Genomic DNA, 72089 nt, shown 5'->3' with positions numbered 1-72089 from the left:
ACCCCCATTTCCCCCATAGAGCCTATGGCTTTTATTGTGTGATTTTGCATAGTGTAGTGGTTTTTAGGAACACATATGTTGAATCACAGCAGGACTTACCGTCCATATAATACCTCTGAGAGGCATGTAAGAAACTTGTACCTCGGAGAGGCAATTGGAAGTCAGTGATGTGAGGGAAATATACTTTTCACTGGATTTTCTTCTGCAATGTGTTTTCCAAAAGAAATAGATTGGAGAAATAAAGTAATATTAACCAAATACTGCAACAAAAGAATCCAGGTGTGAAACTTTCTATTTTCAAGGAAACTTGACTCTGGAATACAGCTAGGCAGGGAATTGGAAGACATATACCATTTATGATTAAAACTAGAATTCACACAGTCAAGGGTCCTTTCATTGAGATAAGATTATATGTAGGACTTAGTAAGATACTTGGCACACAGAAAATGCTTAATAAAAGTTAAATGAATGAATAAAAACTGGAATATATGGACAGATGAGCGGGTGGATGATATTTAGGGAAGATGGCTCTTTGCAAAGATCCTTAGCGGTCTGAATCCAAATCTTAGATGAACACCAGTATTTCAGCCTGGAACAAGTCGAAGTATCGATGAAAACTAGCCAGGAGTCACTGGGGAAACCTCCCAGTTTTTTTCTTTCATTGTGTACCAAGGCCTTCTAATTATTGTTGCTATCTCCCGTGCTGTAAAATATTTTATCGGTTGCACCACTTTGCAGCATTTTGTCTAAAGATTTTAACTGTCATAAATGCATCCAACTGTCTGCCAATGTGGAATAATAAATAATTATTATGTGAGTGACTGATTTCCTTTGAAAAAACATGAAAGGCCTCTAAACCTGGAGTTTCCTGCCCCACATAATGTGCGTGAAAGAAATGAGCATCAGTAATCACTGTCAACAGTCTCTTGTAACTAAGAATTGAATCATTTATCTGTCCAGCATGTGTAAATTATCATCATCGTCTATTCCAAGGGAAGGCCTAACGGCAATTTATGTTATAAAAATAATAAGATATGAGGGCTTAATAGAAATCACTTCTTGTTGCTCTACCGGGAAGACCAGTTTCCAGAGCCAGCAAGAATCGCCTTCCCTACAAATTCTGGCATAACTTCCAGCTGTCTATAGTTGACTTTCTTATTTGTATATTTTCCTTACCTCCTCAATGAAACTAAGAGCAAAGAGCTTGCTTATCATATTTATGAGATGACCTTTCCCTATCTGTTTCAAGGATATTTCCCTTTATGACCAACAAAGATAATGCCAGGGAGCAAGTGAGTTCTAAGCACTGAATAATTGTAAATGTTCTGACATCCTCTGAAAATATTATCTGGGCTCTAAGTTGCTACATATCCATCATGTCTTCTCCGGGAGAGTTTTTGTTATATGTACTTTGTTTTTTTCCTCAACTAGACTGATTTTTAAATGTAAACTTCAACAGCCCTTGGAGTGTGCCAATTTTCTTAGTTACCTTGACCTTGAGGATGTGTAGACGCCTTTGGATACCACAAACAAAGGGATGTGGGAAGGGGACACTTATATGTTTGAAAGTGCTTAAGTATGTGGAGTGAATTATTCTTTTTGTTCTTTGGGCTGAGCCTTCAAGGCTTACCACCCTGAGGATATAGTGTCTGCTCTACACAGATGAGAAAAACATTCTGTTCATTGCTTAATGGAAGAGATTTTTTTATGTTCTATCCTAGGTAAGTTCCCAGTATAAGCTCAGCCATGTCAGCATGTCCAAGGGGGTATTTGTGTATTGAAACTGGAGGATACAGTCTGGGGGGCTGGGGAAGCTCACGTGCTTCCTGGAAGAATGAAAAGCCATGCTCAAACCATTCTGCTCCTTGTCAGTTCTGAACCATTTAGGTATTCAAACCAGAAGTATCCTCTTAGCTCAGGAAATTCAAAGACGTCTCAGATATGGTCCCTATCCTCAAGAAACTCAGTCTAGTGGGTGACATGGAAATGTGCACAGATAATATTTTCTTCTGGTGCAACATTTCTACTTTTAAGATTTTTTTTCCCACTAATTTGCACATATATGCAGAGTGGTTGCAAAGATAACCCTTGTACCTTTGTTTATTGGCCGTAAAGTGGAAACAACCTAGAAGTCCCTTATCATGGACTGGCAAATGTACCACATACCATATACTTAGAATACTATGCTGGCCTTAAAAAGAAGGAGGTCATCTGTATATACAAGGTGCAGGACTCCCTCTCCATGAAAAAGGTCACCTTCTCAGTTAGGCCTATCCTGACCACTTAATTTAACACTGCAACTCCATCTCCCAACATTTCTTATCTCCTGACCCCTCTTTATTTTCTACCATAACACTTAGTACCATCTATCATAATGTATATTATGTTATCTAAGATAATATATTAAATATATATAAAGTGTACATATAAAATATATACATTAATACATATTTAATGGTTTTGTTTTGTATTGTTTTGATTCAAAACACTAAGTAGAATGAAGCACTGAGGGTAGCAAATATATCTGTTTGTTCAATACTTCATCCCTAGAAGCTAGAACAGTGCTGGCATACTGCAGTCATTCAATAATTTTGGGGTGAGTGGATGTGCTGAAGTGGAATAATCTTTAAGATATATTTTCAAGATATTATCTTTCAAAATTTCAAGTAACAAGAAAAGCAAAGTGAGGAACTGTGTATATATCCTAATTTGTGTACTAGTGTTGTTGATGTTTATGCTTCACAGAGGACCTCTAAAAAGATATGCAAGAGACTGGGAAAAGTGGTCTCCTCTGGGGAGAAGTACCAGGGGATGTGGGGTTAAGAGTGGGAGGAAGACTTAGGTTTTACTGCATATCCTTTCAGAAACTCTGATTTTTTGTTTACTATGTATGCATTTTGCTTTTTAATAAAAGAATGAAATACTGCCATTTGCAGCAATGTGGATGGACCTAGAGAATATTATGCTTAGTGAAATGCTATATGGTATCACTTACATGTGGGACCTAAAAAATAATCCAAATGAATCTATATACAAAGCAGAAACAGACTCACAGACATGGAAAATAAACTTGCGGTTACTGAAGGGGAGAGGGAAGGGTGGGGAGGCACAAATTAGGAGTATGGGAGTAACAGACACAAATTACTATATATAAAATAGATAAGCAACAAGGATTTACTATACAGCACAAGGAATAATACCCATTATCTTGGAAGAACCTAAAATTAAATACAATCTGCAAAAATACCGAATCACTATGTTATACACCTGAAACAAATACAATATTACAAACCAACTGTACTTTAATTAAATTTTTAAAATAAAATTAGTTTCAGAATCATGATTAAAGCTATCAGATGATGACAGTACCATGAGCTTCAAAAGAAGGAAAAACAGCATAGCAAGACCCAGAGGAGAGCTTGATTAACTCTTCCTTTGAGAGTCAGGAGGGTTGCTCAGAGTGCTGGGGGCAATTAGTAGATATCGTCAGATGTAAAAGAAGTAGAAAAGACACTCCAGGCAGAAGAAGTTACATGAGTGAGATGAAATGGCACAAAAGAGAAATACTTGTTTGGAGGAGTGGTTTTTATTGTAGACTTAAGGGAATGTTCCAGGGGAATCACTCAATGGGACAAATGCATCATCCCTTCTCTGGAATCAAACATATGGTAAATAAACAGGTCGTTGGATTAAAAATTTAAAAAGTAGGGGAGACAAAAGTTCATCACAGTAAGACCTGGGAATCATGGTGATGATCGGTTATAAAAGAAATGAAATGGGCCTTCATTGTAAGGCATTTGACCAAGTTGCAAATCTTGTAAAGAACTATTTTCTGGTTGTTTCCTTGCAGTAAATCTGGACCCCTTCAGAGGTCTAGCATGGTTGTGTCTTAGACAGATACAGGTAGTGATACCTGGACTATTCATTTAGAGTTTCAAATCTAAATACCTACAGGGGTTAAGGTAGTGATAACTAAGATGGAAGAAGGCAGGGATAAGAAAACATCTGGGAATACTTATCACTTCCCTAAAATTATATGTTTTCTTCCATTTTCCATGAAATGCACACATTTTGTCTATCTTTTGCTTTCTACTTTTTTGGAGACATGGAGATTTCTCTGCTTTAAAAAACAAAAAACAAAAACAAAAACCAAGAGTACAAATCCATGATGAATAAGTTTTCACTCTGACCTCTACTGTGGTTTACTCAGGGCACTGACCCATCTACTAGAGGATGGCATCTCTTCAACTCTAGTTTGTCACCAGGCAGGATTTCTGACTCAATGTTGCCAGATTTTCTGAATTTTTAAGAGAAACTGAAAAGTCAAAGTGTTCATTTAAAATCTTCTACATTAAAAAAATACATTGATGACCAAGTGGAATTTATCAGCGGATTGCAAAGCTGATTCAATTCTCAAAAATCAATCACTGCAATTTATCACATTATGATTATATCAATAGTGCAGAAAAAGCACCTGACAAAGTTCAGCACCCATTCATAATAAAAACTCTCAGAGAACTAAGAATAGAAGGAAACTTAATAAAGACTATCTACGAAGAAATGTACAGACAACATTATATTGAATGCTTTCTCCATAAGAAATCAGGAACTAGTCAAGAATGTCCACTCCTATTCAATATCGTTCTAGAAGCCCTAGCAAACTCAATAAGTCTAAAAAAGATATAAAATGCATTCATATGTGAAAAAAAATCCCTATGTAAAAAATCCCTATGATATTTTACGTGGAAAAATCATAGGAATCTTCACAAAAAAAGTCCCTAGAACTAATAAGTGAGTTTGGCAAGATGGCAGAATAAAAGATCAATATACAGAAATCAATTGTATTCCTATACACTAGGAATGAACAAACTATTGTAAATAAAATATTTTAAAACAATACCATTTACAAGAGCTCCCAGAAATGAAATTGTACATATAAACCTAACAAAAAAAATGTGCAGGATCTGTATACTGAAACTACATAATGCTGATGCCTGAGATCAGAGAGGACCTAAATAAGCAGAGAGACATACTATGCCCATGGAGTGAAAGAGTCAATATAGTCAACATGTCAATTCTCCCCAAACTGATTAATAAATTTAATGCAATCCCAATCAAAATCCCAGTAGGATTCCCTATAGATATACGCTAGCTAATTCTAAAATTTATATGAAAAGATAAAGGAACTACAATAGCCAAGACAATTTTGAAAAAGAACAAAGTTGGAGGACACACACAACCAAATTTTAAGATGTATCAATAAGCTACGGTAGTCAAGACAGTGTGGCATTTGTGAAATGATAGACTCTTAGACCAATGGAATAGAAGAAAAAACTCCAGAAATTTTCTAGTGCACATAAATATCATCAACTGACTTTTAAATTTTTGATTGCAATTCAAAAGGAGAAAGGTAGTGGTCTCAACAAACGGCGCTGTAAACAAACTGGATCTCTATATGCAAAAGAGAGATAAAATTAACTTGAAATGTATCATAGACCTTCAAATATAAAACATAATACTATAAAACTCTCAGGAGGAAATACAAAACTAAATCTTCATGACCTAGGGTAAGGCAAAGACTTCTTAGATATGACATCAAAAGCAAAATACAGAAAAGAAAAAATGGTAAATAGAAAAAATGATGGGTCTTTATCAAAATTAAACACTTTTTTCCTTGAAGGACTCAATTAAGAGAATAAAAAGAGAAGCCATACTTCCCTGGTGGCGCAGTGGTTGAGAGTCCGCCTGCCGATGCAGGGGACACGGGTTTGTGCACCAGTCAGGGAAGATCCCACGAGCCGCGGAGGGGCTGGGCCTGTGAGCCGTGGCCGCTGGGCCTGCGCGTCCGGAGCCTGTGCTCTGCAATGGGAGAGGCCACAGCAGTGAGAGGCCCGCGTACCGCAAAAAAAAAAAAAAAAAGAGAGAGAAGCCATAGACTGGGAGAAATTATGTGTAAGTCATATATTTAAAGATATTCTTAAAACCCAATAGTAAATAAACAACCAATTTATAAAAAACAGACAAAATGTTTGAACAGATACTTCACCAAAGAAGATCTATGATGCCAAATAAACACAATATGCTCAAAGTCATTAGTCATTAGGAAAACGCAAATTAAAATGAGATACTACCACACACCTTTTAGAAGGCTTAAAAATTTTAAAATTACTGATAATATCAAGTGTCAATGAGGATGCAGAGAGACAGGAATCCTTATACTTTGCTGGAGGGAATACAAAATGGCATAAATACTCTGGAAAACACTGGCAGTTCTTTAAAAAGTTAAAAACCCACTTACCATAAGACCCAGTGATTTTACTTGTAGATATTTATACTAGAGAAATGGAAACTTATGTTCATACAAAAAACTACACACCGATGTTCATGGGACCATTATTCATAATCATCAAAAATTTGAAAAAGCCGAAATATCCTTCAGTAGATGAACGGATAAACAAATGGTGATACATACATACAATGGAATACTATTCAGAAATAAAAAAGAGCAAATCACCGACACATACAACATGGATGAATCTCAAATGCATTGTGCTAAGTAAAAGAATGTGGTCTCAAAAGGTTATATAACTATATAATTTCATTTATATGACATCCTGGAATAGACAAAACTATAGGAAGAGAGGACAGATCAATGGCAGTCAGGGGTTAGAAGCGGGGGCAGGGCTCGATTATGAGGGAGAAACAAGAGGGAATTCTTTGGGATGTTAGGCTTGTTCTGTATCCCATGTGCAGTGGGTACAAGAATTTATGCATGTGTCAAAACTCATACCAAAAAGAGTGTATAATAGAAAGAGTGAATTGTGCTGTATGTAAATTTAAAAGATTAACAAATTAATTTTTTAAATAAAGTAGGGAAAAAAGTGAATCAAATTAAACAAACAAAAAACAGATACTTTAGAAGCCAAATGAAACCCCTCTTCAGACCAAATCCTACCCACGAACCCCCAGTTCACAGCTCCTGATTTGGACAAACAGACTGTTCAAGACAGACTGTACTTAAGACTTCATTTGACCCAGCTTCTTAAAATGAGGCTCAGAGAGGGAAAGACAATTGCCAAAGCCACACAGCTAGTCCATGCAGCCCTAGGACTAAAGTCAAGTCGCCTTATTCCTGCCCCTGTCCTTTGATGCAGGTTGTATATAAAGAGTTGCATCTGAATAACATCCTAAAATCTAACCTCACTCTCAACCACAGATTTTTGAGAAAGAATAGCAGGGGTGAGAAATTAACCTCATGAGAAAAAAGGGCAAACTCCTCAAGGTTCAGCATTTATAAGAAGTATATTAAAAATCATGACCTCAACAAATGATTCTAGTGAAAGTCTCGGAACAACCGACCTAGAACGATTTAACTGTTGAAATAATTCTGTCAAAAAAATTAGCAATATTACAGGGAAGGCTGTGGGCCCTTGACGGGTCCCCAGCAGAGACGTGTCTGCTCAGGGATGCTATTGATTCTGAAACAATCTTGCACATGATAAATGAGAATGTGCTTAGGAGAGGATTCAGTCACGAGAGCCTCCAGATCAATCAGCTTGTCAACAGGCAGACGAAATTCAATTTTTGTTCTTAGTAAACTCTTATTTGGTGGCAGACCATCGTTTCTGTGGAAATTGCTTCACAAAGGCCGAGGGGCAGGCGTGAGAACATGGACAAAGCTAATCTTTTCACAGCAAGTTAAAAGTGAAGAGTTAGGGGTTTATGACTAAGAGTGAAGAAATGTGATTAAGGGGCACTGGCCACCACAGCCCACCTTCTTTGCCAAAAGGACTAGTTAGAGCCAGCTCTGTGTGTCCTTCTTGATCATCTGATGCAACCATCTTGGGAGGAAATTCACTTAGGATGGGACCCCAGGCTTGTACACAAAACCCCATGACCCTATGACAGATTTGAAAGGGGCTTCTAAGGAGACCTTCTATTCAATTAGTTTAAACCATATAACACTGCCACTTCAGTAAGTATTTTTTTTTAAAAAAAAGGTCAAATATTAGTCATTTTTATTCTTATCTTCCTTTGCCATGATACTAGGAACTTTTACTTCTTATACCCTTTTCAAAGTCACCCAAGAAATTAACTTCAGGACAGAGACTAGGGCCTAGGATTCTTGACTTCCAAACCAAAGTAGTCTTGCCCATCATTCTTGGCCACCTCTTCCCAAAGAGAGAGAGATGCCCCTCCATTTGGCTGTCGGCCCTTGAGTCAACACACATATATGGAGCACCTACACTGTGCCAGGCAGTGGGCAGTGGTCCCACATTGTTCTTATAGGCTGCTAGGTGACACAGACCTTAAAGAAATGGAAGAATTTATCAAATGATTATGAGTGCACACAGCACCGCAAAGTTGATGTTCAAGAACACTGAGCCAGCTGCACATTACAGGGGACCTCATATAACATGAGGGACAAGCACAGGTCCCTGAGGAAGCTGATCCACCCCTAAAGCTGAGGGATGGAAGAGAGTTAGATGGCCAAGGTGAAATGAGGGAAGGAGGCCAGTGGTGTCCAGAGAGATCATTCCAGAAAAAAACAGCGTGTGCAAAGGTGCTGGGGTGGGAGTTGACACAGCTTGTGGGACTCACATGCTTAGAAAGAGGAAACGAGGGGGGAAGGGTTATAAGACAAGATTGGTGAGGAATGCAGCCCTACATCATGTAGGGTCCTATAGACCTGCTATACCCATAGACTCCTTTTCTGTAAAGATTAAAGTTTTTGGCACAGATTTTCCTGAGCCTTCTGTTTCATTCAGACATACAAAACCAGAAGAGCAGAGGGGAGGGAGGGTGAGTAATCCCCTACTATGCTCAGGCCTCCTTCAGAGAGAATCCAGCCCAGATATTCTTTCAAGAGTATTTCTGAAGTTTTCCTGCTTCAAAACAATTAATACTCAACCACCCAGAGCCTCTATAGACTGGGAGGCCTCAGATTGCTCCCAGGTCCTGCCTCAATTCTGTCCTGCTGTGTTCCCTGCTCCATCCTAACCACACATGATGACCCAGTGGCCCCAGCAGGTCCTCCCAAACTCTTGCCATGTTGCCAATGGCCACCCAGTTCAACCCAGGGATTCCAGGCCTACAGAGTCTAATGGTTCAGGAGGATGTATGTGACTTTGAAAAAATTTATCAAACATTTTCTTCACCACTCCCATGCAGAGATAGACCATGCTGAGAAAATAAATGCTGAATAAGACAGCTAAATCTTCCTTCACGTCATCAAAAACCCTGATGCCAAAGACTGAGCGCACAGGCTTATACAGTATTCATTGTATGTGGGGAAAATAAATGGAACTCTACCATTACTGAACTTGCAGAAACTAGACACTGACACAAACAATCTTCATTTATGTGACTTCCTTGAGCTTCACTAAATGAGAAGGCAGAGAAATGCTATCAAATGAAGAACATGCAACCAACTTACATGATGATGGCCCCTGGATTAAGGCATTTTTTTAAATAAACCCATTTATTTATTTGTTTTTTAAATTTTTTTTGGCTGTGTTGGGTCTTTGTTCTGTGCACGGGCTTTCTCTAGTTGCAGCAAGTGGTGCGCGGGCTTCTCATTGTCGTGGCTTCTCTTGTTGCAGAGCACGGGCTCTAGAGCGCAGGCTCAGTAGTTGTGGCACATGGGCTTAGTTGCTCTGTGGCATGTGGGAATCTTCCCGGGCCAGGGATCGAACCCGTGTCCCCCGCATTGGCAGGCAGATTCCCACCCACTGCGCCACCAGGGAAGCCCAAGGCATCTTTTTGATAAGAGTTAAAATTCAAGCTAGCTTTCCTAAAGCCTTTGTAATATTTTCCTCTAGCCAATAGTACAGTACATACATCTTAGGGGCTTCTTTTATTCTCTCCATAAGCTATACTAAAATATCTTCCTTCTTATCTTCCATTCTTTTCAATAAAGTGAACTCTTATATCCTCCCATCCAAAAAGGAATGAACCAGGACTATACTGGTTGGGTCTATTTGAAGAAATGACAGTAAAGAAACAACTTGTCCATTGGATAATTTGATAAAAGTTAAACTCATCTGCAATTTTTAATATCACCTATTTTGTGGGGACCTCTAAAGGCTAAAATATCTAGATAATGCGTTTAACCACGCAAAGAGACACGCAATACCACTTACTCCCATCCCTGGGCCTCGTATGTACTTCAGAGTGTCCCCACTCTGGCCTCCTCCAGCCAAAATACCACTGGAGCTAGGGGGATGGATCTCTGCAGAGCTCTGTTTCTCCCCTGGACCACATTCCACAAGCCAGGACCCTGATACCCCATGATCAATCAGCCCTGGGTCTGCTTCCCAGGCTCTGCTTTTCCGAGGGTGAATGGTATCCTCAGTGTGCATACCTCCAGGCCCGAGAGGGAGCTATGGGGAGCTTTAAAGAGGAGAGACAGAAATTAGAGATGAGGCCAGATCATGCACACTCAAAAGCTGGAGGCTCCCTGCCATGCAGGGGGAAGCTGGAGATGGAGAAGAAGGTGAATAGACTGGGCACCACAGGCAGCGCTAGAGATTCATTCTCGGGGAAAGGCCACGTTTCACTGCGCAGCTCTGAGGACTCGTGATGTGTATTTGTCAAGGATAGATCATATTGAACAGTTTGTTAGCTCGATTACTAATTATAAATATTTAAACATATGGCGTATGTGCCTCCTGTGTCTCTTTTCCTGAGCCCCACAAATGTGACAGTTGAGCCTATATCGCTGTAACTATAAATTTATATCATCTTCACTTGCCTGCGTAGGGTGGCACAGCTAATCCCAAAGCACTGATAATCCCCAAGCAAGAGTGATTCAAAAGCTTTTCTGCCTGGATTCAGAATTTTGTATTTCAAGTTCCATGTATCATTGTGTTTAAATAGAGTATTTAAGTATATAGTATATGTGATATTATATATAGCATATAAATTGTGTGTGTGTGTATAAAAGGAAAAACTCTCCATTTTCCTCTGTTCTCTACTCTCTGAACACTCACAATACTTCTGGTCACCAAATATGTGGGTTCTTTTCCCCACACCAACCAATTCTCTGACAGCAGCAGGGTGTACTGCAATTCAATTCAGTCCTAACACTGTCTACCAGGAGTTAGCACAGACTCCTCCCTCCATCCCTCCAAGTTAAGGTCTCAGTCCCACAATACTTCCCCCACTTCAGATGCCAATTTCGAGTCCCGGGTTGTCACTTGTGTTTCTGACCAATGGACGATGAGTCAGGGATACCCACGACCCCCTCTTTGGGTTCAATAATTTGCTAGAATGTTTCACAGAACTCAGGAAAACAGATTATTATAAATGATATGATAAAGGTAACAGATGAACAGCCAGATGGAGAGGTACACAGAGTGAGGTCTAGAAGGGTCCCGAACACAGGCATTTCTTTCCCCGTGGAGTTGGGATGAGTTACCCGCCTGGCACGTGAATGCATTCACCAGCCCAGAAGTTCTCCAAACTCCACAGTTCAGGGATTTTTATGGAGACTTCATCTCACAGGCGTGAGTATTAACTCAATCTCCAGCCCTCTCTCCTCCCCCGAGGCTAGTGGGTGGTGCTAAAATTTCCAAGCTTCAGATAATTGCTCTGTCTTTCTGGTGAGCAGCCGCCATCCTGCAGCCATCCAGGAGCCCATTAAGAGTCACCTCGCTAGAACCAAAGGTTCTCCTATCACTCTAGAAATTCCAAGGGACTTAGGAGCTCTGTGTCAGGAACCAAAGTCAAAGACCACGTATCAGAACAAAAGATGCTCCTAACACCTTTATCACACTTAGGAAATTTCGAAGGCTTTAGGAACTCTGGCTAGAATTGGGATGAACCTCAAAACCTATATTTCTTATTATATCATTATATCACAATAGATAAATGATTAAATGGTCTTTGAAAGCCCATCTATGTTCCAAATTATGTTTGCTTCAGAAAAGAGATTACCCTATGACCACTTGAAGTATGAGAGTTAGGAATCTTAGCAAACAGGAGAGGCAGACACTATACATCACCACCGAAATTCTCTCTGCGGAGGTAATTAGAGCTGGCTCTAATATTATGTATATTTTGGTTTTATTAAATACCTTGCAGAATGAAATGGCTTGTGTAGGATATCACCAAAAATGTCTAGAGCCACCTACAGATAAACAAGAAATATCTAACCCCTGAGGTGTCTGGAAAGAAAGATGCCCTGCCTTGTAAGCTGTAGAGCCATGCCTCGCACGGAGTTCAGTTCCTCCACTCAAAAACTCCTGGAGCCCTCCCCATTCACTCTCTTCCTCAAAACAAAGGTGGGAGGTACAGAATGGATGGCACAAAGATCAAAAACTACAGGAAACCTTGAACAAACTAGACTTGAAGGAAATAGTGCATTCTGCTGCTGTAGTTCTGTAGGAAATAAGAGAAGTATTTCATTTCAGGGCTGTGTTTTCACATGAAGAATGACCCATATTCTTTATCCATTAAACTATTAGTACATCCCAGCATTGTGAGTCTTAATAACATTTCGTTAAATAACTGTGAAGTTCTATTGGTTTTATTTCTTCCAGAAAAAAATTGAAAAGAGGAAAATATAACACATTGGACTCTAAGATCAAGCTAATTAAAATTGTAAATGCCAATAATGATATCTGACATTTCTTTTCAACAATAACCAATTATTGTAAGCACTCCCCCAACAGCTATTAAATCTATCTCTACAAACCTCATTTTTTCACATTTGGAATATCTAACACAGATCATTTGTCCTAGCCCCTTCCATTAGTCTATGTATAAATATATATTCAGGGAATGGTATGGCTTATGTTTTGTCTAATTAGAGTATCACATTCCATGTTGAAAGCAATATTAAGTTACATTTAGGAAAACCAGAATATTATATGTTAAAAACCAGAATAAAGCTACACATCTGGTATATTTTAGTTGTGGGATATGTAATATTTCTATCCTTCCCAAATTCTGTCTACTGAAAATCAAAATGAACAACTTTAGGAAGTGTTTCCTTTCTGTTGAAACTTGAGGCCTAAACAGACAGCTTGGTGAATGGATTAAAAATAAAGGTGGAAAAAAAAATTATTGGAGCGAGGAGATTAGAGCCTAAGGAAGAAGTGATGTGGTTCTGAAGGGTCAGGGGGCACATCTTGGGATACATGGGGCCTGGAGGAAGTCTACTGAAAACATCCCAGAGGAACAGCCAGCAGTGAGTACAGGATGCTGGAAGGTGAACCGACCTAAAGACAGGACCGGGAGGTAGGCTGCAACAGCTCTGCGCTGGAAGTGGGAAGCCGGCTTCCTTCTGGTCCTCGTTGCTTATTCCAGACTCTCACAATCTTGTTGACTGGGACAGTCACCAAGCAAAGAAATGCTTTCCTTGGTAGAAGGAAATATGTACCTCTCTACTGGATTGTGTAAAATCTCCAAAATAAATTGGGCAAGGGCCATTCAACAGAACAGGAATATTTCAATATTTCAGTATTTGTCACCAAATGGCACTCAAGGAGCAGAAGGACGATGAGGGAGCAACATTTTATGAGTCCAGATTTATTGATAATCTTGAGATGTCTTGTTTACTCATGATGAGAAACTTGTGAGAAAGCAACTGTGCTAATTCCCATCTTGCGCATGAGAAAATTGAGGCTTGGGGAGGTCTATGAAATCTTTTAAAGAAAATACATTTAGTAAATGGCAGGAATCCTTCTGCAGGGTCTTTTCACCTAATATTCCCTCTCCCTGGAAGGACAGCTCCTTTTCATGGGTCTGGGTCTGCATCAGAGTCCCTCCCTGTCCATCCTTGCTAAAGTATCTCCCTATGTCCTCTGCCCATAGCCCAGCCACTCTGCACCACACTCCTGGTCTCCTTCCCTTCTCAGCACTTCTCTCTCTGAATTCTCTTCTGTATGTCCATGCTTTCTGGTGAATTGTCAGTCAGCTTGACTAGAATGCCAACTCCTTAAGTGCATGTCAGTATCCGCAAGACCTAAATATTGGCTACTCACTCAATATTTATAGAATAAATGAGTGAATGAATGAATGAGAGAGGTTTCTAGCTCAGGTTTATCTAAATCTGAAACCTGAGCTTAATCTACTCCACAAGGCTGGTTCTTCTGACAAGAGCACAGAGGCTTTGAAGTAAGTGATACACTTGGAACAATTGTTGTGACAACATTCTGGAAGGTTGGTGGGGGGTTATTAGCACTTTTTCCTGGCCCAGAATTTCTGTTAGTGCCATGTGACCAGAAGAGTCCATTCTGAAAGTCAAGGGAAATTGGGATGATGAAAAAATGTCACCTAGAGTCAAAAATCCCCCAGGAAAGAAAAAAGGGAAAGAGGAAAAAGAATAAGAACACAAGAAAGCCTCTCTTTGTCCCCACTTAGTTCAGCCAGATAATAGCTGATAATACTTATTTCAATTTTGGGGGCAGTTGTTATGTGCCAGTCACAATGCTAAGCCTTTAGGGCATGCATTCTCTCGTGTACGTGACCATCACAACAACACATCAAAACTGCTACTATTGGAAACGGAAGCTCAAAGACATTAAACAACTTGGCCAAGGTCATACAGTTACTGAGTAGCTTGCTGAGACTCTAACAGGTGTGTTGTCCCCAATGCCTGTGATGGTCTGAAGTACTTGGAATTCCTCAGATCCATCCCAGTGAGGAGAAGGAGCAGAAAGGGGAGTAGAAGAAGGAGGTATTCCAAGTGGAAGACCATGGTGGGCAACTTCCCAGGCTAACGAAGATCTTAACAGCTCAAGTACTGCTGCATCTAGACGAGCTTCTCAGCTGTGCCCCAAACCCATAGTATGGAACTGGTCTACAGACTCAAGAAAGAGAATAGAAGCAGCCATTAAATATATTTGGCTAGCTCATTCTTAGCTTATTGCTTCCCAAACAGGGGATCCCAACCAAGCTTTTTGTAAATCTTTGGCCATCAACCAAAAATTTTGGTTCTTGCCATTAAAAACACTTCTTCAGTGACTCCCCCCAAAATAAAGAGGCAGCCCTCAAGCTGAATGGATTTCCAGTTCTCTAGTCTGTGTGGACTGGGACACAACTGAATCTAGGTTTATTGTCTCCCCATGGCTTAGCTGGCTACACATGTCTCTGGAAATGGTTTTCCCAGAAGCCCAAGGTAAATGGTGCTATGGCCAATCCTTGTGTAATCCCTGTGCCTTCTAGCAGTCCCCCCGAAAATGCATATTTGTCTCATTCATCCTCCACTTCATACCCCTGTGGCCCTACCAGGTGCAGGAACATAACTCATAAGAAATATGAACATTAGCTGTTTATCATGGAGCTTGCAAAACAGAAAAGCAATAAAAATGCAGGCACACTCACTCAATTACCATTGAAATAGATATCACAAAAATTATTCAGTGTCAGAAATCTAATTTTGTATGATATTTCTATATATTTCCACTGCTAATTTTTCTTCCCTCCAGTATTAGTGAATTAATATGTTTCAAATGCCCCTCTAGCTACCCTGGAAAAAAAAATACTACTTATTTAGTTGAGCTACCCAAATCCATTAGACAAATTTCCTTTACAGCAAAGCATTGATGAATGAAATGTCTCATGCTAATGTAAGAATAATCAATTTAGAATGCTTATGACAATTAACAAAGCTGAAGATACGCCTTGAAGGCTCCATGCTTTGTCAGCCCTGATTTGGATTAAACTTGCACTAATGGGATCATTTTTCTTCCAAAAGGTATTCTTTTTAGGCAGACCTATCAATTAATATGAATTATGCATGTATAAAAGTACTAATGTCATTAATTAGACAAATTAATTTTTATGATGCAGTGGATAGACTAACACTAGATTATGTGTGATAACTTCCCCACGGCGCCCGCCGATTTGAAATAAATGAATAGTTTATATTTGTGTGCTTTCCAACGACTCAGTCGGGATTAATCAGTCCAGTCTGTGGGCAGGAGACGGTTGAGATGCTGCATATACTTGATGGTCTTCTCAATCAGAGGGGTCACTCCTGAGACAGCATAGCCCAGATTTCAACAGGGAGAAACTTTGGAATAATCCTACACAGGGTCATGGGGGACATTAGTAAACTGTAACCATTTGTTCTGGCAAGCTTTTATTGATCATCTTTCCTAAATTTACATGCTGTTGTCCAAGTGGGCTAAGAAACAAATAAAGTTCAGGAGATAAACAGTAGGGAAAAGGGCATTTTCCGATTGTTGAATTGGCAGGCATAGCTCATTTATGTCGGTCAAATTTGACTGATACAATATTTACCTTCTAACTCTGGATCTAAGTTATAACTCCTTAATTAGTGTTAGTTACACTCATTCTCAAATCCTTTAAGACTGATTTCCTCAAGCCTAGTACGTTTTCTGAAGTGTATGACAATGAGGACCATTTGAAGTCCAAAATTTTAAGTGTAAACATCACCTTCTTCATCCATATTGCAAAAGGCTTTTGACTACAACTTAGCGAACGCCAGTAGGAAAGCAAATCCAAAATTATTTTACTCCTTTTACACCTTTCTACTCTTTTAGTCTTTGTTTTGCAGGAACTTGAAACATGGATCTATTTTAAATTTTGTAACTGGAATGACTGATGACATATCCTAAAGTCAAACTAGGTCATCCCATCAGGGCAAAGCTGGCAGCAATTAAAGCAAGGTGATGTGACCTAGGTAATGTCTCAAAGTTGGGTTCAAGAGGTCAAATGTGCTCTCTTATTCAAGGTTCACATAGTTACTGCTGGGATATGGTAACAGCTCAATAAATGCAAGTTGAAAAAAGTGAGTAAAAGTATTCATTTTGCTGAAGACTTGACACGGGTTCTAAAAACAAGGGGCATCACGGACATGCAGAGGACATTTACGCTATATTCTAAGTGTTCTTTGTTACATCAAGGATGGCATGACATGTCCATGGAAAGCAAGCTCTTTAGGACAGAGGGTCCTGGGTTCAAATCATGAACCTACCACATTTGGCTGGATGACCCTGGGGGTTCAGTGTTGCCTCACTGGGCTGTTGTGAGGCTTCAGTGGTGTGTGATTAGCAATACAATGTAGTACCTGTGAGCCTTCCACAAGAAGAATCAGTGTCTTTACTACTTGGAGCAAGGTACCAAAGGCAATGGCAACTCTTAGGGAAAATGTTGCAATCGCCTATAACTAAATACCTTCCTGGACAAATGCACTGATGAGTAGTAAGATGGACTCAAGCTCCCGTAAGAAGAAGTGGGATGGTATCCTATCCTCTCATTCAATTCTGATCGCATTTTCATCTTTTTTGGTAAGAGGTAGGTAAGAGAGGAAAAAGTGATTAAGGCAATAGAAACTGGGGCAGACTACCTGCATTCCAATTTCACTCCCACCATAAAGCAGAAGTGTAAGCTCAAACAACTTGACACTTCCTTTGAAGTGTCAAGAATGAAAATGCATATTTGTTGAACCTCTTGACACTTCCTTTCCTTGTCTGTAAAATGATGATAATGGTAGGGTTAATTCTGAAAAATGGATTAAATGAATTAAAACTTACGAAGTGCTCAAAACAAGGACTGTGACATAAGCGATAATAGTACACACACAAGTAATCAATAAATAAAAGAAAATTATTTGGCATCCATTGTGCTCTAGATGCTTTATTTAATTTAAACTTCACGGGCTTCCCTGGTGGCACAGTGGTTGAGAGTCCGCCTGCTAATGCAGGGGACACGGGTTCAAGCCCTGGTCTGGGAGGATCCCACATACTGCGGAGCAACTAGGCCCGTGAGCCACAACTACTGAGCCTGCGTGTCTGGAGCCTGTGCTCCGCAACAAGAGAGGCCGCGATAGTGAGAGGCCCACTCACCACGATGAAGCGTGGCCCCCCCCCTTGCCACAACTAGAGAAAACCCTCGCACAGAAACGAAGACCCAACACAGCAAAAATAAATTAATTAATAAACTTCACTACATCCTTGTGAGGTTTGTATAAATAACCTCATTTTACAGATGAGGAGCTAACTAACTGGGGACTGCAGATACAGAGCCCTCACCTTCCAGCCATGTGTCTAATCTCCCCACTCTTATTGTTCACTGTGGTCACCAGGACTCTACGATCATCCCCAATATTTTCTGGAGGAGAAGGAGAACCAGCAGTTTGTAGATGTCAAGCCTGCAACTGTGAAAGGAACCAATCTTGTCTAGACCGGCAAAATGAAGGTAGGCTGTGACCAAGAAGGGCCTCACTTTGTAATATCCATCCAAAAGATTAGCTCCCAGAGGTGAAATGCAATCATCCAAATCATTTTTGAAACCTTCTACACAGTCTATGATGTCAGATACACTTTTTAGAACGTTAAGTTCTTAGAGCAGGTACTTTTATTTTCCTGTCTAGTCATGGTCTTGGTTTAGGGATGGTCATGTTACTCAAAGCAGGCCAATGATACTAAACTCCTGGACTTTGTTGAAACTGGGAACTGGAAGCTTGGAGCTGAAGGAGACCACTTCTTTGAGAGGGTCTGCCTGAGAATGAAGCAGATAAAAAAGCAGAACTAAGAGATGGGGGCAAGAGAATAAATCCTCATAACATTATTTGAACCCCAGAACATATCCATACCTGAAGCCACCTAACCCTGGACTTCTCAGTTATGTGAACAACTGAATTACCATTTTTGTCTACACTAATTGAAATCAAGTTTCTGTCACTTGCATCTGAAAGAAATGGGAACAATACAGGAAAAAAAACCCAGAAGCAAACATCAATAGTATCAACCAACATCAATGGCTTCTAACAGCAGGGTTTGACATTCACTTGAATTCACTAATTCCCTAAAACATTCCCAGAGGCTCGTTCTTTGGATAAATGTACCTTATAGATTTTATTTTTCCTGAATTCTTGGCTACCAGATCACTTTAGACACAATATTATAAACAATGCTTTAGTAAGATTTGCTAATGTCTCTTTTGGTTGTTCTTGCAAAGGAGGTCACATAACTTCTTTATTCAAATGTGGGGTAGGGTTTCCTGGAAGAATAAAATTGCCACTGATCCAGATGGTTTAGTCACAATGGACTAGATCTTCAGAGGAAATGGCTACTTAGGAACCAGTGTCCACTGATGTCTACATTTCTTCCCCCCTCAATATAATTTAGGGATCAATTAAACTCAGGATAGTCTCCACTTTATAATTAATCTGAATATGTAAATTTTCCTGTGATTCTGAAAAGTGAACAGTAAACAAGTTCCATTGACTACTTGAGGGAATCATCAATAAAATCAACAAGGTTTCCTTCAGTCATTCGTTTCATCCTGTCTGAGCAAGTTTTGAGCAATACACTTGTTTCCTTCCTTGTCTCCATGACATCCTGAGGGCATCATCACTTGGCTGTAAGGCAGGTGGACAGCTCTAAAGCCATAAAAGATTTGGATCAGCAAGGCCCTTTGGATACAAAGCTCGACCAAGATCCTTTCCATTCTCTGACCATTTTTACTTTCCCTAAAACTTCAAAACAGGGTTGTGGTTAAAACTGTGGTCTTTGGAGTCTTATGACATGAACAATATCCTTGCTTTCTCATTTCTTAGATGCAGGCAAGTCACTTAATCCGCATATTATCTATACAATGGAGACAGTGATAAGAGAGAGTTAACACATTCATTTGACCAACTTACTGAGCATTAACTATCTACTAACAAGCCAGGCACTCTTTTATGTGCCTTGAGACACAAGGAGCAAAAGAGACAAAATTCCTTGCTCTCATGAAGTTGATATTCTAGTCCATCTTGGCATGATATTGAGAGGATTCAATGAAATAATGCCTATAAAATGCTTAGCACTGTGCCTGGCACACAGTAAATGCTCAAGAAGTGTCAGCCTTTGTTGATGTTATTATTGCTAGTTATAGTTAGTTAAGTCCTCATAACTGCTATGATGAGGATATATTTCTCCCCCCTGGCACTGCCTTCTGCTGAAAGCTCAAATTCCCAATTCCCAGCCTGCATCTTTTCAAAAGAGGCTCCAAACCTAAATGTTAGTCATTTTGGCCAGAGTCTCTCCAAGCTCCCAGAAGACTTGATGATTCCCTCACTAACTCACCGCAGTGAAAGTTTCCTTCCCCAAAAGCATCCCATTGTGTATGTGTACGTGCTCTGCACAGAAGAAATAGCACAGCATGGGGTGTATCCAAAGGAAAAGGAAGAGTGACATTAACTCAACAAGTGCAAGCACTCCTTGTAGACTAAAGGGAATCACAAGGTTTGAGGAAGCCACATGAGGCTCAGCTCTCACTGCCTTTCCGTCCAAGAGTGTGCTTCCCAGCTAAATACTCACTATGCAAAATCCAGAGATCTCCATGCTGTTCAAGTTGGTGACACGGCGTATCAACTAGGGTTCTTTGGTTGCAAGCATCAGAAACTAACTCCAGCTGATATAAAGCAAAAAGGGAAATAATTGGTAGACCATGTGGTAGTTCCCACAAACCATAGAAAAGCTGAAGTACTGGGGTAAATATTATACAATGATACCAGCAGGGATCTGACTAGCAAAAGCTAATGAATTGTCTCTTCCAGGAATTCCCTCAAATGGAAATTTTTCTTTTGTTAGTGGTTAGTTTATTCAATTATGGTTGATTCATCCCCCATAACTACTCCAAGTGCAAATGTATAATCTATTGCCTTCAGCACCATCTTCTAGTGTTCACCATTGGGTTTCTCAATGACTGGAAAGAAAATACGAATGGTTACATCCTTGACTTAACTTACTCTCATTTCAAGGGAAAAATATGGGCAAAGTTGTTTTGCTTTTGTTTCTTTTTTAAACTGCAACCTGTATCATCCTGGTTAAAACATGAACATGAAAGAGATATTTTTGGAGGTAAGACTTAGATGGCCCTGATGATGGAAGGTGGTCTCTAAGCTTTGTGCTCCTTCTGTCTGCTCTTCCAACAGCAATTGGTTCTCAGCGTTCCCTATAAGGAAGAAATGCCATTTTTCCATCAAGCCCTATGGAAATCTGAACCATGGGGACTTAAAATGTTAACCTTTATCTATACTCAACATTTTTTTCTTTTTAATAAATTTTTATCGAAATATAACAGAGAAAGTAATACATAAATCATACATGTACAGCTCAATAACTTTTCTCACAGGGAGCACACCTGTGTGACCACTATTCAGATCAATAAATGAATCATGGTCAGAACCCCAGAAGTCCCCTGTATACTCCTCCAAGTCAAAACTCACCAAAAGCAACCATTTTCTTGACTTCTTACAACACAGATTTATTTAATCTGTTTTTAACATGTATAAAGGGAATCACATAATAGGTATTTGTGTGTGTGTGTGTCTGGCTTTTTTTCATTCAAAATTGTGTTCCATCCATAGTTTTCATCCATGTTTTTGAATGTAGCAAGAGTTAGTTCACTTTTCATTGATGTAAAATATCTCATTGTATGAATATACTACAATTTATTTTTCTATTTTACTGTTGGTGTAAGTTTGTTTCCAATTTCTAGCTACTAAGGATGCTGTTATGGACATTCTTGTCCATGCCTTGTGCACATGTGTATGTGTCTCTGTTAGGTATATACCCAACAGAGGAATTTCTAAATCCTAAGTTAAATGTGTATTCAACTTTAGTAGAGATCACCAGTTTTCAAAAGTGGTTCCATCAATATACACACCCACCCCAATGTAGGAAAATATCCATTACTCCACATTTTCATCAACATTTAGCATTTTTAGGCTTCCTAATTTTAGCCATTCTGGTGTATGTAGATATATCTCATTGTGGTTTTAAGTTGCATTTCTCAGGACTAAGGAGGCTGATAGTTTTTAATATGCTTATTGGCCATTTGAATTTCCTCTTTCATAAGGTGCCTATTCACATTTTTTCATGTTATATTAAATTCGGTGTATTTTAAATTGTCAGAATAACTTCCTGTTATCCTTTTATTCCTGATATCAGTGATTTGTGGTGTGTGTGTGTGTGTGTTTCGTGGCTCCTCAAGACTACCCTTTTCCATTTATAGATCACAGGCAGAGTAGATTCAGTATAATTCTTAAGGGCCCTAGGATTTTAGGAATTGTAAATGAGCACTGGCTTCAACTTAAAGTCACCCACTGCATTAGCCCCTCACAAGAGAGTCAGCCTGTCCTTTAAAGCTTTGAAGCCAGACAATGACTTTTCCTCTCTAGCTATGAAAGTCCTAGATGGCATCTTCTTCCAATATAAGGCTGTTTCATCTACATCGGAAATCTGTTGTTTAGTGTAGCCACCTTCACTAATGATCTTAGCTAAATCTTCTGGATAACTTGCTGCAGCTTCTACATCAGTACTTGCTGCTTCACCTTGTCCTTTTATGTTATGGAGTTAACTTCTTTCCTTAAACCTCATGAACCAACCTCTGCTACCTTCAAACTTTCTTCTGCAGCTTCCTCACTTCTCTTAGTCTTCATAGAATTGAAGAGAGTTAGGGTCTTGCACTGGATTAGGCTTTGGCTTAAGAGAATGTTGTCGCTGGTTTGATCTTCTATCCAAATCACTACGATTTTCTTCATAGCAGCAACTTTCTTCATTGCTTTCTTATCACTTATGTGTTCACTGGAGTAACACTTTCAATTTCCTTCACAAACTTTTCCTTTGAATTCATGATGTGGCTAACTGTTAGGTAGAAGGGGACTAGCTTCAGGCCTATCTCTGCTTTCAACATGCTTTCCTCACTAAGCTTAATCAGTTCTAGCTTTTGATTTAAAGTCAGAGATGTGCAATTCTTTCACTTGAATACTTAGAGGTCATTGTAGGGTTATTAGTTGGCATAATTTCAATATTATTGTGTCACACGGAGTAGGGAAGCTTGAGGAGAGGGAGAGAGACCAGGGGGACAGACAGTTGGTTGAGCAGTCAGAACACACACACAGTATTTATCTACACATTATCTTTGATACATGTATTATTTATAAGTGTGCTGCTTAATAGCCAAACATTTGAGAATTTTCTAATAATTAAAAAATTAATATCTAGGTTAGTTTCACTGTGGTCAAAGAATATACTATAGATACTATCAATCCTTTGAAATTTATTGATATTCACTTTATGGTGTAATATGGGTAAATATTTCATGTCCACCTTAAAAAGAATATGTATTTTTACAGTTCTACAGCTGTGGGTGCAATGTTCTGTAATGTCAATTAGGAGAAATAAGTTAATCGTGTAGCTCAGGTCTCACATGATATAATTTTTAAGGCTCATTTTCTCAGTGATTGAGAGAGGTATATTAATATCTCCAACTATGCTTCTGGGTTTTTTTTAAAATTTCTACTTTTAGTTATGTTGGTATTTGCTTTATATATTCAGAGGCTATGTCTTAAGTATATACAAATTTGGAATTATTCTATCTTCCTGATGTATTTCTCATCTAATATTATGAACTATCCCTCTTTAATATTCATCCTTGCTTAAAATCTACTTTTCTGATATTAGTCTATCTACACCACACCAGCATTTTTTTTTTTTTTTTTGGTTAGTGTTTGAATGGTATGTCTTTAATGGTATACTATTTCACTCTATCTATAAACTTACATTTAAGTTTTGTCTTGAAACTGCATATAATGAGGTTTTAAATTTTTATTCAATCTTACAATGTTTGTTTTTTAACTGGGACATTTAGTCTGAATAAATTTAATGTAATTGCTGACATATGTGTTTATAACTACCATCTTAGTTTTTGTTTTCTATATGTTCCACAGATTTTATGTTCCTTTTTATCTTGTTTCATTTGGATAAATAAAGTAGTTTGGACTATTCCATTTTCATTCCATTAATTGTTGGTTATATATAATTTCATAGTTCTTTCATTAGTTAAACTAGATATTATAAAATGGATTCTTGATTTGATAGAGAACAATAACTAGTATTGATACTAACTTCTGATTAACACACAGATCTTAGAAAATTTTAACTGCATCTTCCATCTCATGACTTTTATATAGTCACTATGCATTTTTAATTCTACCTACATTTTTAACCCCACAAGATATTGATATTATTCATTTAGACTACCCACATATTTGTGGGGTTTTTTGTTTGTTTTTCATGCTTTTCTTCATTTTTATGTTTCTATCTGACTGAAAAAATAACTCCTTCTGTCAACCATTACCACCTTACTATTTCTTTTATTAGAAGTCTGCTGCTGGCTAATTATTTTAGATTTTGTTTGTCTGGAAATGTCTTTATTCCACTCTCATTTTTGGAGGATATTTTCACTTAATATAGAATTCTAACTTGACAATTTTTTCTTTTAGCACTTTGGAAATGTCTTCTTTTGTGTTCTGACTTCCATTATTTTTGCTGAAAATTTGCTGTCAGTCTTGCGGTTGCTTCTTTGCAGAATTCTGCCCCTCTCCCAGCTGCTCTTATATTTCTCTTTGTTTTTGGCTTTCAGCAGTTTTGCTACTATGAGCCTAGGCTTGTGTTCTGTTTTTATTTATTTTTAATTTTATACTTTTCCTGTCTTGGTTTAAATAATCTGTAGCATGATGTTTTCTTCAGTTTGGGAAAATTCTTGGTCATTATCTTTTTAAATATTGCTTTTGTTCCATTCTTTCTCTCCTATTCACTAAAGCTCTGATTACACGTATATTAGACTTTGTATGCTCTGTATGCCATTTTTATTGCTCTCCATGCTTCAGTCTGAATATTTTCTATTGACTTGTTTTCTGTTTCACTAATTCTCTTTCCAGTATGTTTTATCTGCCATTCAACTAATCTATTAGTTCTTAATTTCAATAATTTTCCAGTAACAGAAGTTCCTCTTGATTCTTCTTTTTTACAGATTCCAATTCTGTGATGATATTCTTCATCTTGTGTACTTTATCAAACATATTAATCACCATAATTTTAAAGTCTGTGTCTTAATACATCAATATCTGGATTGTCTATGGATCTGTGTTATTGTAAGCTTTTTTTTTCTTTTGAATTTTCGTATATAGTATGGTGTCCTTGCAACCTATTAATATTTTATTAAGTGCCACTTACTGTGTACGAAATCTGTAGAGGCTCTGGATGATGTTATTTACATCCAAAGAGGTTCTACTTTGCTTTATCAGGTAGTTAGAATAGAGGTATATCACCTTAGTCCAGTGTAGAATGAAGCACATTTAAACTGAGACATTTCTGAATTGCCCTTATCCCCAGGATGTGGCCATTCAGTGGTACCCATTGAAATCCAGAGATGTTTGCCAAAAGTCCTTCTCTCTCTGGAGGATTCCAAACTCTAATTTTGTCTCCCTGGCACCAGGAGACTGTCAAAAGCTCTGCCCAGCATAGCCTCTGGGCTGCTGATTACAAATTGTCAAATGCCTCAATTGAAAAAGTCATGTGGAATTCTCAATTGATTTCTCTACACTTTCCTCTCTAGGATTCTGCCCTCTTATGAGCTTCCTTGAAAATTCTAAATTCCAATTTTTATCTCCCTAAGCAAAAAATTTTGCTCACATTCTTCTCGTAGCTGATATTTTCTTAGTTTATATTCTCTTACCCCTTGCTGCTCATGAATCAGCAAGTGCCTCAAGTAGAAAAGTGCTGAAGACTTTGAAGTTTAACTTAATGCATTCCCCTTTTCTCCAGGACCACTCTTATTTACCCTTGTTGCCTCATTAGCTTTCCAATGTCTTCAAATGGAGTTCTAAAACATTTATCCAGCTTTTCTAATTGTTCTCCATGGGTGGCTGGATGTGATACAAGCTAGTCTGAAGGGAAGTTGGTAATAATAATAATCATATATCATAAAAACCTCTAATCTTATTGCAAGTATTAAAAACTCAAATTTCTACAGATATTGGGCAGGCAAAGTAAATGGGGAAAGTGTGCCAGGTAAGGATGTCAAAGTGCAAACCACATACATACCCTGACTAACTAGGGAAGTGCTGTGTATTATCCATCATTGGACTTAAGAGTTGAAGCTGAAAATGTAGACATTTTTGTATAATCTTGTGTATTTTAAATATTGTCAACTTTAAAAAAGTTTTTCAACCTGGACTTTGCAATTTATCTCCAGATTACATCTAACCATAAATAGATAGTTGACAAGCTCTTTCAATTTTTATTTTTTTGAAAATCTGTTATTTACTAGACTACATCCACATTTGAATTTATTCAAAGAGTATTTTTAAGCAGTTATTATTCATAAAAATCTGAGCTGGGTTTAACAGGAAATATATAATTAACAGTTTGTTACTTTTTGGAATTCATCAATAAGTAATGACTTAAAATAATATAATTCAAGAAAAAAATAACTAAGCACTCAGTAGATGATCACACGTATGAAGTTCAATGGAAATTTGGAGACTAAAAAGATCTCTTCTGGCTGGAAAGCTAGGAAGAGAGTGGAAGTGAGTAACATTGTGATAGAACATCAAAAAGGAATGAACTAGGCAAAGGTAGGGAGTCCAAGAGAGAGCAGGTTGCTTTGGGAAATGAGAAAGAAAAGAAATTAAAGATGCACTTCTTCACTTCAGGAGGATGACAAACAAATCTGAGTTTGGCCTTGCACTCCAGAGCAAATCAGCCTAAGCTTAATTCCTATAAAGAATCATCAGTGTCTTTAGCAAAGTATGCGAGAGAACCACCAAAGCACTGCCGTTAGGTCAGTTTCTCAGTCTCATAAACAAGCTCCTGTGTATGTAATTATAACTAATATGTGGGAGGAATGGACAGGGATGAACAGATGTTGGAACCAAATGAGGATACACAGAACACACCAGTGTGGTATAAAAACCTGAGTTTATATGGTGCAGCTGGCTGTGTTGCATGCTTTTTAAAAAATTTATTTACAAAGTGTGGCATCTGGCCTTCTATTGTCAAACCTCAATTTTTCTTGCAGATCATTTTCTCCTGATACAAAGGGGCTCTAGCAATGCCAGTAAGAGACTTCACTAAAACTCTCTGAAAAAGAAAGCCTAAGAATTAGAAAAAAGGGTGACCCAGAGTTCCCATCAGAGCTAAACGGGCTGAGTTTTATTTGTCTACATTTCAAATCTGGGCTCTGTGAGTCTCCTAAAGCTATTGAGAAAGCCCAGGTCTATTTTGCCTGTGTCAGCATGATGCTAGTCAAGTGGGTTAATGGATTTTCCCCCCACTGAGGTGTCCACGGAGGTGGTACTGTATAGAACTAAGCAGGAAGTCACAAGATGTAAGAAAATATATGCCATTAACAAGAGTGAGATCTGACCCAAATATATCTTCAACTCATTCTAAATGAGCCCCTTGGAACTATCCCTCCTCGATCAGTAGTTTTCAAACTGCCTTTGTGAATCCAGGGGTTATAGAACCTGCCACAGAATCACAGAGCTTCTACATCAACACGGCAGCTTTATGGAGGCCATCACCAAGAGTCACAGACTTCCTGTTCTCCAGTGTTTATTTTGTTTTTTACGATACCTCGTTTTTAAAAACTTTTTCAGTTTGGAAACCCATGAAACTTCCTTTATCCCCAGCCTCATGACGCTTTAGTGATTGGCTTGAGAAGCAGTAAAGTATTTGGGTTAAAACATAAAACTCTACATAAAGGGAGCCTGAGTTCAAATTTTCTACCAAGCTGTGTTGATTAGGGGAATTGTTTAGCTTCCCTAAACCTCAGTTTTTTCATCAACACCAGGGACTGTCTAACCGAAACAATGTGTAGGAAGCATTTGGCATAGTGCCTGGCACACAGTGTTGACAAAATAATATCTACTATTTTTAATCCTATCTCCTTCTGTGCATCAGCTATGATAGAGTTGTACCTGTACGCTTGCTTCCATAGCTTATTTGTCAAGTTCACTGTTTTATAAAACAATTTTCTTTTAGCAAATTCCTACTCCTGCTTGCAAACTCAAAGTGTTGCCTTTTCTGAGAAGCTCTCCTTGCATTCCCCTACCTTCCTGAGTTCATCAATTCCTCTGGGTCTACACGACAGAGCAGGCATATTATGCATATGCGCGTCGCCACCCCAACACTCCCTAAGGGGAGCTTTTCACTTGCAATTATTAGTGTATATGCACATCTTCCCTCCTTGACATTGAGCTCATCCACCCATCCATCTCTTGCTTTTGAATACCCTGCCCCCTGAGCTGTTTCCAGGGCAAAGTCAGGTTCTAGAAATGCTATAATGTAGACATGGATGGGAACAGTAAGCTCTCAATGAAGTGGAAAGGTCTCTTGCTGCTCCAGACTCACACGCTGGACAGAGTTTTATCTTCTCATAGCCCGTTCACATGTGTTCTCTTAGCAGTGCCTCCTATATAGCTTTCAAAAACAAGACGTGGGGGCTTCCCTGGTGGCGCAGTGGTTGGGAGTCCGCCTGCCGATGCAAGGGACACGGGTTCGTGCCCCGGTCCGCGAAGATCCCACATGCCACAGAGCGGCTGGGCCCGTGAGCCATGGCCGCTGAGCCTGCGCGTCTGGAGCCTATGCGCCGCAATGGGAGAGGTCACAACAGTGAGAGGCCCGCGTACCGCCAAAAAAAAAAAAAAAAAAAAAAAAAAAAAGACGTGGATGGGAGCAGGCCAATTCCCTATTTCGTCCCCTCACCCCACGGGTGCATGGCATCTGGGGGCCACCTCAGCTGCCCACAGCATTAAGGAGCTGGACCTCCTGACTGGAAATATTACTTCTCCAAAAAGAAAATATTTTTCAAATCAATTAGAAGCTTCTGTGACCTGCAGCAATTTAGGAAATTAGCAAACGCTCCTTGTTCCTCCCGCAGGCTATATTTTATTATTGGATTAATGTGCAAATAGCCCCTATTTTGTAGCACCAAATATTTACTTTGGAGAAGTTATCTGGTTTTATCGTGGATTTTCCTTGCACTGTCAACAAATTACTGCAGTGTGCATAATGAACTATGGAAGTAAAGAAAATACAGACAGGGCTAGAGTCACTTGGAAGCAAATTTTTGCTATTCAGGAGGGGATCAGTGAAGAGTTAACATCTGGTCACCCACTGACTACGTCTTGTGACCTTATCTCATAAAGCATGCAGAAATTTTTATTTTTATTTTAAGCATATGGTCTGCTTTAAGAGTATGGGCCAGATGTCTATTGCCAGAGTTCCATCTGGGGGCTTCGTTCTATATCATAAAGAGCAATCATAACTTCTCCACTAAGCCAGGGAGGACAGTCAAATAACAACAGTGGTGAGGCCATGGCGTGCGGGACGATGGTCGGGATGCTCCTGTGTCTCTACTCAGAAAGCACCTTTCAGGAGCTGCCTAAACAGTGAAATCAATTCTCCATTATTGGAAAAAATATTTAGAAGACCAAAGTGTGGTATTGACTCAGTTCTCTTATTGATACCTCCAAGAATATTTGGACAAGAGGAAGAAGCAATCTTCCTTAATAGGTGGATACTTGATACTTTTGTACCCACCACTACCCCCACGGTTCTACCCCTGAAATGGGAATCAGTGTGAAAACTGTCCATTTGTCCATTCAACACGGCAGCCTTCTTCCTGTGACACAGTGGCTGGTACGGAGACATTCTCTGTATTATGTTCTTAGCTTTCTTTTCACGTGTAGAGTAAGGTTTTTGAGAAGTCCGTTGAGTATCTCTCTCAACCCCTACTGCCCCTGACTGCTTTTCTGCTCTGTCATCACATCCTTGTCTAAGCTCATGTTTTACAAAGTGATTGTCCTTTTATTGCCCTCAGCATGCATCCTTGTGGCTTCCCATTTTCTACACTGCTTCCAGAGCACTGGTTTTGAAATGCAGATCTAGTTTTCCTGCTCTGCAGATGAAGACAGTCATCCTGAACCAGGCCTACCAGGTCCTGTATGCCAACTACACTGCTCTCTGTTCACCCAACCAGGTCTTCTTCCAGAGTCCAGAATGCCTCCTTTTCTTCTGCTACTGAGCCTTTGCCCGTGCTGTGCCTTCTACCTACCATGCCCTTCCTACTCACACCATGGGACCTAATTAACATCTACTCCCCACCAAGACCAGGTCAACTCCCCTCTGCAGCATTTTACCACAGTTGGAATTTTACATTCATGTTGTCATTATTTCCTTAGTGTGTGTCTCTCCCAACACACGAGCTCTGTAAGGACAAGGACTTCATCTTTTCTCTTCCTTCTCATCACTGCATCACCAGGGCAGAGCACAGTGCTTGCCGCATAGTAAGTGCTTAATATGTATGTGTTGGAAAGAATGTATGATCCCCAAATGTGAAGCTGTGAAATGAAAGCAGGTTGCCTTAACTCAAAGAAAAACAACACAAAACAACTTGTATACAGAAGAAAAACAAACAACCATGGTCAATATTATTCCAAGGTCATTCTATTAAAAAGTAATAGATTCTGGTCAAGACACTGCTTATTGCCTTCGGCAGATCTGAGCTGAAGGCTTAATAAAGAAAAATGAGTAGACAGGCCCTGTCTTCTAGTACTTTCCAGTGTGACAATCATACTGACAAGGGTTTAGGACTCATGGAAGCAGTACTCAAATGAGGTACACCTCTTGCCCATAACTGAAGGAAGCTTGGCTGTGTGGTAGAAACTCCCTGGAGGGCATGCAGTACTCACACTGCCCAGTGAAGGTGCCATTAGGATTTTTACAAACGTCCCAGTTCTCTTCTCTTGGGCACATGAAACTAGATGTGACCATGTAACTTCCTTTGGGTGATAAAATGTAAGCCGAAGATATTCTTGTCATGTCCGGTGGAGGCTTAAAGAATCAGAGCATGATTCTTACTTTGACTGTCATAGAAGCATATGAAACCTCTGTCTGCCTAAGCCCCTGAGTCACTACAACAAGCAGAGTCCTACTGCTAACCTGTGGTGGACTTGTACTAGGCTCATAAAAAAAATGAGCCTTTATTGTGTTAAACCACTGAGACTTGGGGCCCTAGACCATGCTAGGTGATGCACCCCATTGGTCCTGCTGACGTGACTGCTCAAATCAGAAGGACACGCTGAGGGAAGAAGTAGAATGAGAATGTGAGAACGGGCATAATAGTAGGAGGATGGAACACCTACTGAAAGGAGACATGCAGGATGGATCTGGGAATTCATTCAAACTCATAACTGAATACGGTGGGTTAGTTCTAGAATTCTGCCTCAGTGTAGAGGCTGTGGAGTAGTGGAAGGGCAGGGTTGGCCAAAGGCTTATGGTTGGCTAGAAAATGAAAGCCAAGAGAACCAACACACACACATACACACATGTTTTACAATTCGCTTCCATCCCTCTACTTCCTTCACTTTGGCCATAGCAACCATACAAATATCCACCCCAATCCCTGTTCCAGCAAACTGAGAATCCAAAAATACTTCTCTAACCTCAAACCCTTAATGCCCTTCCTCTCTGCTTCTGCCATTTCATCTCACATCCTTAATTATGAAATCCACAGGTTTTGAAAAAAAATAAACTAATTTATTAAGAGTTACTGGTGTTCAAAAAACTCTTATTTGTGACTATCAACATTTTCCAAAATTTCTGTAATTAACACTTTTATAATCCCAGACGAAAACCAAACAAATATCATCCACTTAAACTATATATCTAAACCGACTTGTCCATATTCAGTTGCCAAGGCCAACCTTAGGCTATAACCTCAACTACAGCAACAGCTCACAAAGCACATCATGGTGAGGAATAGCCAAAGTCTTGCCCATAATACTCCCAATTGACCATAAGATCGTGTCACAGCAGGATACCAGAGGACAAGTTTGCAACATCTTTTAATTGTGTTGAGCTACCGTCAACATTCTGTTAATTTCCCTCAACTCTCTCCAGCAAGTCTGTTTCACGGAGGGTGTTTCCAAGGGGGAAGAAAAAGAGCTGAAAATATTAGATGAGTCTGACCCCAACTAGAGCACAAATGATTTTCACTTATTTCTTCAGGTGACAAGGCTTGGGATTAAACTGATGTAATAATAATTGTCTGTGGTATCTTTCATATTCAGTGAATGCTATAGGGCGCACTGGATCCGGCTGTATATTCGGAGGAATACCATCCCTCAGTTTGAAACCAAAGTAGTCAGCATCTCAAATTCGGGACATTGATAAGAAATAATGATTCATATTTGTACAGCTCTTTTTATGGTCTGTTGCTTTTTTCCCCTTAAGTGCCTTTACATCCATTGTCTTAATCATTATTTTCATCAGCACCATTTCATAAGCAAGGCAAGTATAATTCCTGATTTATAGGTGAGGAGGCTGGAGCCCAGAGGGATTAGATGGCTCATCTAAATGAGAATAACAAGTCAACAGCAAAGGAGACTCAGGAACTCAGGTTACTGATCCCACTGCTTTTATAATATTCTGAGCTACTCCTACTGGGCCCCTATGATGTTAACTCCTTCAATGCCCACAGCGACCACATGAGAGAAATTTTATTATCCTCAAAGTAAGCGTGAGTAAACTAAGCCTGAACTAATTGAAGGAGGAATGCAGACACAGCCACCCAGCAAATGAATCTCACACCCAGACCAGCCTAACCCCAAAGTCCACACTCTTTACACGACACTGGCTCCCACAGGAGAGCACACTCACATTGATTTTAGAAGCTGACATGGTAAAGATGAGCACTAGATGTTTTCACACAGTCCATATTGGTACTGCAAATTAAACCACAAGGACCGAAGACTACATGTCACCTAGAAAGGTAACACAGAAAAAAAAAAGACGTAGGACTTCTACTTAGCAATTATTTTGCTTAAGTTTATTTATTTCCAGACAATCTCCTGGTTTTGTGTACTAGAAAGGGCTGGAAAAGAGAAACTTTGGGTTAAACTGGAAGGAAAAAGGTAAATGGATACTGTCGGGCTGGTATGGTGAATGTTGGTTGGTTTTTGCCCTGCAGGCTGGGGAAAGACAAGGAAAGTTGATGTAAAAACCTTGAGATTATATTCCCGTGGAGAGTGGGAGAGGAGAGTCCAAGTGAGGGGGGAAAAAAAGGGCTACCAAATTGAGGCCCAGGGCTTGGAAATTTTCTACAACCCTATGCACTGGGGTGGGGGATGGCCCATGGGTACACAGGCCACAAGTTTTGTGTGCGGCAGGGGCAGGGTGCTGGTTGTGATAGAGAATGCTGGAAGTCCATCCAATCTGCCTTCTTCTCCCTTCAAAGGATTAGAATTGCAACAAGGCTCCCCTCTGCTCAGCCAGACCACATTTTCCAGACCCCTTAGAGTCTCACCTGTGGAATGTGACAGGAAGTCATGTGTCTGGTTCTGGTGATATTAGATACGCTTCCTCTACACTTTCTTCTTCCTACTGGTTGGAACCTGAATATGGTAGCAACCCAGCTTCAACCATGAGATGATGACAATGCCCCAGGGTGTAAAGGAACAATGACTTGGCAGGAACCAGGGTCCATGCGGAGCAGGGCTGTCCTACCAAACCAGACCACTCACGTGGGGCCTGGTACACGAGGGACAAATAAACTCCTTGTTCTTTATGCTTCTTGTGTTGTTGGGTCTCTTTATTACAGTAGCAAAAGCTGACCCTAATTAATACAGAAACTTGATGTAGGGCACTCAAAAACAGTCCTCTATGACACATCTTAAGCATCCAAGTTACTTCCCACAAATGGACCAGAAATTCATAAACAATACTATAAAGCATAGACTTTGCTCAAAGAGAAAGACTCCCATGAATCAAATCACAGGAACCTACGATCACCTCTTGATCAAGAATTCTATTCCGGGTTTGACCTAACAAGCATGCAAAAGGCAGAATGTCTTATTTGTTTAAGAAGTATGTTTTGTCCTGATAATCTCCACTTTTAACCACTGTTTTCATGCCACCCTGTAGTAAAGGCCATTAGGCAACTTGAAGCCATCTTGTGGGCAGGCTGACTTGAGAATTTCATCAGTCGTCATTTTTTCTCAAAATAGCAGTCTGAACCACAAACTGAACCCAAGTTTTATTTATCCTAATGTTACTCTGTAATAAATCTATTTTGTCAATCCATTTAAAAATATTATTTATTAAAAATAAAAGCATAAAATCAATTTCTTAAAAATATATGAAGACATAACAGTCACAAAATTCCAAGAAGTCAAAATTATGCCTCCCTTTTCATGTCCATACCCCTGTGTTCTATCACAGGCATGTGCTCTCTCTCCCCCCTCCTCATCTTTTCACGGTCTCTTTTGGGTTCTGGAAAGAAGGCTACCAACTGGTTTAAAGTTCCTGGGACACAAGATGATTGAAACAGTGAGCATTTAAAATTCACATTTGCAAGGTGAACATCTGGAACGCATTCAAAAGAGGGAAAAATTATGAAATGAGAATATTATTAATAGCTAACATATTGCAAGACATGAATCAATGGACAACCTGTTTCCTAGATTCTTTGGGGGGAAAAATATTTGAAAGGAAAATGTACAAGACTGAAGAATATACTACTACCATGGAAAGAAATATGATTTATGGCATCACCTTTCAGAGGTAAACTTGTCCTTTGTTTAAAATGCTGATAATGTCTGCACTCTATTCTTTCCTCCTGCTTTATGTGATGCTGAGGGAAGATCTGTGTAGTTAACGAGGAGTTTTTTCTTCACCAGGGAAGTGGGATTTTCACACTTGCACTTTGTGGTAGCGAGTCTCAGCCCCACAGTTTATTTTTGTAATAATTAATAAAATATCACACTTCCTGGCTTCCTTGCCCCTGCCCAGAGAAGGGCTTGCTGCCACCTTTCCGGGTGCTGTTGTAGGAAATGAAGCGATGCTACGTGAGGATCCAGCTTAGGAAGGAAAGCATAGAAGGTCCTTGTGTTCAGTTGAGTGCTTTCAAGTGACAGCTTCATCACAGGGTGACTCCAGTGGATCCTCAAATGTGTAGTACGGTAGAGATGGAGACTGGTATTTATAGCTCCAGGTGTTGACATGCTCAAACAAACTCTGACTATTTTATTAAGAGAAAAATAGTCCTCTATTACTTTTATTTTAGGTGTAAGGGAAAGGAACTCAGTTGCAATGAATCTGGCAAATGTGTCTCAAACTAAATACAAAAAGCAAAGGATTCCCTTTCAGGAGTAGACGCGTCATTCATCCATTTAACAAATATTTATTGAGTGCCGACCAGACTCCAGGCACTATTCTTGGCATGGGTGATGTGACTGTGAACCAGACAGACAAGTCCTACAAAAAAAAAAAAAAAAAAAATGAAAGAGGCAAACATAGTTCGGGGAAAAAGATATTTAAGCATCCCAGGTATGAGTCACTCTGAGGACCCAATCACTTGTTAACACTCAGGGAAATCTAAGAATGGTGCTCAAGGCTTTTCACATCCTATCTGGCAGGTGGCCAGATCCACCTCCTACTAATCCTGCACCATCTCCATCACCATCACGATCATCATCATCTTTAGCAATAAACACGATAGTAAGGTTTTTTGACTACAGGCCAGACATTAAACTCAATGCTGTATGCGCTTCACATCTTTACTCTTCACAGCAATCCAATGAGTTAGGTGGTATTATTATCCCCATTTCATAAATGAGGAAACTGAGGCAGAGATATGTTAACAATAACTTTGCCCCAAGTCACACAACGTATAAGTGAGAAGCCCAAGATGAGAACACAGGCAACTGAGTTCCTGAACCCACTTCATAGCCATTCTTTCTCTACAATATGCAGGACAGATCAATCCACAGTGAGTCATGCATTTTCCTCTCCCTGCATGGTGGTCCATGCTGTTTGTGAAGCCCTGGAAAACTCTTCCTATCAGGACAAATAGAGAAAGCCTCCCGCTATAGCCAAGATCAAAGAACGTATATGTGACTGAGGACCCACACAAGTCCTCTGGTCCTCCTACTTGTGAGAGAACACAAAGCTCAAAAGCAATCCACGCGCTATCCAGTATGTAGTCTATGAAGGAAAAGAACGGGTCTGAAGGTCACATTAAAAGTGAGGGAAGGTTCTGCCCCAAAATTGAAATGAGAAAACGAAATGTACAGCTTTTCATTTGAGTTAAATCAAATAAATATTTGTTCACTTCATGCTGCCTGGGAACCCACTGCACAGGTCTTCGAGCAGCTTTCAATTGTAAAGAGAGAAGACATACTACAGTAAAAACAGGACCTCTGCCATCTTGCCTTTGGTCAGCCCTTCCTTAATGTCTTCATGAGCATCATGTTGTTTGAAACTCAAACACTCTGGGAGGTAGGAAGAGCAGCAATTATTTTCACCACTGGATACGTGGGGAAACTGAGCAAAGAGAAGAGAATGTGAATCCCTAAACACATGCTAGACGTTAGGCTCCTGAGTCATGTTTCATCAGAAGCCTTGCTCAATAAGGAATCTCCCAAGGGAATACACCCCTGCATTAGCCATATTTCTGAAGCACCTAGCACCTCGGCTTCAGGTCAGATCGGAGCAAAGGCACCCACAATAGCAAGTCTCTTGCCCCCATCCCATGTGCTGCTCTAAACCCCAGAATAAAACAAATCCCAGAGATAGAGACTCTGCAACATGCCACCACACTGCAGCGCTGCCTGAAGATGTTGCACAAGTTCTGGCAGCTCAGGCAGCTAGACTTTTATCATTTGTTCACATTAATGTACTTGGCAATCACACAGAAGAGCTTTTAAATCTAATGGGTCAGACAATAACAAAGCAGAGTTACATGAGCATTTTCAAAATGATGGGGCTGTGACCCTTTTAGGTACATCACGCTGCCTTATCCCAGGGATGTGCTGGAGTCGTAGTACGTCACATACACTTCAACTCAGTTCCCCTTTGTGGAACCACCACACAGAAGTCGGTAAATGGAGAGTACGCGCAGCATGAGGTTTCTCCAAGGAGCGTATAAATCCGCACCTGTGTGGGTGCATGTTCGTGCGTGCGTGTGTGTGCCCGTGTGTGTGTGTGTTTGGGTGTACATGCATGTAAATTTCTCTGGCCTCCATAAACATCTCTGGCCAAAATTGGGATGACAGGCTACCTGGAACATAGGTATTCAGGCTAAACAGGACTAAACCTCAGGCTGTGAATCACAGTTTCTAAGGGTTTTCATTGGGCTCTGTTTTCTTCTTGAAGGTTCTAAAACCTCTGTTATTCTCCATCAGCAGTGGTCAGGAAGTTACCTTCCTAGACTAAAAATGTATTTAGATTTTAGGCAATCAAGTTTATAAAGTAAATCAAGACATTTTTTCCATCAAGTCTGAGTGTCAGAAAATTGCTTTTATTTTTTAAATAAAAGTATAGGATGTCTATCATATGAAGAATTGATGAAATACTTTCAGAACTCTCCATATTTACTGAGGCATTTTTTCTTGAATTACTTGCACACCCCATTTCCAGGTGATACCATCATCGGTCCTCTTATCAGTGTCAATAATTCCATTTGGCAGGCAGCAGCTAATTCTTTTCATGTGCTAATGATTAATCAGACAAGCCTATTTACTAATGTATCAGAATGCATTAGAAACATAAGGTAATGGCGGACAGAACATCAATTCAGATATAAATGAACTACATTTACATTGGATACCTATTGACTTGTCACAGAATGAAGTAGAAAATGCAATTTACTTGTAAACCATTAAAATGAATGAAAATAGAATTTCAAACTCCATCTTCAAACATAACTTTATTGACTTGGCTGTGAGCCTTAAGGGAGAGTCTAACTAAGTTTAAAATATATAAATAACACACTAATTCATTTTGCCATAAAAGAGTTAGTGTCTCACCAACTAAATGCCATGGAATTTACTTAAGTTGGAACTAGTACAAAATAAAGAGAGGTCACAGACCGTAGTGTGAGGACATATTAGGGTTCTCGTGTTGGGGTTTTCTGATTTTAGCTCTCTTCTAATCTGGCTTTGTCCAAAATCCTGCATTTGTGCATGTCCCAAGGACACTGGTCCCTATCTAACAAACCAAAAATTCAAGAGTAAAGCCCTTATGACAGAGAGAGAGGGAGAGAAAGAGAGAGAGAGAGGAAGGTGGGGCTTTGGGGAGTTAGGTCAAGTAATGTTATACTAGTAAACATACTATGGACTAAAACATTAAAACACTGGAAAGCAAAGTTAGGAGTCTACACTGGACTTTCATTGGCTAAAAGGGGCTATCAGAAGATATTTAGAGAAAGATGAGCATAAGTTTTAAGATCACTAAAAACGGGGGGTGGATTTGAACTATTTAGTATAAAGAATAGCTGAGCCTCTGGGATATTTTTGCTTTTCATCTAGATGTTGAGCATGAAATAGACAAGACTTCTTGAATCGGAGCTTCTCAAGTGTATAGGAACAGACAAACATGAGGAAATTGAAGCTACTCAAAGAAATATAATTAAATTCCAAGCTGTTGTTTGTACCTATGACAGCTCAGATCCAGACAAAGGACCAACAACTGCTTTTGAATTAGAGACTTGGGCAATTGCTGCAGTTTTGAAAACCCAGTCTTGGGAGAGCTCATAGGAGATGTGCGGGTGTATTTTAAGGGAAACTAACCAGCCTGACTGTCCCTTCCTTTTGAATCTCTCCATCTTAGACTACACTGTAAGGTGCTAATGAAATGTAATGTGTACCCGGAGCAGCAAGCATTTTCCAAAGCATATTCCCAAGAAGTTGTCAAGAGAGGTTTGTTGATAAAGAATTTCATGATCAAATACGTTTAGGAAATTCAATATTAGCTTCCTTTTCTAACCCTTTGAAAATTCACCGGGCACCCTGGCATATTAAAGGCTCTGAAAAGTCCTGCAGTAAAGAAAACTTTTCAAATGTGTTCCACCAGCATTTTTCAAGCTTAATTAAGCACAGAGATATTTGCTTCCCATATGCACGGATTTAGTGTTCCATAAAGCACAGCTTTAGAAATATTAACAATAATAAAAATACTGAAAATTTGAAATAAAATATGTCAAGCCAAGTAAATCTATTTCTTATCCTAAAGAAAAATGGAAAGCATCCCTCAATGCTATTATTTGTCCAGAAAGAAGAAGCTAAAGGAACCCCCTCCAGCCTCAGCAAAAGGAAGCTCTCTGCATATTTGAATCAAATGCTCTCTCTTCTGTGCTTGGGTCCCATCTGCTAACAAATACCAGACATACACACCTTGCATTGAGGGGCACATGCCAGAATGGGCACGGGTCTAGGTGCTCCTTCCACTAAAAATAATACCACTTCAACACTCATTAACCCACTCAGAAGGACCTCGTGCAGCTATTACTGCAGGGACCAAGAGAAGAATTAATAGCAGCTTTGTCTGTGCCCAAAAAGGAACGTAAAAGCTCTTCCTGTTTATTCCCAACATCTAATCCATCAAGAAACTGTCCAAAAGATAAATTGGAGCTAAGCTGACTTTTGTTAATAATGTAACAATTTTGAAAGTGCAGCTTTAATCAAGGGGAAAATTTTCTAGAATTTGACAACCTTTTCCATTCCCTTTGGTATAGGCTCCATTCTTTTTCAAAACTGTCTAATGCTGTTTCTTAGGTGGTGTTCAATAGAAACCAGTCTATAATGCAATGCACTCTCTTTATGTGATATTTAGATATGAGATTGATCTCGCAGGCACCCTGGAGTTCTGAAAGTAGGATTATTGGATTTTGTGGCTTTCTCAGATGTTGAAGATCTTTAAACAGTGTCTTGCAAAGTTGCTACATCCCGCCTGTCTGTAAAACACTTATGAACTCATCAAAGAAGGCAGACTCCATTTTAATTAGACATGGTGGGCCAAGGTGGGGGCTGGAAGCCAACCTCCTCCCACCATCTAGTTAAGTGCCAGGACCACGTCCACTTCCATACCTTGAAAAGAAAAATGAGTGCATCCATCTCTAGATCAATAGGGCCTTAACAGGAAGACTGCTGACACAGGGTAGAATTCAGAATTCACAATAGCAGCGGGGACAAAAGACTTGGTTGTTAAAGCAGAAGTTTGGCAGCCATGTTATCTCAAGACTCCTCAAAAAGATTTTAATAGCTTTGGACTTGGGCTGAATCAGATGGGAGCAGCAAAATGATAGTTTAGCCTCATGGAGTGGCTCCCATTTAAGAAAACCAAGGTAATTAAGATACGGTATATTTCCTCTGAAATAGAGTCACATACTGGGGAGAAAGGTGGGGAGGGATAAATTGGGAGATTGGGATTAACATACACACACTACTATATATAAAATAGATAACTAATAAGGACCCACTGTATAGCACAGGGAACCCTACTCAATACTCTGTAACGGCCTATATGGAAAAAGAATCTGAAAAAGAGTGGATATATGTATAACTGATTCACTTTCCTGTACACCTGAAACTAACAGAATATTGTAAATCAACTATACTGCAATAAAAGTTTAAAAAAATTTAAAAAGTAAGGTAGCTATTGTGGAAAAGACACTACACTGTTGTGGCCCACAGACCCTTGGAAGCCCCCGTATCAGGTATCAGGAATGTCTGGAAGCAAACTGGCTGTTACTCCAGAGGGGAAGTGCAGGGATTCTTAGAACACAACCACCTGGAAACTCATGCTACACAAGCTGGTTCACGCATCTTGTCACTGCAATCAAGTAGTGATTTTCCTTTTCAGATTTACAGTCAATGGACCAACCAATCCATAAATGCATACACGAACAAGAATTGATAGGTATTCTCACATCAAGTGTTTCCTTCCATCATTGTTTTTAAACTAGCAGCACTTGTATTCACATTTATATTCAAATATAATATAAAGTTCTACCTGATGTAGCACAAAATTCCATGGGGCCTGATTTCCCGTGTATATGTATGTGCAGCACAGGTACACTAACCACTGTCTTGGCTCTGAGGATAGAAGAGATGTTTGAGATGGCCCACTGGTCCCACTCCAGTACTGATGCTGAGGGCTTTCTTTAAAATACCACTGTCACTACAAGATACCATTACATACCTATAGGAAAGACGCAAGTCCAGAACCCTGACAACGTCAAATGCTGGCTTAGATGTAGAAGAGTAGAAATACTCATTCACTAGCACTCATTGCTGGTGGGAATGGAAAACGGTACAGCCACTTTGGAAGACAGTTTGGCAGTTTCTTTAAAACTAAACATACTCTTATGGTATGATCCAGCAATCATGCTCCTTGGCATTTATCCAAAGGAGCTGAAAACTTATGTCCACACAAAAACCTGCACAGGAACATTTACAGCAGCTTGATTCATAACTGCCAAAACTTGAGAGGAACTAAGATGTCCTTTGGTAGATGAATGGATAAATCAACTGTGGTAAATCCAGATAATGGAATATTTCTCAGTGCTAAAAAGAAATGAGTTATCAAGCTATGCAGGGAAAGACATGCAGGAATCTTGAATGCATACTATGAAGTGTAAAAAGCCGATCTGAAATGGCTACATACTGTATTATCCCAACTTCTTTGCCTTCTGGAAAAGGCAAAACTATGGAGACAGTAAAAAAGTCAGTTGTTACCAGGCTTGGGGGGTGGAGCGGGATGAACAGGCAGAGCAGAGAGGATTTTTATGGCAGAAATACTCTGTATGATACTATAATGATGGATACATGCCATTATACATTTGCCTAAACCCACAGAATGTACAACATCAACCGTAAACCAGTGTAGGCTCTAAACTCTGGCTGATAAGGATGTGTCAGTGTATCAGTAGGTTCATCAATTGTAACAAATGTCCCCCTCTGGTGGGGGTGTTGATACTGGGGAGGCCACGCCTACATGGGGGCAGGGGCCACATGGGAAATCTCCGCACTTCCTTAATGTTGCTGTGAACCTAAACCTGCTCTAACAAAATTAAGTTAAAAAATAAAGATAAAAAATACATAAAGCTTTAAAAAAATAAAACTTAAAATAAAACTTAAAATAAACACACCACAACACCCTCTGGGTGCTCAGGACACACACCCTTGGCCTCAGGTATATATAAGTGTCCCATGGTATTGAAATGAGGGTTGGCCCCATGGGGTGGGTTGGATGAGGAATGAGATCAGCCTTAGGGTAGTTGAGCACAACGTGCTGGGTGGGTGAAAGGGGCTCGACCAACGGGAAGGACAGCCACTGTAGGTCCCCAGGGCAGGCTCTATGCTATATTCAACCGAGGGAAGGGATGGCCGGGCCCTCTGAAGATACAGAAGAGGTGCCCCTTCATCCTCTAAGTGTACACCACTGACAAGGCCTTTTTGAGAGGATGCTGAGGCAGAGGTTGAGGAGCCTCTGGATGCGGGCTCTGTTCCGCCCACTTGCTCCCTCCATTCACAGCCAGCTTCATAAGCCCACTAACCGCTCTCCCTCTTTACCTCTGCCATCCTTTCCCTTCCCAAAGTCCAGGGCTTTTGTTTATTCCTTGCTTATTAGGCTTTCCCCAGATCTATGCTCAAGTTATGCTCGTGGGTCTTCCCCTCAACCTACAGCCTGGGCTTTGGAAATGCAATTACCCATCGAGGACTCCTCCTTTCATTGTGGTTGGGTCATCCTTCCCTTGAGCAGTGAACACAGAATGCCTAGGTGACTGAATAGGAGAAGGGGCAAAGGGGAGAAGGAAATGCCCATGTGTCCTCAAACACATAATTCGTTCAACTTTTAAAATGTCACGGCATTCTATAAAACGCTCCAAGACTTCTAGGGACAATGGCTACTGAACTTGCTTAAAATGTCAGGAACAGGGTTTCAACACAGGGTTTCTTTAGTTAAAAAATGGAAAACTTAACTGGGACCCTGAGGTTGGGGTGGGTGGGATAGTACTGGGGGAATCACAAGATGTTGGAACAAGGGGACAGGAGCTCTACTAGGTGGCTCCACACCCACATCTCCAGCACACACAAACACAGACACACTGACACAGACACACTCAACGTATAATCATTGTCCATACATGGTTGTCATACGCCTCAATTATTTGTTTCTAAGAAAGGGAAATGACCAAAGGTTCTATGTCACAGTGAGAAAAATATTAGATTCAGGATTAAAAGTCCTGGAATCAAGACTCACTTATCCCTTAAGAACTGCGTGACCTCAGAAAAATTCTCGTTTCTTTCTGGACCTCAGTTTTCTCAACTGTTAAATAGAGATAATCACTTCTCTTTCCTGCTGGTCTCACAGGATTGGGAATTTTACATGAGATCATGAACAGATAAATGTTTTATAAACTGTAACATATTATCCCCCCCCTAAGGTTGCAGGTTGGGAGGAACTAATAAATAATTACCAAATTTGGGAAAGAGAAAGGGGACCAGGGAGGAAGAAAAGATCTAAGCTGTGTGAACAGAAAGGATTTATTCTGGTTCATCTTCTCCACCCTTTTCTCCAGATGCAGCCTCATCTCCCAGCCATCCTCTGTGCTTAGGAATCTAGCTCTGTGTTAGGGAAATAGGGAAGGTATGGTGCCCCCAGCAAAGCCCACCCACAGTCCACTTCCTAGAAGGAACTATAAATATAGTTTAAATCTGCTCCCTGGATGTTTTTGGCACTGTCTTATCCCTAGCAGGTAGAATTGAGGTTGAACTAGGTATTCAGCAAATGCCTCAATTTTCCATGCATGCCATAAAGCAGTGCTTTCCAAATGTAATTCACAGACTGCCAATACCAGAAGCATCAATAAGGTTGTTAAAATGCACAGTCCTGGGCTCCCCACCCCCCGGATTGTGGAATCAGACTGTGGGGCCTGTCACCCAGAAATCAGCATTTTAAGTGATTATGCACGCTAAAATGGAGAGACACAAAATTTGAGGCTGGGGATAATAATAATGAAAATCACAATCATAAGAGCTTAATTGAATTAAACTTCTCTTTACATGTCAGACACTACCCTAAGTTCCTTGCATGCATTAATGCATTAATGCCCACAATCATGCTGTGAAGTAAAGTACCATTATTATAACCAATGTGCAATGAAAAAACAGAACTCATGGAAGCAAGTGACTTCCCAAAGGTCATGCAGGGAATAAGTTCCAAGGCTGAGGTTACCACCCAGATCCTGGTCTCTCCAGGGTACAGACACCAAACTCATACCTACAGGCAACATAAGACAGAAAGTACATGAATGTTCAGTCCCCCTAACCATGGGCAGGATACACTCCTTAGGTTATGCTAGGGCAAAATCAGCAGCTTCCAGAGCGAAGATCCCCCTCAGTGCCCACAGTCCCCAGAGACAGACAACCCCTCTCTCTTATCCATTATGTTTTGCTGCTTGAGATGCATTTGTGATGTTTCTTTTATATCCCCTGATCATAAATTGATTCCATCACTAAAAAGGCTGTGATGTTGATTTATACTATAGTTGCCTGTGCCTGTTAATTAAAGAAATATCATTGGCTTCCTACGGAGGAAAAACAATAAATTATAGAGGAGGAAGGAGAAGCCATCGTCCCCCAAACCTCTGCTGGTTACTCCTCTTGAATCTTATTTATGATCCCAAGCAATTTTATTCCATTTACACCAAGAACCTTTGGAAAAAGCTGTAACTTGGACTGAGAAGGAAGGAACAGTAGAAAAAATAAGGTGGGAAAATAGATGTAGAAGTCATCCCTCTATGTACACTGGGGCACAGGAACACTCACACACAGAAGTAGAGGTCAGGCCACTTCGAGTGTTCTTCCTCAGACACCCTTCCCATCCCACCCTCACCACGAACATCGCTGTCTACAAGGCTGGACTCTTTCTAGTGAAACCAATGAATAAGCAATGTGCAGGAAGAAGGGAGTTGCCTCTTAGGAACAGTGACCCCATATTTTCCATGCAGTGGACTGTGTGCCTGGCCAGGACTGCCTTTTCTCCAGCAAATATTTCTTATTTATGCCTGAAGGGGAGTACAAAGAAAGAGACTTTTATTGATTGATTCAATTGTTTACTCATTCAACAAATATTAGCAAGTACTTCCTACACTGCAGGCCCTAGGTTAAGGCTGGGCATGCAGTGGTCAGCAGAAATGGTCACAATCCACAGAGCTTACTCTCTAATGGGGGAGATGACATGAATCAATCAAACAGATTGATGTGCAATCATAACCCTGCTGCATGCTATAAAGTGATCATGAGAGGCTTCCTCAAAGAAATAATATTTGAGTTAAATATTAAGAATGAGTTAACTTGGTTAAGACAGAGCGAAAAGCATTCTAGAAAGAAGGAATGGCATGTGCTAAAGCTGGGAAGAAGCAGGGTGAATCCAAAGGATTCGAAGTTCTCCAGTGTGACCACTGGGGACAGTGAGGCGGGTGGTGACCGCAGACTGGGCTGGAGAGGCTAGAGACACCGTACAAGGTCCCCAAGCCAGAAGTAGCTTTTATCCCAAGGGCAGAGCAGTGGGACCCTGCTGCAAGGTTTTAAGCTAGGGTAGGGGAGTGGTGTGACCAGATTTGCATTTTGAAAAGATCATTGTTATATATCTTGAAAAGATTTTGAGTTACTTGAGATCAAAAAGGCCAGAAAATTAGGCTTAGGTAGGGTGGGGTGAAACATTATGAAATGTCATGGCACTTGACTCAACCAGGGCTTCGACACCGTCAATGAAGATGAGCTTGTCTTCTTCCCGGCCACCTCCCAACCCCATCCCTGGATCACCTATTTGTACCCATCCATATTCACGCACGGAAGCATCTTGTAACTGGCAGAAGGTGAAAGTAGGAAAGGGAGGGAGACAGACTGATGGAGGGGATGACACAGCGTCTGCTCCCTGCCCAGCTCCTGGGCCTGGATTTGAGCCCACGTCATGAGAGGGGTGACAGCTAGAAAGTGACGGAACAGAGGCTGGTGCAACCTGCTCCTACAGATGCTTTCTTCACAAAGCCTTCCTTGGCCACTCAAGTTCAGGTTGCCCCTAACAGGCCTCCCTGTTTCCATCGTAAAATGACCAAATGTATTTATTCACTTCTTTGCTAGTTGTGTCTTTTGCTCTTCTCTTTATCTCTGTAACTTAGCATGGTCCCCTCCATATAGTAGGCGCTCAAAAAGCCTTGGTGCAATGAATGAATGGAGGATCAGTGAGTTATGACTTCAGCAGCATCAGGGGACATTACCTTTTAGGGAACCAGCTAGAGCAGGCTAAAGAAAAATATGAAGAAGTTAGGGTAAGGAAGATATAAACAGGGAGGGATCCTTTTATTCTAGGGTGGCCAGGGAAGCCCTCTCTGATGATATTTGAGTAGAGACCTGACATTAACTTTTAAGGAACCTGCTAGAGCAGGCTAAAGAAAAATATTAATAAGTTAGGGTAAGGAAGATAAACAGGGAGGGGTCCTTTTATTCTAGGGTGGCCAGGGAAGCCCTCTCTGATGATATTTGAGTAGAGACCTGAAGGAAGTGAGGGGAGGAGCCATAAAGATACCTGGGGAAGGAGCTTCCCAGGCAGAAGAAAGGGCAAGTACAAAAATGACAAAGAATTGTTCGAATTCATGAGTGAGTTCCAGTTGATGCCATATTTTCTTGCCTGAGGGTTTGAAGGATGGCATGTCATTCCCTGAGGTTAAGACCCTTGGCACAGACAAAAGTGGGACCTCCCTGGGTATTATCAGCAGGAACCACTCTAGGACACCTTCAGGTAGCCTCACAGGTAAGATGTCTGGAAAGTGGAGCCAGAGGAAAAAAAAAATAGCAGTTATCAAGTGGAACTGTAGCTTCAGACTGCGTGTTATCCGAGCACCGGGGGAGGTCCCAGAAAATGTGTAAGAGGAAGTTAGGGTAAGACATGGTAGTCCAGGAAAACATTCTTTCTCTAACCATCCACTAGAAAGTTTCAGTACTATGGGGACTGGAGGTTAAGGAGAAGAGACTTGGCTCTAGATGACTTCTGACACATGAAAGTACTACTCACTTAAGCTGAATCGTTCTTGGAAAGGTCTGACGCAGGGTGGTAGGCATGAAAAACAATGCAGTGTATGAAAACACTTCATTCCACTTAGAAAGCCTTCCAATACGGAGATGGAAGCTTCCAGGACCCTACTCATCCTCAAATGACACACCCTTAAAGTCCCAGACCACACCTCTCATTGCATGATCCCCTCACTGGCCACTGAGATCAAACTGGGCACCTTTCAATCTTTTGAATTCATCCTGTTCCCCCCAGATTTTGCATATGCTATTCATTCTTTCTGGAATGCTTTGCCCTGTCTTAACTGAATTAATGCATCCTTAATATTATACTACATCCTCCAGTGTTTTCATTTTGTCCAATTTAAAAAACAATGGAGGGACTTTCCTGGCGGCGCAGTGGTTAAGAATCTGCCTGCTGATGCAGAGGACATGGGTTCGAGCCCTGGTCCGGGAAGATCTCACATGCCGTGGAGCAGCTAAACCCATATGCCACAACTACTGAGTCCATGTGTCACAACTACTGAAGCCCGCACACCTAGAGCCTGTGCTCCGCAACAAGAGAAGTCACCACAGTGAGAAGCCCGCCCACCACAACAAAGAGTAGCCCCCGCTCGCCGCAACTAGAGAAAGCCCGCATGCAGCAACGAGGACCCAACACAGCCAAAAATATAAATAAATAAATTTATTAAAAAAAAAACACAACTGAATGTAACTTTGTAAAATGATCTGATACCAAAAGCTCTATAAAAAGTCAAAGAAAAAACTTCCAGCTTTAGTACATGATAGGGTATAGTACTTCAGGTGTTTTAGCAGTGACTACACAACAAATATTCATCATCTATTGTATGCAAAACACCAGGCACCAAAACAGAGAACTAGAGAGAGAGTTCTCCTGTGGTTGTGACTTGAACCCAGACTTCACTGGCTGTGTGATCTGGGACTCAGGTCTACAGCCCAGTGCCATCATGGGTTCTCAGAGAAGGTTATTCTGTCCGAAGACCCAGGGTTATATTTTTGTTTTATTAAGGCCCTGCTTCTGACCCAAGCAAGGGGAAAGAGAAGCTTCAGAAAGTGCCTTCCAAACGATGTGTGTGTATGTATCAACAGCAAATACCTGAAACTCTTAGTTTTACTCCTTTTGATTTTGCAACTCCGTTTTTTGGTCTCATTTCACCATGGAAAGATGGCCTCAGAAAGTAAGAAATAGACAACTTTGTAATGCATCTGAAATATTATATCTATTTGTTTTTCAAACAAATTTTTATGCTTTTGAACATAGAAACCATTCTGTCAGAGAGACTGCCCATCTTAGATATCATTTGTTGTTGGTTGAATGCTATTCCTCAAAAACGTATGTCAAAATCCTAAGCCCCAGAACCTCAAAATGTGATTAGACTTAGAAATAGAGTCTTTAAAGAGGTGATTAAGTTAAAATGAGGGTGTTAGGGTTAGCCCTGATCCAATCTGACTGGTGTCCTTCCATGAGGAGGAGATTAGGACACAGACACAATGGAGGGAAGGCACAGGGAGAAGACAGCATCTACAAGCCAAGGAGAGAGGCCTCAGAAGAAAGCAACCCTCCCAACGCCTGGATCTTGGACTTCCAGCCTCCAGAACTGTGAGAATATGAACTCCTGTCATTTAAGCTACCAAGTCTGTGGAAGTTTGTTATGGCAGCCCTAGCAAACTACTGCAGCCACGTTCCATCCCTGTGTGAACATCATACCAGCCAAGTCCCTGGTACTGAGAGCAAAAACTTGAAATTCACCTCACTGCCACCCCCCGTGCCCAAGATGCCCGAGGGTGAAGCAATCTCACAACTGTTGTATGCTGATTCATGTAATACTGTGAAAGTCTTAGCATCTTCTGAACTCTTATCAGGGACTGAAACCCATCCCACATCTAAGGACCCCTTACTCCAGAAACACCCTGGACTTCACTCCTCTTCTATCTCCACGTCCCATGAACACCCACGAAACATGCCCTCCTATGGTTCTCAACCAGAGATGCACATAAAAATTATCTAATTAAATTATACTGTCAAACACTCCTATGTTGGTTCTACCTCTGATCTCATGAATCAGAATCTCAGGAACCCAGATGAGGAAAAGACACATCCAAAAAAAAAAAAAAAAGACGACATAATTGGAGATACCAAGGATAAGCAAGTAGCCCGTGTGGCACTTATTCTCTAACATGCAACTAGGTCTTAGTATGGCAGAGCTTTATATTGTCCATTCTTCCATTCCGGAAATTCATTTTAAATCTCTCGAGTCTTAAGTCACATGAGAGCCTTTCACTCCTCTGCTTCAGTACCTGGAGCTTTGCATACAATAGGCGGCTAATATTTGCATAACCACTGCTGAAATACCTAAAATACTGTATCTTATTAAGTACTGAAGCTGGAAGTTTTTTCTCTGGGAACAGTTTTTATAGAGCTTTTTGCATTTTACAAAATTGCATGATAATGTTTTTTTAAATTGACAAAATGAAAACCTTGGAAGTTGTGGTAGGTCGTTACTTGGGTGGCCACACCTTTGTGTAGCTTCTTCCCAGCATGACTCCAGCTTGGTCATGTGATTAGCTTTGGCTCCTGGTAAGTGACAAGTGTGATGCAAGCAGAGGCCTGATAAACTCTGGGAACAGCGCAACAGAAATAGAATGTGAGCCACAGACATTTTCAAATGTCTAGGAGCCACATTTTAAAAAGTAATGAAGTTAATTTTAATATAGTATATCTTATTTTGCCCATGTGTAACATAGGATCATTCCAAAATGGGATCAATATTTTTAAAAGGTACTAGTGATATTTTACCTTTTGTTTTTCAGATGCAGCTTTCAAACTCTGGTGTGTATTTCGTACTTAAAGCATATCTCGATTCAGACTAAACGTATTTCAAGTGCTCTATAGCCACATGCAGCTAGTGGCTACTGTACTGGGTAGTGCAGTCTCGGATGTTGGGACTTGTCCTCGGAAAGCACTTGCTCTTGGGGTGCTCCCTCTGGGATCCCATCCTTCATATTATGAGAAGCCCAGCCAAGCCAGGAAGAGGGCCCATGGAGGAGAAACAAGACATGGCCAACAGTCCCAGGTGAGCTCCTAGCTGGCAGCCAGCATTCCAACTTGCCGTCTCAGAAATGGATCCTCCAGCCACATGGGAGCCATCCCCACTGAGGCCGCATGGAGCACAAGTGAGCTCTCCTTTTTGAGCACTACCTCAACTGCAGAATCTTGAGCAAGGGCATAGTTGTTGCTGTTTTAAGCCAGTGAATCATGTGGTGATTTGTTAAGTAGCAACAGACAACCCAAACAGAAGATATCAAGGATACCAGCTGATGGAACATTAATTATTTTCTTCTCTCCCTCAGGCATCCATTCATTTTTTTTTCTTTCTTTTTTTTTCTTTCTTTCCTTCCTTCTTCCTTCCTTCCTTCTTCTTTCCTTCCTTCCTTCCTTTCTATCTATCTATCTATCTATCTTTCTGACCATGCTCCGCAACTTGTGGGATCTTAGTTCCCTGACCAGGGATTGAACCCAGGTCCACGGCAGTGAAAGCACAGAGTCCTAACCACTGGACCACCAGGGGATTCCCTCCATTCTTTTTCATTTTGACTCTTCTGCATATGCTCAGCTGGAGTCAATGTACGATGTAAAAGAAGTAAAAGTCTGGGTCACCATATGCAGGGAATTTATAGGCTAGCTCAGAAGCCACTGCTCAGTGGTGAAGGAGCATTACCTTAGGAGCACACAGATGCAGGGTTCCAAACCTGGCTTTGCCACTTTATCAGCCTGCTCAGGACGCTATAACAAAACGTCACAAACTAGGTAGCTTAAACAACAAAAAGTTTATTTTCTCACAGTTCTGGAGGCTAGAAGTCCAGGATCAGGGTGTGGCAAATTTGGTTTCTGATGACAGCACTCTTCCTGGCTTGCAGGCGGGGCTTTCTTGCTGTGTTCTCACAGGGCCTTTCCTCTGTGCATGCATGGTGAGAGACAGATATGTCTGGTGTCTCTTCCTCTTATTATAAAGACACCAATCCTACTGGATTAGGGCCCTATCCTTGTGATTTCATTTAACGTTAACTGCTTCCCTAAAGGCCATATTTCCAAGTGTAGTCACAATGGGGTTAGGGCTCCAGTGTATGAATTTGGTGGGGGCAGGAAGATACAGTTCAGTCCTTAACAGCCACTAACCTTCCATGTAATCTTAGCCAATTCAGTTCACCACCCTGAGCAACCTTATTGCTATACCTTTTCTCATAAGTATGATATGAGGATTAAAGGAGATTATAGACATGAAAGTGAGAACAGAAAAAGAATCAAAAATATTTTTAAAAAATAATAGAGGATATCCTGGCCTTTTTTCCATCTTTGTGCATTCTGGGAACCAATAAATGATGCTGAATAAACAAATGACAGAATGACCAAACGAAAAAACAAAACTAATGAATGGGGGAGAAAAATTATCATGACACATGAAAGAACAAAATAAAAATTTTGCCTAGACCCAAGGATTCCTGCTGGGTAGATGATGGAGTCAATTGTAACAATGACGAGGAGAAGACTGAAGGGGAAGAGGAGGATGGCGGATATTCTGAGCACTTACCATGTTCCAAGGAACACGCAAAATGATGCCTGTATTATTTCTATTCATTTGGATTATTATTGAAGCAACAAGGCAACCCTCTAAAGTAAGCACAATTAGGTTAGGACTCTTGAGAGAGGAACCAAAAACCTGACGGAGACATTTCAAGTCAATCAGAACAGAAGTCAGAGGTAGGAAAGAAAAATGATGAGACCACCTTTAAAGGGGATGCCATTCTGTATCTGAGTGAAAAAATGAGGGCAAAGGGAAAGATGAAGACCGGAGGCAGGTAGGAGATTTTTGCATAATGTCTTGAGGAGGAGGAGGAAGAAGACAGAAGAGGAGGAAGATGAAGGGGAAAAGGGGGAAAGAGGTCGAGAAGGAGCAATAGAATCAGTCGTGGTGAACCGAGCACCAGTGGATGTGGCAGCTGCAGCACCAGCAGGGCCAGCTTCGTGGGCAGGTGGCCTGTGCAGGTGCACAAGGCCTCGTGCTTAGAAGGGCTCTGTGCTTGGTTAATGCTCTCGTGTCACCATCTTGAAATTCTTAATTTTGGATCATTCTGCACTGGGCCTCACACAGTATTACGTGCGGTCCTAATGGTATAGTATGAAAGCTCTTATGAGCTGAGCTTTTACTATGAAACGTGATGGAGATCACTGCACACACGTGAGCCCATTTCCAAAGATGATAAATAAGCACAGACAGTAAGGACCCGGGGGGGATGGGAAGAAAGTCAGTAGACTCCAGTGGCTAAGAGGCTGTGGAACAAAGAGGAAGAGTCAGCATAGCCTGTGAACACAACCCCATGGTGGTCCCTCTTCTCCAGGGAGCTGCCCAGTGGGCACATAGAGGAAGATATGCTCATGCTGCCTACACTGGTCAGGTTAGAGGAGACGTCCTTAGTAGCAGAAAGCTGGCGTCCCAATGGCCGTATCACGGAATGCCAGAATTCTGTAGTTCCTAGATTTTGCACTTGCTGCTGCTATTTAACATACAGAAAATACTGAAGACATCATTCATTCATCCATTCATTGATGCATCCAACATTTTATGAACTCTCAGGAATGCCAAGTGCCATGCTGGTCCTAAGAAAGAAGTAAAAATAAATAAGTTCATCTCTTCTTTCAGGAAGCTCTCAGTTAATGCCCTCAGAAGTATAACACATGTCCAAAGTATAAAGCAAGAAAGTGCTGGGATCGTGGAGTTAGCCTAGAGACCACGAGACCCTCTAAATTGGCCCTGAGTGGCACGTGAATGGCGGAAAATTGGGGCTCAACTTCTACTCTCAGTCTCTTCATTTACCCTGCCAGCATCTCTGCTTCCAGGGGCATCTCAAAAAATAGCCTCTCCTCATAGCCAGTGTGAGTCCTCTTGTTCCGGACCATCTGCAAGTACTAAGTCATGGCAACTCTTTCCCAAAGCTGTAGATGCACTGAGCTGGAACCCTCAGCTGAGCAAACACGAGCACACAGACTCTCTGGCTGAGTGGATGTGGGGAGAGGACATGGCGTGCAATGAGAACAAAATGTAAAGCTCCACACGGCTGGACGGCAGCCCATACCGTAAAACCCCAGCCCAACTGAATGAAAGCAGTGGCCCTCCACCTCACCAGTCTAGAACCAACTGAACCAGGAACAAGTTAAGCCCCTGTTGAAAAAGCAAAAAACTACAAATCAATTCAAGACAAAACACTGCATTCTTAAAGCCGCCTTCCTAGAAGTTCCTCGGGCCACTGCACTTTCTATCCCCCAACTCCCTAAGCTTTCATAAACACTTACCATTTCATAAAAGTTACAGTTTTGCACATGATTTCTAAGCTGCCAAAAAGTACAGTGTGCACGTCCTCGCCTGTAACAACATGTTTTATAAACATAACAAGCTGTAGCAGCCACCCCAGATGTGTTCACAACTTATTTTTTTTCATAATTTAAAATCTGTTCGACCTGATGTTTTTTGCTCCGTGCGCATTTCAGCTGTAAAAAAGGAACCTGAAATATTATTCATGTGGTGCTATGTTGTTACACCTAATTTCTTCTCAAGTTCACACTAAACTGCAATGTCTCTAGGAACCTTAAAAAAGGCAACAGCCGAGAAAGTGAGGAAATATATCAAGGACTTGTAAATAAACAGCTGGCTCCCAACATACGGATTTTCTTCTATATTTTTCAGGTGCCACAATCTCCCATCCGTATCTGCCAGCCCTGCAGCACACGGCATAATTCAACTGTAATTGATAATGTAAGGGCAGATGGAGAGGACTGTCAGCTCCTCCCTTGCATCTCTGGGGACGCTGCAGAAATCAAAGCAGATGGCCCAATTGCGTCTTCTTTATGTGTTGCTCCAAGCTCCTCTGTCTGTAGGATAATGGATCATTACGGCCTGCTGTGTACAAACACCAATATGCTTTTAAATCTGGTTCTCAAGCTTATGAAAAAGCACTATATTTCATATTAATTTGTGAAGCTGCACTTAACAAGGTCCCCTGTTGTTAATTTACGATTTGGAAGGGGGGTGGGGGGGAAGTTCACATGGAGAGCTCACCACTCCCCCGCCGCCTCCTCCCCTCCCCCACTCCAGCTCTCTCTTAGCCGGACCACCCCCCCTCCCCCAGCCCTGCCTCCCATGCAGACAGTGGTGGTCAGCTGAAGGGAACACAGTATACAGATCTGCTGCCCTGATACTCAGTTGATGAACTGGATTCCAGCAGTCGGGGGCTTGCTGAACATGCCGCTGTAGAGGAGGTTGGGTTTTAATGACCCGTCAATAGCATGGATAATGTAAAGGAGAAAAGTCTCAGAGCCACACTGTCTCTTGCCTCCATCCTCCCGCTTCTCCAATGAGAAAAAAGAAGACGATGGGAGTAGGGTACCCACAGCCTTCTTACAGTGTTCAGTGGGGAAGGCCCATGGCAACATTGCAAAATCAGACTTTCAACGGAACCCATGCATCCACTTTGAAGACAATCTGAATCTTTGCCATTTCCTAATCGGCAAATCTTTTTAACACCCTACTGTGTGCCAGAAAATATCCTAGGTCCAAAGGAGACCTAGGAGAACACAAACGACCTCAAGCCCTAGCAGCTGTCGGCTGTAGCTTTCTCAACTGAAAACTTTCGAAGAATGTGATCAAGGCATTGATCTAGTCCAAGGCTACAATAGGAACATGACAGTGGAACAAATAAATCCTGCTCAGAGACCCAGAATTTGTGGCCCAAGGAGTAAGTAGGACTTGAGGAGGTGACAGAATGTGCAGAAGATGTTGGGGTCTCTGGGATGCAGAACCTTTGCAGAATCCTGAGCTGGAAAGTAAAAGAATTACAGTCCTCCATTCTGGCTCAGGGTCTACCTTACTCTTTGTCCAAGTCCAAAGAAGTCTTAAAGCCAACTGCACGTGTTCCTTTTCCCGAGATGCTCGTAGCTAGCGGCTGACAGGAGGGTTTGCAACTCAAAGGCCTCTAAGGATCCAGCAGCTAACACCACAGTGTGCAGCTGGCCAGCTGTACGATACAAGGGATGAGCAAGCAGAAGGAAAGGGAATGGACAGGCACACCTTGTAGACCAAAAGAGACCCTGGCTAGGGAGAGTGGAGGTCTCCAGTTTGTAGTACTTGCCTTCAGGTATTAAAACCTGTTACTTCACATTCATTGCCTCGATTTTTTTTTCTCATGCAGCACCTCAAAGTCCTCCAAACACCACAAAACAGCAAATTTCTGTAGAAGAGCTGCGGGCTTGGCTTGCATGCCTCCCCGCCACCTTCAGGGCAACTGCAAGTAAGGGGAGCAGCAGACAAGAGACCGTTCCCTGAGCCCAGGTCAGGCCAATGCCATCCTTCACCTAGACGCCAGAAACCAACCTATGTTCATGTTTTGTTTGGATCTCAAAATTTAAAACAATAATTTTCATGTAGCAACAACGGACAAAATTTAAATATACGAATGTGTTACCTACAGAGCCAGATTCCTAGGTTCTCCTAAAAATCTGGAAGATCTGACAACCCCAGGCTGCATGACGACGTGGCAATCACTAATCACTGCTGGGAACTGAATACCACCAAGGCCCACCCACCTCACTGTGGCCATGACCTCTGTGGACATAGTCTAAAGCCATCAGTTAGGGGAGCTTGTCAGCTGGGGACAAATTATTTTGATCTCACCTTCTTTCCAGGTGGAACTAGAAATCCCTGAAAAACAAGGCATCTTTAATCACACAAGGCAAATACTTTTTCATTGGCCTTCAGATGATAAATAATACAAAGATCATTATTCTCACAGACACATGAAGAATAAAAGTCACATATGGCAGCCCCTAAATGTGGTTTTTCTTACTAACAAGAATTAATTACACAGTAATCCTAAGAGAAACAAGATGTTCATGTCCATTACCCCATTTGCTAAATTTTTTTGGTGAAAGTATGAAATAGTTCATGGTTTATCACTAAACAAGCTTGAGCCGGGATTGTATTCAGTTGTCTAGAGCCAGGCAGGGACTGGGTTACATCTCCCAGAATCACAGCCTAGAAAAAGACATGAGGAAAGCAAATCTCCTCAGATGAACTGGACCACAGTACATAGAAGAAGTCTTAATAGTTAAGATTCCCAAGCTTTCCCTTCTAATCTTTTTTTCAAAGCTTTAAAATTTTTCCTCCCTCCCTTCCTCCCTCTTTTCCATCCTTTCAAGTAGCTGTGAGAGGGAATATCCTTGCCTTGCTCCTGATCTTAATGGCAAAGTTCTGAGTTTTTCATCACTGAGTATGTTAGCAACTGTAGGCTTTTGGAGATATTATTTATGAAATTGAGAAAATTCCCTTCTATTAAGACTTCAGTGGGGTTTTTTGTTTGTTTTTGTTTTCAGTTTTTAAAACTTTTTAAAGAGTAATTTCAAGTTCACAGCAAAATTGAGGGGAAGGTACCGAGATTCCCTATATACCCCCTGCCTCCACATATGCGTACCTTCCCCACTATCACCATCCTGTCACCAGAGTGGTACCTTTGTTACAATCGATGGACCTACACTGACACATCCTTAGCTCCTGAAGTCCACAGTTTACATTAGGGTTCACTCATGGTGTTGTACATTCTCTGGGTTTGGGCAAATGTAAAATGACTTGTATCCATCATTATAGTATCAAACAGAAAACTTTTACTGCCCTAGAAGTCCCCTGTGCTCTGCCTATTCATCCGTTCCCACCTCCCTACACCTGGCAACCACTGATCTTTTTACTGTCTCCATAGTTTTACCTTTTCCAGAATATCATAGCTGGAAGCATACAATATGCAGCCTTTTCAGATTGGCTCTTTGCACTTAGTGATTTGCATTTAAGTTTCCTGCATGTATTTTCATGGCTTGATAATGCGTTTCTTTTTGTGTGTGTGTGTGTGTGGTACACGGGCCTCTCACTGTTGTGGCCTCTCCCGTTGTGGAGCACAGGCTCCAGACGCGCAGGCTCAGTGGCCATGGCTCACGGGCCCAGCCGCTCCGCAGCATGTGGGATCTTCCCGGACCGGGGCACGAACCCGTGTCCCCTGCATCGGTAGGCGGACTCTCAACCACTGCGCCACCAGGGAAGCCCAATGCGTTTCTTTTTAGCACTAAATAATATTCCATTGTCTGGATGTACCACAGTTTATTTATCCATTCATCTACTAAAGGACATCTTAGTTGCTTCCAAGTTTTGGCAATTATGAATCAAGCTGCTGTAAATATTCTTGTGCAGGTTTTTGTGTGGACATAAATTTTCAGTTCCTTTGGGTAAATACCAAGGAATGTGACTGCTGGATCATATGGTAAGAGTATGGTAAGTTTTGTAAGAAACCATCAAACTGTCTTCCAAAGTGGCTGTACATTTTACATTCCCAACAGTTATGAATGGGAATTCCGTTGCTCCACATCTAAGCCAGCATTGTTAGTCTTCCGGATTTTGGCCATTCTAACAGGTGTGTAGTGATTGAAATTTCTCTTTTCTTCTAAACAGTCTTTCGTAATAAGCAAAAGGACAATTCCATGTGTACATGTTGGTTCTAACTCATTCCATATCCTTTGACGTAAGGGAGATGCCGATTTCAGGATAACGCTGTACACCTCATCTTCCACATTTATGCAAAAAGGGACAAAACTAGAGCCAACTCACCAGGCCCATATTGTGCAAAAGCCATTCATTCTATTAACCGCTTTCGGTCTCAAAATTTATTCATTCACCCATTAATTCATTCAACTCCCATATATCGAATGCCCACTGTGAGCCAGACTCCTTACTGTTCAACTATTTTTTTTAATGATGAATTGAATTTATCCGGTTTTAACACATGTTCATTGCTAGGCAGATATTTTATTCCTTCCCTTCTCCATTGTCTCCATTCTAGCTTTGCAAAATAAGAAACCGGAGGACCTTCAATGGTGGAGGAGTCAGATGTGGAGATCACCTTCCTCCCGTAAATACATCAAAAATACATCTACATGTGGAAAAGCTCCTACAGAACACCTACTGAACGCTGGCAGAAGACCTCAGACTTCCCAAAAGGCAAGAAACTCCTCACGTACGTGAGGAGGGCAGAAGAAAAAAGAAAAAACAGACACAAAAAAATACAGCTGGGACCTGCACCTCTGAGAGGGAGCTGTGAAAGAGGAAAAGTTTCCACACACTAGGAAGCCCCTTCACTGGCAGAGATGGAGGTGGGCGGGGCAGGGGGGTAAGCTTCGGAGCCACGGAGGAGAGCACAACCACAGAGGTGCGGAGGGCAAAGTGGAGAGATTCCCACACAGAGGATCAGTGCTGACCAGCACTCACCAGCCCGAGAGGCTTGTCTGCTCACCTGCCAGGGTGGGTGGGGTCTGGGAGCTTAGGCTCGGGCTTTGGAGGTCAGATCCCAGCGTAAGAACTGGGGTTGGTTGCGTGAACACAGCCAGAAGGGGGCTAGTGCACCACAGCTAGCTGGGAGGGAGTCCAGGAAAAAGTCTGGACCTGCCTAAGAGGCAAGAGGCCATTGTTTCAGGGTGCGTGAGGAGAGGGGATTCAGAGCACCACCTAAACGAGCTCCAGAGATGGGCGTGAGCCGCGCCTATCAGCACAGACCCCAGAGACGGGCATGAGACGCTAAGGCTGCCGGTGCAACCAGCAAGAAGCCTGTGTGCAAGCACAGGTCACTGTCCACACCTCCCCTCCCAGGAGCCTGTGCAGCCCGCCAGTGCCAGGGTCCTGTGATCCAGGGACAACTTCCCCGGGAGAACGCACGGCGTGCCTCAGGCTGTTGCAGTATCACACTGGCCTCTGCTGCCCACAGGCTTGCCCTGTATTCTGTACCGCTCCCGCCCCCCACCCCAACCGGCCTGAGTGAGCCAGAGCCCGCTAATCAGCCGCTCCTTTAACCCACTCTTGTCTGGACGAAGAACAGATGCCAGAGGGAGACCTACATGCAGAGGCGGGGCCAAATCCAAAGCTGAACACCGGGAGCTGTGTGAACAAAGAAGAGAAAGGGAAATCTCTCCCAGCAGCCTCAGGAGCAGCAGATTAAATCTCCACAATCAACTTGATGTACCCTGCATCTGTGGAATACCTGAACAGTCAACGAATCATACCAAATTTGAGGCAGTAGACTTTGGTAGCAACTATGGACTTGGCGTTTGCTGTAGGCGACTTGGCTAGTCACTGATTTTTATGTTTATCTTAGTTTAGTTTTTAGGGCTTGTTATCACTGGCGGATTTATTTATTAGCTTGTTTGCTCTCTTCTCTTTTTTGTTAACACTTTTTAAATTTTAATAATATATATTTTAAATCTTTTATTTCAATAACTTTATTTTATTTTATTTTTTCTCTCTTTTTTTTCCTCCCTTCTCTTCTGAGCTGTGTGGCTGACAGGGTCAACATCGTCCTCAATGGTGAAAAACTGAAACCATTTCCACTAAGATCAGGAACAAGACAAGGCTGCCGACTCTCATCACTATTATTCAACATAGTTTTGGAAGTTTTAGCCACAGCAATCAGAGAAGAAAAGGAAATAAAAGGAATCCAAATTAGAAAAGAAGAAGTAAAGCTGTCACTGTTTGCAGATGACATGATACTATACATAGAGAATCCTAAAGATGCTACCAGAAAACTGCTAGAGCTAATCAGTGAATTTGGTAAAGTAGCGGGATACAAAATTAATGCACAGAAATCTCTAGCATTCCTATACACTAATGATGAAGAATCTGAAAGAGAAATTAAGGAAACACTCCCATCTACCACTGCAACAAAGAAAATAAAATACCTAGGAAAAAACCTACCTAATGAGGCAAAAGGCCTGTGTACAGAAAACTATAAGACACTGATGAAAGAAATTAGAGATAATGCAAACAGATGGAGAGATATACCATGTTCTTGGATTGGAAGAATCAACATTGTGAAAGTGACTATACTACCCAAAGCAATCTCCAGATTCAATGAAATCCCTATCAAACTACCAATGGCATTTTTCACACAACAAAACAAAAAATTTCACAATTTATATGGAAACACAAAAGACCCTTAATAGCCAAAGTAATCTTGAGAAAGAAAAACAGAGCTGGAGGAATCAGGCTCCCAGACTTCAGACTATACTACAAAGCTACAGTAATCAAGACAGTATGGTACTGGCACAAAAACAGAACTATAGATCAATGGAAATGGAACAGGATAGAAAGCCCAGAGATAAACTCATACACATATGGTCACCTTATCTTGGATACAGGAGGCAAGAGTATACAATGGAGAAAAGACAGTCTCTTCAATAAGTGGTACTGGGAAAACAGGACAGCTACATGTAAAAGAATGAAATTAGAACACTCCTTAACACCATGCACAAAAATAAATTCAAAATGGATTAAAGACCTAAATGTAAGGCCAGACACTATAAAACTCTTAGAGGAAAACATAAGCAGAATACTCTATGACATAAATCACAGCAAGATCCTTTTTGACCCACCTCCTAGAGAAATGGAAATAAAAACAAAAATAAACAAATGGGACCTAATGAAACTTAAAAGCCTTTGCACAGCAAAGGAAACCATAAACAAAACCAAAAGACAACCCTCAGAATGGGAGAAAATTTTGCAAATGAAGCAACTGACAGAGGATTAACCTCCAAAATATACAAGCAGCTCAATATCAAAAAAACAAACAACCCAATCCAAAAATGAGCAGAAGACCTAAATAGACATTTCTCCAAAGAAGATATACAGATTCCAGCAAACACATGAAAGAATGCTCAACATCACTAATCATTAGAGAAATGCAAATCAAAACTACAATGAGGTATCACCTCACACCAGTCAAAATGGCCATCATCAAAAAATCTACAAACAATAAATGCTGGAGAGGGTGTGGAGAAAAGGGAACCCTCTTGCACTGTTGGTGGGAATGTAAATTGATACAGCTACTATGGAGAACAGTATGGAGGTTCCTTAAAAAACTAAAAATAGAACAACCATATGACCCAGCAATCCCAGTACTGGGCATATACCCTGAGAAAACCATAATTCCAAAAGAGTCATGTACCAAAATGTTCATTGCAGCACTATTTACAATAGCCAGGACATGGAAGCAACCTAAGCGTCCATCGACAGATGAATGGATAAAGAAGATGTGGCACATATATACAAAGGAATATTACTCAGCCACAAAAAGAAACGAAATTGAGTTATTTGTAGTGAGGTGGATGGACCTAGAGTCTGTCATACAGAGTGAAGTAAGTCAGAAAGAGAAAAACAAATACCGTATGCTAACACATTTATAGGGAATCTAAAAAAAAAAAAAATGGTTATGAAGAACCTAGGGGCAGGACAGGAATAAAGACGGAGACATAGAGAATGGACTTGAGGGTAGGAGGAGGGGGAGGGTAAGGTGGGAGGTAAGCTGGGACAAAGTGAGATAGTGGCATGGAAATATATACATTACGAAATGTAAAATAGACAGCTAGATGGAAGCAGCCGCATAGCACTGGGAGATCAGCTCGGTGCTTTGTGACCATCTAGAGGGGTGGGATAGGGAGGGTGGGAGGGAGACGCAAGAGGGAGGGGATATGGGGATATATGTATACGTATAGCTGATTCACTTTGTTATACAGCAGAAACTAACACAACAATGTAAAGCAATTATACTCCAGTAAAGATGTTAAAAAATATATTAAAAAAATATGAAACCATGTGTATATACACCCACCTCAAGCAATGGAGAAGAGGGACGGGGTCTACATGGAGCTTGGGAAGACCCCAGAAGCATATCCTAAAACAGATTTGGGAACCTCCTTATGGTGTTTTCTCACAGGATTACAAGGGGAAACCCAATTGGTAGCTCAACCACCACATCACAAGGATAAAATTGCTTGTGTGTCTTGCATGCTCGTCTGTGTGTTCTCTAAGGGCCATGTGGCTATATATAATGAGCAGAGCCTTTGAGATCAGTAGGACCTGGGTTCAAATCTTGGGTTAGTACTTACTTGCTGTGTAATCTTTGGTTGCTTATTCAATCTCTCTCTGGATCTCCATAAAATAAAATAAATAATTATTACATTATAGAGTTATTTATGAAGAAATAAAATAAGGCTGAAAACACATATATCACCTAGCACATAGTCAGTGTCATCTGTGATCATTCCCATACTCCAGGGACCAAGTCTCATTTGTCCATGGTCCCCAGTATTCACAGGGCTCAGAGAATATGTTTTAAACTAGAAGGATGTTTGCCTTACCTAACCTACCATTTGGGTTGGTCCCCTTTCAAGGAGAATTAAAGATGTCAGTGCTTACCTTAATTATCTTAGTGACTCTAGTGCCTTTCCCCAAACATTAGAATCATGCATGGCCAATGTTTGGTCCTTAAATGCAAGGATTTTCAAGCCAAAAAATCCAAACAAAGCCACAAGGGATCTGGTCTTTGTGGTTGTTGGTCTCGGTTTCTAATTTGAGGGGATATCTTCTCTGGGAGAGAAGACAAATCCTAAATTACAGCATCGTTTGGCAAACTCGGGATGATTTTAAGTTATCTTAGCCAAAGATCTCCTGGGGTTTAGGGAGAAGCTAGAGGTCCTGACATTAAGCTGGCCATGGAGTCTTTGCAATGCAACCCCTGGAGGCATCCTCTGTAAGGGATGGGTTGGAGGCCTCACAGTGATAACCACACAAGACAACTTGAAATGCTTTGTGAAAGTTAGTGCATGTTTATCAAGAGCTTGGAAGGGCCTTTTTGAGATTCTAATAGCATCTTGTCAGAAAGAATATGTACATGGATGAGAAGAAGTATTTCACTTCCTTCTAAAACTGTCCCTCACTTTCCCTGCCCATCAAGTGAGATGTCATTGTCCCAACTCCCAAAGAATGTTTTGAAGATAAAGTGAGACCCATAAATGAGAAGGAGCCCTAAAAAGCCACATACATGAAATCACTCCATTATTATGGGTGAAGCAATAGGACAGCATTTCAAAGATCGTGGGCTCTAGAGTGGAGAAAAATAGGTCTGAAGGTATTTATGTGCCTCAGGTTCTTACCTTGAAAATGCAAATAACAACTATCTACAGGAGAGCTGTGAGAACAAAGTGAGATATGTTGGCAAAGTGCGTGGCACAGTATCTGGCAAATCGTATGTACATGGTGATGAGTAATAATATTAATAATAGAATAGTAATAGTAATTAATATATATTGAACATTTTCCATGTTCAGATTTGGCTTTGAATATTCTGCATGTTTTATTCCCTTTATTCCTCATAACTACCCTGAGATTTGCGCTGTTATCCCCACATTACAGAGTAAGAAACTGAGGCCCAGAAAAATGAAATTATTTGCCCAGATTCAAATCAGAATGCTACAGTGAGAGCCATCGTTTCTCATCTTCACTGTTAGAGCTAGAGTGTAGCTTCCATGTCATCTAGCCCCTTTCCTGTGTCTACACATATTCCCTTTGTAACATCTGTTATAGAGCCAAATCATTTCAAGTTTCCTTGAATGATCCTGATGATGGGAACCTCACTACTGAGAATGTCTATCCAGCAGCAAAACTCTGTAACCCTTAAATGGCTCTAGGGGCTTTCTGCTCTTCGGGATCATCATGAACAAGGAAAGACTAAGGAAGAGTCACAGATTGGAAGAGACTAAAGAAAAAGAACAACAAAATGTAATGTGGGATCCTGGACTGGATCCTGGAAGAGAAAAAGGATACTGGCGATAGACTGGTGAGATTCACGTAGGGCCTGCCATTTAGTTAATAGTATTGTACCCAAGTTAATGTCTTGGTTTTGATCATTTAAATATGATTATGTAAGATGTTAACATTGAGGGAAGCTGAGTGACGGGTATACAGAACCTATTTTTGTAACTTTTCTGTAAATTTAAAATTAGTTCAAACTGAAAAAAAAAACTGTCCACGATACAAAGGAAATTTGAATAAATACTGAGAAAAGAGATACATGTTTCTCTAGAAGGAGAAGGGACACATAGCGCGTTCCTGGGGTCTGCTCGACACAGAGTTTACATCGGAAGGCAGCATAGACAGCAGCAGCAAGCTGGCCCATGGGGGCCCTCCTGGCTTGGAGATGCAATTGTCCTGACATCAGAAGTTCCTCTCCTTGAACCCAGCCACTCTTTATCCGCATTAGGCCGGCTCAGCTTCCCCACCCATGACTCAGATAGCCCCAGCCTCATCAAACCAGAAAAGCATAAGGAATTCAGAGCCCTCGCACCATAGAAAACCTCAGACTGCCTTCTGGAGCTCACTAACCCTGAGAGAACTGATGGCTTTAGACACCATGAGAGCAGGGCCGTATCTTGGTCAACATGGGGGCTCAGCACAATACCCACAGAACTCTGTAAAAGTCCGTTAATAAATATACAGATGGCTGGGTAGGTGGAAGGACAGTCAGTCAGTAACTTGCCATTAACTAGTCCTCTGGACCTAACAAATTCAAGGTTTAAGATGAACTTTGAAAATAGCTTCATAATGAAGTTATATAAATTATATGCCTACGGAAGTGTTTTAAACTGAGTATAGAATCACATCTGAAATTTGCTATGAATTGATATTTATGTGAAATTTTAGGGTTTAAATCCTTTTGCAAGAGGCCATGTCTATACATTATGCTGCGTTGAAAAAGACATTATTAATGAGGGCTCCTAAGTTACCCCCTTAGAATAAAACTAGGAAGCAAGTATTTGATTATTCTTCAATTTTCTATCCTTTTGAAACTCAGATCAGCTGCTACCACTTCCCTGTTCAAATCTCCCCATTCTCATTTTTTTTAACATCTTTATTGGAGTATAATTGCTTTACAATGGTGTGTTAGTTTCTGCTTTATAACAGTGAATCTGTTATACATATACATATGTTCCCATATCTCTTCCCTCTTGCACCTCCCTCCCTCCCACCCTCCCTATCCCACCCCTCTAGGTGGTCACAAAGCACTGAGCTGATCTCCCTGTGCAATGCGGCTGCTTCCCACTAGCTATCTATTTTATGTTTGGTATTGTACATATGTCCATGTCACTCTCTCACTTTGTCACAGCTTACCCTTCCGCCTCCCTGTATCCTCAAGTCCATTCTCTAGTAGGTCTGTGTCTTTATTCCCGTCTTGACCCGAGGTTCTCCATGACCTTTTTTTCTTTCTTTTTCTTAGATTCCATATATATGTGTTAGCATACGGTATTTGTTTTTCTCTTTCTGACTTACTTCACTCTGTATGACAGACTCTAGGTCCATCCACCTCACTACAAATAACTCAATTTCATTTCTTATTATGGCTGAGTAATATGCCATTGTATATATTTGGCACATCTTCTTTATCCATTCATCTGTTGATGGACACTTAGGTTGCTTCCATGTCCTGGCTATTTTAAACAGAGCTGCAATGAACATTTTGGTACATGACTCTTTTTGAATTATGGTATTCTCAGGCTACATGTCCAGTAGTGGGATTGCTGGGTCATATGGTTGTTCTATTTTTAGTTTTTCAAGGAACCTCCATACTGTTCTTCATAGTGGCTGAATCAATTTACATTCCCACCAACAGTGCAAGAGTGTTCCCTTTTCTCCACACCCTCTCCAGCATTTATTGTTTGTAGATTTTTTGATGATGGCCATTCTGACTGGTGTGAGATGCTATCTCATTGTAGTTTTGACTTGCATTTCTCAAATGATTAATGATGTTGAGTATTCTTTCATTTGTTTGTTGGCAATCTGTATATCTTCTTTGGAGAAATGTCTATTTAGGTCTTCTGCCCATTTTTGGATTGGGTTGTTTGTTTTCTTCATATTGAACTGCTTGTAAATTTTGGAGATTAATCCTTTGCCAGTTGTTCCATTTGCAAATATTTTCTCCCATTCTGAGGGTTGTCTTTTGGTCTTGTTTATGGTTTCCTTGGCTGTGCAAAAGCTTTTAAGTTTCATTAGGTCCCATTTGTTTATTTTTGTTTTTATTTCCATTTCTCTAGAAGGTGGGTCAAAAAGGATCTCGCTGTGATTTATGTCATAGAGTGTTCTGCCTATGTTTTCCTCTGAGACTTTGATAATGTCTGGCCTTACATTTAGGTCTTTAATCCATTTTGAGTTTATTTTTGTGCATGGTGTTAGGGAGTGTTCTAATTTCATTCTTTTACATGTAGCTGTCCAGTTTTCCCAGCATCACTTAATGGAGAGGCTGTCTTTTCTCCACTGTATACTCTTGCCTCCTTTATCAAAGATAAGGTGACCATATGTGTGTGGGTTTATCTCTGGGCTTTCTATCCTGTTCCATTGATCTATAGTTCTGTTTTTGTGCCAGTACCATACTGTCTTGATTACTGTAGGTTTGTAGCATAGTCTGAAGTCTGGGAGCCTGATTCCTCCAGCTCTGTTTTTCTTTCTCAAGATTGCTTTGGCTATTCAGGGTCTTTTGCGTTTCCATAGAAATTGTGAAATTTTTTGTTCCAGTTCTGTGAAAAATGCCATTGGTAGTTTGATAGGGATTGCACTGAATCTGGAGATTGCTTTGGGTAGTAGAGTCATTTTCACAATGTTGATTCTTCCAATCCAAGAACATGGCATATCTCTCCATCTTTTTGTATCATCTTTAATTTCTTTCATCAGTGTCTTATAGTTTTCTGCATACAGGTCTTTTGTCTCCTTAGGTAGGTTTATTCCTAGATAAACCTTTTTGTTGCAACCTTTTTGTTGCAAAGGTAAATGGGAGTGTTTTATTAATTTCACTTTCAGATTTTTCAGCATTAGTGTACAGGAGTGCTAGAGATTTCTGTGCATTAATTTTGTATCCTGCTACTTTACCAAATTCATTGATTAGCTCTAGTAGTTTTCTGGTAGCATCTTTAGGATTCTCTATGTATAATATCATGTCATCTGCAAACAGTGACAGCTTTACTTCTTTTCTGTTTTGGATTCCTTTTATTTCTTTTTCTTCTCTGATTGCTGTGGCTAAAACTTCCAAAACTATGTTGAATAATAGTGGTGAGAGTGGGCAACCTTGTCTTGTTCCTGATCTTAGTGGAAATGGTTTCAGTTTTTCACTGTTGAGGATGATGTTGGCTGTGGGTTTGTCATATATGGCCTTTATTATTTTGAGGAAAGTTCCCTCTATGCCTACTTTCTGTAGGGATTTTAACATAAATAGTTGTTGAATTTTGTCGAAAGCTTTGTCTGCATCGATTAAGAGGATCATATGGTTTTCTCCTTCAATTTGTTAATATGGTGTATCACATTGATTGATTTGCGTATATTGAAGAATCTTTGCATTCCTGGGATAAACACCACTTGATCACAGTGTATGATCCTTTTAATGTGCTGTTGGATTCCGTTTGCAAGTATTTTGTTGAGGATTTTTGCATCTATGTTCATCAGTGATATTGGCCTGTAGTTTTCTTTCTTTGTGACATCTTTGTCTGCTTTTGGTATCAGGGTGATGGTGGCCTCGTAGAATGAGTTTGGGAGGGTTCCTTCTCTGCTATATTTTGGAAGAGTTTGAGGAGGACAGGTGTTAGCTCTTCTCTAAATGTTTGATAGAATTCGCCTGTGAAGACATCTGGTCCTGGGCTTTTGTTTGTTGGAAGATTTTTAATCACAGTTTCAATTTCAGGTCTTGTGATTGGTCTGTTCATATTTTCTATTTCTTCCTGGTTCAGTCTCAGAAGGTTGTGCATTTCTAAGAATTTGTCCATTTCTTCCAGGTTGTCCATTTTATTGGCATAGAGTTGTTTGTAGTAATCTCTCATGATCCTTTGTATTTCTGCAGTGTCAGTTGTTACTTCTCCTTTTTCATTTCTAATTCTATTGATTTGAGTCTTCTCCTTTTTTTTCTTGATGAGTCTGGCTAATGGTTTATCAATTTTGTTTATCTTCTCAAAGAACAAACTGTTAGTTTTATTGATCTTTGCTATCGTTTCCTTTGTTTCCTTTTCCTTTATTTCTGATCTGATCTTTATGATTTCTTTCCTTCTGCTAACCTTGGGGTTTTTTTTTTGTTCTTCTTTCTCTAATTGCTTTAGGTGTAAGGTTAGGTTGTTTTTTTGAGATGTTTCTTGTTTCTTAAGGTAGGATAGTATTGCTATAAACTTCCCTCTTAGAACTGCTTTTGCTGCATCCCATAGGTTTTGGGTCATCATGTTTTCATTGTCATTTGTTTCTAGGTATTTTTTAATTTACTCTTTGATTTCTTCAGTGATCTCTTATGTTTGGTGCATAAATATTTATAATTGTTATTTATTCTTCTTGGATCGATCCCTTGATCATTATTTACTGTCCTTCTTTGTCCCTTGTAATAGTCTTTATTTTAAAATCTATTTTGTCTAATATGAGAATTGCTACTCCACCTTTCTTTTGATTTCCATTTGCATGGAAATCATCCCCTCATTTTCAATCTGTATGTGCCCCTAGGTCTGAAGTGGGTCTCTTTTAGACAGCATATATACGGGTCTTGTTTTTGTATCCATTCAGCCAGTCTATGTCTTTTGGTTGGAGCATTTAATCCATTTACATTTAAGGTAATACAGATATGTATGTTCCTATTGCCATTTTCTTAGTTGTTTTGGGTTTGTTATTGTAGGTCTTTTCCTTCTCTTGTGTTTCTTGCCTAGAGAAGTTCCTTTAGCATTTGTTGTAAATCTCGTTTGGTGGTGCTGCATTCTCTTAGCTTTTGCTTGCCTGTAAAGGTTTTAATTTCTCCATCAAATCTGAATGAGATCCTTGCTGGGTAGAGTAATCTTGGTTGTAGGTTTTTCTCCTTCATCACTTTAAATATGTCCTGCCACTCCCTTCTGGCTTGAAGAGTTTCTCCTGAAAGATCAGCTGTTAAGCTGATGGGGATTCCCTTGTGTGTTATTTGTTGTTTTTCCGTTGCTGCTTTTAATATTTTTTCTTTGTACTTAATTTTTGATTGTTTGATTAATATGTGCCTTGGCGTGTTTCTCCTTGGATTTGTCCTGTATGGGACTCTCTGTGCTTCCTGGACTTGATTAACTATTTCCTTTACCATATTAGGGAAGTTTTAAAGTATAATCTCTTCAAATATCTTCTCAGTCCCTTTCTTTTTCTCTTCTTCTTCTGGGACCCCTAAAATTCGAATGTTGGTGTGTTTAATGTTGTCCCAGAGGTCTCTTGAGAGTGTCCTCAATTCTTTTCATTCTTTATTCTGCTCTGCAGTAGTTATTTCCACTATTTTATCTTCCAGGTCACTTATCCGTTCTTCTGCCTCAGTTATTCTGCTATTGATTCCTTCTAGAGAATTTTTAATTTCATGTATTGTGTTGTTCATCATTGTTTGTTTGCTCTTTAGTTCTTCTAGGTCCTTGTTAAATGTTTCTTATATTTTCTCCATTCTATTTCCAAGATTTTGGATCATCTTTACTATCACTATTCTGAATTCTTTTTCAGGTAGACTGCCTATTTCCTCTTCATTTGTTAGGTCTGGTGGGTTTTTACCTTGCTCCTTCATCTGCTGTGTTTTTTTCTGTCTTCTCATTTTGCTTAACTTACTGTGTTTGGGGTCTCCTTTTCGCAGGCTGCAGGTTTGTAGTTCCCGTTGTTTTTGGTGCCTGTCCCCAGTGGCTAAGGTTGGTTCAGTGGCTTGTGTAGGCTCCCTGGTGGAGGGGAATAGTGCTTGTGTTCTAGTGGATGAGGCTGGATCTTGTCTTTCTGGTGGGCAGGTCCACATCTGGTGGTGTGTTTTGGGGTGTCTGTGGCCTTATTATGATTTTAGGCAGCCTCTCTGCTAATGGATGGGGTTGTGTTCCTGTCTTGCTAGTTGTTTGGCATAGGGTGTCCAGCACTGTAGCTTGCCTATCGTTGAGTGAAGCTGGGTGTTGGCGTTCAGATGGAGATCTCTGGGAGATTTTCGCCGTTTAATATTACGTGGAGCTGGGAGGTCTCTTGTGGACCAGTGTCCTGAACTTGGCTCTCCCACCTCAGAGGCACAGGCCTGACTCCTGGCTGGAGCACCAAGCGCCTTTCATCCACACAGCTCAGAATAAAAGGGAGAAAAAGTAGAAAGAAAGAGTATAAAATAAAATAAAATAATATAAAGTAAAATAAAATAATTTATTAAAATAAAAAATAATTATTAAGAAAAAAAATTTTTAAGTAAAAAAAATAAAAGAAAAAACCTAACAAAAAACAAGACAGAACCCTAGGACAAATGGTAAAAGCAAAGCTATACAGACAAAATCACACACAGAAGCATACATATACACACTCACAAAAAGAGAAAAAGGGGAAAATATATATATATATATCTTTGCTCCCAAAGTCCACCTCCTCAATTTGGGATGATTCGTTGTCTATTCAGGTATTCCACAGATGCAGGGTACATCAAGTTGATTGTGGAGATTTAATCCGCTGCTCCTGAGGCTGCTGGGAGAGATTTCCCTTTCTCTTCTTTGTTCGCACAGCTCTCGGGGTTCAGCTTTGGATTTGGACCCGCCTCTGTGTGTAGGTTGCCTGAGGGCATCTGTTCTTCACTCAGACAGGACGGGGATAAAGGAGCAGCTAATTCGGGGGCTCTGGCTCACTCAGGCCGGGGGGAGGGAGGGGTACGGATGCGGGGCGAGCCTGCAGCAGCAGAGGCCGGTGGGACGTTGCACCAGCCTGAGGCGTGCCGTGCGTTCTCCCGGGGAAGTTGTCCCTGGATCATGGGACCCCGGCAGTGGCGGGCTGCACAGGCTCCCAGGAAGGGAGGTGTGGATAGTGACCTGTGCTCGCACACAGCCTTCTCGGTGGTGGTAGCAGCAGCCTTAGCGTCTCATGCCCTTCTCTGGGGTCCGCGCTGATAGCCGTGGCTTGCACCTGTCTCTGGAGCTACTTTAAGCAGCGCTCTTAATCCCCCCTCCTCGCGCACCAGGAAACAAAGAGGCAAGAAAAAGTCTCTTGTCTCTTCGGCAGGTCCAGACTTTTCCCCGGACTCCCTCCCGGCTAGCCGTGGCGCACTAGCCCCCTTCAGGCTGTGTTCATGCCGCCAACCCCAGTCCCCTACCTGCGATCCGACTGAAGCCCGAGCCTCAGCTCCCAGCCCCACCTGCCCCGGCAGGTGAGTAGACAAGCCTCTCGGGCTGCTGAGTGCTGGTCGGCACCGATCCTCTGTGCGGGAATCTTTCCGCTTTGCCCTCCGCACCCCCGTGGCTGCACTCTCCTCTGTGGCTCTGAAGCTCCCCCCTCTGCCACCCACGGTCTCCGCTCGAGAAGGGGCTTCTAGTGTGTGGAAACCTTTCCTCCTTCACGGCTCTCTCCCACTGGTGCAGGTCCCGTCCCTATTCTTTTGTCTCTGTTTTTTCTTTTTTCTTTTGCCTTACCCAGGTACGTGGGGAGTTTCTTGCCTTTTGGGAGGTCTGAGGTCTTCTGCCAGCGTTCAGTAGGTGTTCTATAGGAGCAGTTCCACGTGTAGATGTATTTCTGATGTATTTGTGGGGAGGAAGGTGATCTCCACGTCTTACTCTTCCTCCATCTTGAAGCTCCTCCCCCATTCTCACATTATACATTTATTTGGTATTGTCTCCACCACCTGGAATCAAATTCCATGATAAAAGGACGGTATGACTATGGTCAGTGCCATCCCCCAAGAGTAAAGGACAGTTTCTTGCACAGAATCAGTGTTTGATAAACACTGATCAAATAGAGGACTGTTTTTCACTTATGAGCAGTTCCTAACAGTTAATAAGGTCCCATCACAAATCTGATCTGTGTCCCCAGCAGCCCAATGAAGTGCTTGGAAATTGAGGCACTACGAGATTAAGTCAAAGTCACACAGCCAACAAGGAGGAGTCTGGACCCCCACTCAGAGCTTTGGACCCCAGGACGCTGGTGGCTTCCCTCAAACATCATCATGTAAGGCCGCCATAATTAAGTCCTACTCAACTTCCAGCACCCCCTCCCAGATACCTCATTAGGTGGGTGTTAATCACAGCCAGACCCCAGGGCCCCCTCTTTGCCCCTTACGTGTGTGTCAAAATGTGTCTCTGAGGAATGAACAAGCTGAGCTTGTTGGTCACCATGTGACCAACACATAGAAAAGCGCCCTGCCTTCTTTCACAGGCTTTCCAGCATCAGCATCATTTCAATAAGTGCATTAGAACAATCCCAGGACACTGTATATTGTATTGTCTCATCTCCCTGGAGAAGAATGCACCCTATTCTTAACCCTGCTTCATTCTCATAGTTCCTCTGCTCAGCGGGATGTATTAAGGCAATTTATCACAGATGAATCGGTATCTAAGCAATTAGTCTAATAGGCAGAGACTCACTTTTTTTTTTAAGCCAACAGATTCAGTGGTCATTTCCTTAATCGGTACTGATTCAGCTCTTTCTGAAGAGTAGGTTGGGGCACTCCTCGAAAACGTCTCAGATTAGAAGAAAAG

Source organism: Mesoplodon mirus (genome assembly GCF_964341445.2).
Source record: "Mesoplodon mirus genome assembly, chromosome: 19".
NCBI classification, from domain to species: Eukaryota; Metazoa; Chordata; class Mammalia; order Artiodactyla; family Ziphiidae; genus Mesoplodon; species Mesoplodon mirus.
This window is presented reverse-complemented; position numbering follows the sequence as displayed.